We start from the raw sequence: 72089 nt of genomic DNA on the forward strand, positions 1-72089 counted from the left end.
GGTAAGCCCAAAGTGGAGGGAATGTTGGTGTATGAGTTTTTGTTTGCAGATGATTGTGCACTCAATGCAATCTCTGAAGCTGAGATGCAACAAAGTTCTCTGTTGCTTGTACTGATTTTGGCCTAAAAATTAACACAAGAAAACACAGGTGCTCCATCAGCCAGCACCACATCATCCATATGGGGAACTATCATTTACAGCAAATGGAGTTTTGAATACTGTGGATAAAAGGATTTGCCTTGGCTGTATACTTTGCAGTGATGTTCACATTGAATATAAGGTTGATGCACACATTGCCAGAGCTAGCTCAGCATTTGTGAGGCTCTGAACTAAAGTGTGAGAGAGAAGAGGTATTAGACTGACTGTCAAACTGAAGGTCTACAGAGCCAATGTGCTAACATCTATTCTGAAACCTGGACAGTAAACCAGCACCAAGCCACAAAACTGAATTTGATTTATCTTAGGAAAATTCTAAACTGCCATTCAAACTCTGCTGCAGAGAGCACAGCTACAATTGGTTGGCAATGATGTTCAAATGCCAAATATATGCTTGACTAAAAGATTATTTTATGGAGAATTCATACAAAACAAGTGCTCACATGGTGATCAGAAAAAGAGCTACAAGGACATTCTCTAACATCTTTAGAATTAAAAAACAAAACAACATAAAAAGAACTTTGGAATTGATTGCATGACTTGGGAAACAATGGCAGAGGACTTGTATCCTCATCAGAGAAGGTGCTGTGCTCTATGAGCAAAGCAGAACTGAAGTAGCTCAAAGGGAATGTGTTAATTTATACCCCAAATGTATATATGGATTAATTGTGCCTGATCTGTGATAGAGAATTCCAAGTTCATATTGGTTTGATCAATCACAGTTGGGTACACTGTAATTTCACTAACACAGTTTTCATTTTGATCCATTTCAAGAATGAAGGACAACAACCAACCAACCGAGATTGGCCGAATGAACTAGCCCAGAGATTAAGAATGAATAGACTCATCACACTTGCTCTACACTTTATGTGGAGAACAGCATGAAGACCAATTTAGCTGGATCATTAAAGTGTATAAAGAGAAATGCAAGTAGTAATCTGGAGTCAGGTTGTAAAGAAGTTTTGGAGCCAAGCTATAACTAAGCCTCTCTCCAAACACCTAGAAGTTACACACTATAGGTGTGTAAAAATTATTTTTTGAGTAAATAAATCTAGAGATTTGGAGGGACCAAAAACCTAAGAATTGTATATGAAGCAAGGTCCTAGGTCATTAAAATTTGTATTTGATTGTCTGTCTTTATTGTAAACGGTTCAGTAATGGAAAAAGTAAATAAATTTCCTAGATATTGATAACACAGGAGATAGAGTATAAAGGTTAGAATTGGTGACCCTGTTTCAAATCTGTAACATCTGGTAACATGAATAAGTCATTTAACTTCATCATCAGTTTTCTTAGCTCTAAAATCAAGCGGCTCCAATTCTGATGGCTGCATGGGATTTGGACTAAACAATAGAGAAGAGGTAGTCCAAAAAAAAGAAAAAGATAAATCTTAGTCTCCAGGCTTCTTTGGGCTTTTGTTGACTTCTCAAACTGATGCCCAGATATGATGTGGACTAAATGAAGTTAATACCCCTTTTGCAAAGGAGAGACTTACCAGCAGCTTCACCATAACAGAGGGCAGCAGAGGGCAGCAGAGACAAAGATCAATTAAGGGCAAAACCAGAACATCCCAAAAGACTTGGCATCCAGAAATAAGCTGTACATTCTTATCACCAAAGTATGTCAGCAGCCCTGCAATTGTCCCAGACATATCTGAGCTCTTGCCACACTTGTTCCTTATATTTATATCCCATCTATTCCTTTCCTAAGTTACCTGTTTTTTGTTGTTAATCATTTTTGAGTCATGTCTGACTCCTCATGACTGTGTTTGGGGTTTTCTTGGTAGAGATTCTCAGTGGCTTGCCATTTTCTTCTCCAATTCATTTTATAGATGAGGAAATTGAGGTAAACAAAGTTAAGTGACTTGTCTAGGGTCACAGAGCTAGTGTCTGAGGTCATATTTGTACTCGGGTCTTCATGACTCCTGACTCAGGATTCCATCCACTGTACCACCTAGCTACCCTTACCTGTGTTTACTGTGTGCACACACTTGAAAGTGGGGAGGGGAATCTTTTTTTCATTTCTGAATTTGCTATGCTGTTTGACTAAATTTCTATAAGCTTTGAACTTAAAAAAAAAAAGATAAAATAAGATGAAGCAGTTGAGTTCAATGGCTTCTAATCCCTGAGATTGTCTCCTGGATGAGGGTAACAGCTTCCAAATTGATTCTTCTGCCTTAAGTCTCTTTCCATTCCAATCCATTTGCCCCACTAGGAGATTGTCTTCAAGCAAAGGAGAGGCTTTTGTCACTTTCCTACCTCCTTGTTAGTACACTCTGATGGGTCTCTACTACTTCTAGGTTAAAAATAAACTTCATTCTTGGGCATTTGAAGATCTTTACAACCTTGGGACCCACTTGTTTTCCCAGTATTTTTATACATTTCTCTCCTCCATCCATCTTGCAATCCAGACATTTTGCCTTATTTGTTCTTCTCATTCAGATCCCTCTCCAGTCTCTAGGTCTTTGCAATGACTGGCCTCCCTACCTTGAATGCCATCTCTCTTCATCTCCCATTCTTAGAATTCCCCAGCTTCTTTCAAAACTCAATTCAAATGTTACCTGATTCCCCAGATGCTAATGCCATCCCCTCTAAGGTTACTATCCATCATATGTAGCTTGTATGTACCTATTTATTTACATCCCCCATTTGAATTTATTTACATAGTGTCTCCTCAGAAGCAGTCACTGGTTTTTCCTTGTTTTTAATTGTTATTGTTGTTGTTTGTTGAGGGTTCATTTGTGGGTTTTGTATTGCCTGTGCTCAATCTAAGGCTTGGGACAACAGTAAGGACTTACAAAATGTTAACTATCTGATTGAGCCTATGATAACCCTTTCAGCTTTCTTCTGCAAGGAAAAAAGCAGGAGAAAATTGAGGCAGTGGCATTTCTAGTTGAGATTTGAGGTATAATTTGTCATCAGTCACCAGCAATTTGGCTTAACAGGGAATTGGGAACCCAAGAGCAAGGGAGGGAAAGAAAACTGTTCTGAAACTCTTGAAAACATCAGAGTTCCTGATTCTGGTTTTTGAGGAAAAAACCCTTATATTGCCAAAAAAATCACAAGAGGAAGGAATGATTCTAGATTTATCTAGGTAAGCTACATAAAACCACTCATGCAGGACTCCAACTTTTCTTTACAATTTCAATCCACATCATGTACCAAAGATTGTTGTTTAGGGGTTACTTTCAGAATAGTGTTCCATGCATGCAATGCCATCTCAAACCCAGGTAATAACTAATTTTTATACAGATTGCAAAGTATTTTATATATACTTTCTCATATGAGTCTCAATATAACCTCAGGTGATTAAGTACCTTAGGTATTATTATACCCATCTGAGAGTTAAGAAAAATGAAGTTAAATAATTTGCCTATAGTCATGTAATCTACAAGGCAAGCTTTGAACCAAATTCTTCCTCATTATAAGTTCAAAGCACTATCTACTATACAATAAGGCCTTAGCATACAGATGTGGAATCCAGACACCTGTGATTGTCAGATCTGTACAGGAAAGAATGAAAAAAATGGGAAGAAAACTAGTATCACTTGGCACCTTACTTGGGCTTCTCCAGTAATTATCTCTCTCTTTTTTAAAAGCTTTACATTATATAGATACAATTCTAAACAACACTCATAAGGAGACAAATTGAGTGAATTCACTTCAACTTGTGCTGGAGGGAATATCATGCTGACTCTTCCCTGACTTTCTACTCCTTTGTGAAGACCCTAAAAGCAGGGGAAAAGAAGCCAAGACTTCTATTAGAGGAAGACAGTGGGCACTTATGGAGGCTGCTCATACTTCCTGATAATCAGATGCCACATGTTAACCATGCCCTGAAATAAGTTCAGTGGGAACTTAATATTGGCTCCCAAATAGAGGAAAGGGTGCGGGGATTGTAGACGAGTGGGCCAGCTATCATAGTACTATTGACATCCTTCCATGGGACCCGGAATCAAGGCTCTTAGCAGCAACAGGACATGAACAATGGTGGAAGCCCCCCCCCAAGGTTTCTGGACCTTATAAGTGGGGGGAACAGGTCACTTCCCCAGGACATTCTCCAGCACTGGGCTGCTCATTTTGAACATGGCTTCTTCCATTTCTTGCCCCATCCCACCTCCCAGGTCCTTCACCCTGAGAAGCAAAGCACCTGGCCTCTTCCTGGGCTCCTATACTTTTTTCTTATTTATTCCTGTTATGAGGCAAGGCTCTTTGAGTCTTACAAAATTCAACCTCTCCATCAGCCAGGAGGATGAATCTTAAGGGAGGAACTTGAACATTGTAATCTTGTGTTTCCTCTCAAAAAAACTTCTCTACAACCACTAGTACTCTGCCTAAACTCTCTGCTCATTGGTTAATATATCTTCATCCCTTTATACTCACACCCCACATTTCTGTGATCCTAAACTTCCAGTGGCCAAGTCACAAACTTTCTTCCTCTACTCTTTGCTTCCTCATACCAAGCTGACCTCAACCTACTCTCATGTTCCAGTCCAGATCTTCCTACCTCTTCTACTGTATTCACCTACTCTATAATTAATAAACTTCCTTTCATCTCAAACCTCTTTTTCATCTTTCCCATTTTCTAGCCTTCAATGAAATGGAGTTCCTTCCTGATGATACTGTTTTCCTCACCACCCTTTCCAGTGTTGACTATACTTTCTCTCATTTACTCTTCTGCCTTCACTGGATGTGAGGAATGTTCCTTACTCCTTGGTGCTAATTCCACATTCTCCTTTGTGGTTCATTCTACCCTAGTTTATCATCCAATCTAGATCCAGTAAAACTACTGACTTCTTCCTTCTTTCTTCAGTGAGTTCATTAGCTGACTCATGGTCTTTTTTCTCCAATTCTTGCCCTTTTTTTTCTCTAATTCTTGAAATAAGAGATTTCAACATACATACTGATATATACATCAATATAATATACCTTCAAATATCTAACTTCTCGATTCCTCAATCCCAAGATGGTCATATCCATGACCCATAAAAGTTACACTTCCATGTTCAGTAACTCAGAAATCTCTATATCCGATCATAATTTATTATTATTCCATCTTTCCCCATGTCTTATGACCCCTAACTCTGTTCTTCATCCTCACCATGACCTCCATTCTTTCCTGTCCTCAGATCTTTCCCAAGCAATTCCCTATATCCCTGCATCGAATCTTCTTCTTTCTTCTCTATCTGAACCCTTTAGTCAACCTACTTAGCTCCCACCCTTGTTTCCCTTGTTCCCCTTTCCAACAACTGATAAGCTTTGCCAAGTATCAACTCCAGACCATTCCCACCATCTGTCTCTTTTAATCCTATTCATATGCAGCTGAATAGAGCTGGAAGATATCACAAAACCTGGCTGACTGGGTCCACTACAAATTTATGTTATCTAAGCTCAACTGGGCCCTCTTTTCCTGTCTGGCTGGTTTGAGTGAGAAAGATCTTGTAAGCATCTGGATGGGGAGGGCCCTTGAGCTCTTCTATTCAGGCCAACAAGCAACCAATGAATATGGGCCTCTATTCTTTACCTCTTTTGTTTTTTCTTTCTTGATCTTACATGAAGGAATATCAGACCTAATGTTGACCTTGTGAACTTTGAAATGTCAAGGAAGTGAGTGGTCAAAGATCTGGAAGCAGTAGTTCATACAAGATTTTAGAGAGAAGAGAATTTGCTTGACCTAGCATAGAAGTGGATCAAAGTCAACCAAGAATAGGTTCATCCACTACTAACATATGCTACATTGGAAAGTGAAGATGGGACTAAAGTTCCATCTACTTTAAATTTGAGTCCACTCTTTCCCATTCCAGCAGACTCTGTGTTTAGGGTATGTATGGTGGACCCCCCCCCCAATTTAGGGGAATATGTTAATACTTCTATTCCTGCTATATCTCCTCATTAAATATTACTTTGTAAAAACTTTAAAAAATACTCAATTGGAGCCTTACTGCAAAAACCTTTAATTTAAAGCTCACTCTCCTCTTGCCCTCCTTATCTCATATCATTGAGACAGCTTCCTTTATTTCTTCCTTCACTCCACACTCAAATGAAGAGGTGGCCCTTCTCCTTGCCAAAGCAGACCTCCTCTACATTTATCCTTGATTCAGTCCCTCTAGATTTCTCCAGCAAAAAGAAATTTTATCATCCTCACTCTTATCTTTCAATCACTCCCTAACTAACACTATCTACTATATTCTTTGCTGCCTATATTTGTTCATGTCTCCTCCTTCACCATTTGATCCAACTATCCCTTCTAGTTATATTCCTCTATCTCTTTATTTTTTCCATTTAAACAATCTGGGAATGCCACCTAGAAAAAATGTCTTCTCTCTTTCACTTTCTGGCTTCTGACCTCATAATTCAACTGAAATTACCCTATCCAAAATTATCAATGCTCTTAATTGCTACATCTAGGGGTCTTTATTTCAGTACTGACCTTCTGGTCTCCCTGAAGTATCTAACACTGCCATTCATCTTCTCTTCTACATACTATCTCATCTCTAGCTTTTCATGACAATGTTCTCTCCTGGTTCTCTTTCTCTTTGTCTGCCTTTTCCATCCCAGTTGTCTTTCCTGATTCTTAGATGTCAAGGTCTCTAACATTCTGGGTCCCCTTCTCTCTGTATTATCTTGGTTGATGAACTTATCAGCTCCTGTGGGTACATTTATTATCTCTTTACAGATAACTATCAGATGGATATAACCAGTCCTAGTATCTCCTAGTTCCAGTCTTTCATCAGCTCCTTCTAGACATTTCAATGTCCTAAAAGTGTCTCAAAATCAACAAGCCCAAAACATTGTCTTTCCCTCCAAACTATTCCCACTTCCAAACTTTCCTATGTAGGAAGTCTGAAAAGAAAACCTCCCAAGTCACCCAAACTTTCAACCTTTGTGTCATTCCAGACTCTCCACTCTACTCATGTCTCATATTCAATCCATTGCCAGGTCTTGTTTTCCCCCCCTCCACAATGTCCCTTTGTGTATGACCCCTTTCTTCTAATCACATAGTAATAATGTTTGTCCTTCATTTTTGAAGAAGAGCATGACATCAGAGAAATGATGCCATAACAAGCATGTAAATTGGATTTGAAGGAGGGATACTGTGCTAAGTCACTAGCCTCACTTTCTCCTCCACAGCCATCTGGGTCCAGTGGCCAGATATGAATCAGGATGAGTGGAGCTGACTCTGGATGTGAGGCAATCAAGGTTAGTGATTTGCCCAAGGTTACATAGCTAGTAAGTATCAAGTGTCAGAGGTCAGATTTTGCCTTGCATCCAGAGCCATCTGGATGTCATATACTTCTCATGGCATCACCTCCCTGATGCCATGGTCTTCAAGAATGAAGAAACATTATTAATCTCACAGTGATTATAGTTGTACCCTCATTATCTCAAGTGTGGACTACTCCAATAGCCTTCTAAATAATCCTCCTACTTCAAGTCTCTCCTCATCCCAATTCACCTTCCACTCACAAAGGTGATTTTTCTAAATCATAGGTCTGACTATGTTACCCTGTCCTCATTAAACTCAAGTGGCTTCTATTAGCTCCAGGGTCAAATTTAAAATTCTCTATTTGTGGTTCATCCTTTTCAAAATATATATACTGGTTCATATCTGCATACTGTCCAAATCACCATTGGATTGATCTCACCAGGGAACCATTACAATCTAGCTTTCCATCCTTGTCAATAAAGGCAGCTAGGTATCACATTGAATAGCGCTATACTTAGTTAGGAAGACCTAAGTCTGAATCCCACATGAAATCCTCAGCAAGTCACATATTCTAATGGAAACCATAATAACACCTGCCTCACAAAGTGAGAATCAAGTTTTTTTTATAAACAAAACAATGTAAAAACCTTAAAATATCAACAAAATGTCGTCCATTATAATACCTTTGTCCCTGAGTCATTTAGTTAAGCAAAGTGTTGTTATAATCCCAGAAGACAGGAAATTTCTTAAGGCAAGAACTGTTATTTTTCAATTATAGTATCCCTTACACAATGCTTTGACAATAATAGGTGCTTAATAAATGTTTGTTGACTTAATATTAAGCTTCTTATTAAAAAGAATACCAAGAATTCTAAAGGCCTCTCTGTTACCATGGGAATTTATCCTTAAATAGTAGAAGCCCAACTCAGTCTAACCCACCTCACTCCCAAGGTGGCCTTGAAAGAAAAAAGGGACAAAACCTCCATCCTTCTTCTGGAAAGAGTGACCTGAACCATACACACACACACACACACACACACACACACACACACCAACAACACAGACACACATACACACATGTATTTGAGTGATGACAGGGTAAACATAACCCATTCTTCCACCAAATCCCCAAGCTAGTATTGTTGACAGCTTCCCTTTAGAGTTTCAATTTATGAGACTTTACACACAGGCGACTTTCAGACTTTGGCACCCACTTCTATTTAAATATTGAGCCAGGTTTCTAAGCAACCACAGCTAGCCCCTCCTTCTCACTCCCCCCGAGCCTGGCAATTTTCTTTCTAGATGAGCAGGTCAAACAGAGCTCCATCCTGAACAATTAGCACTTGAGGGAAATTTAATGAAAGAGACGATTTTGGTGGTCCAAGGATAAAGCAATGTAGGAAAACAGGTTTAAGACCTTGGAGGACATGTGATTTAAATCCTTCTCTTTTTAGATGAGGAAAGTGAGGACCAGATAAGTCAAGTAATTTTCCCTGGATTCTACAATACAAACAGTGAAGTGACAGAGCCAGGTATTTAAACACAGGTTCAATGACTCCCAATCCAAAATTCTTTGTACTAAACCACTAGCACAGGGCAGGGTAAGGATCTGAGGGAAGAGATTGTATTCTGAAAAGTCACCAGGTCATGGAATATTCGAATTCTATGATTGAGATCAATCTCCTTATTTTTCATAGAGGCCCAGAAATTTGGTCAAAGTCATAACAAGTCAATAGTTTAAACTTAATCTAGAAGCCAGGTTTCCTGACTCCCATTCTAGATTCTTTCCTTTATATTACGCCACTACTGTTAACCCCATTGGGTCTTTCAATAATGAAAAATAGGAAATTTATACAATCTCATCTTTGATATAAATTAAAATCAAGTTTTTAAAAAAGCTAGGCAGAGCAGAAAACAGAAACTATTAACATTGTTACAGAGAAAAAGGGAGAGTTAAAAGGCAGATAACAAATCTGAATAATAAAAAATATCCATATGTACAATATTTAGAAAAAAGGGAAAAGGGCTGCAGCAATCAAGATCACTGTGCTGGTAGGGCAGGGGTCATATGCATGTTGGGGGGAGGGTTCATGGGAGGCCAGCTTTCCTGGGTCTGGAGGAGGCGGTACAGTTGCTTCAAGTGGGCAACGATATTATCTTTGATATCCGGAGTTGAGATCTGCAGGCGGACACTGCCACTGTCAAAGGATCGAGTGAAATCACCAGAAAACATCTCATAGATCATTCTTGCAACCACTGGAATAACCTGCTCAGGAAACATAAAAACATGTCTTTTGAGGAAATGGGTCTTTTAAAGGCAAAAAGGGGAGGGAACAAGAGAATCAGTGATAGTAATGCAAAAAAAGAAAGAGCCTCATGAAATAAAAAAAAAAGCATATAGAAATTTGGAACAAAAAAAAGAAATTTGGAAGGATACTGTGGCAAGCAGGGCAGTTTTGTTATTTCCATGTTTAATTTACTGAAACTTTAAAAAATTATATGCAAGAGAAAGTTTTTATTGAAATGTCTAGATTTATTAATATTTAGTTCATAGCAAAACAGAAAACTTTTTTAAAAAAATTTAAGAAAGAATTTAAGGGAAGAATTTTTTTCCAATAGTAAGGGCTATTCTCTCTTATGCAGGTCATCTTCAGGATAGAGGAGATACTATCACCTGAGTTGATTCAGGGCCATCCTGCCTGGAAGCAAATGATCTTAAGGAAATATTCAGGCCTATCTAATAATGCTAATGGCCTAAATTAGGCAAGTACCTAATTAGTAAAATCAAATTTTAAACAAATTCATACCATGGCCAAACAACTTCTGGAGAAAGAATCTTATACTTATCCTTTGGGATCACCCTGAATATTCCTTGCCCTTTAAAACAATTTAGAAACCTTTGTTTTAAGATTTCCTACAGTTCCAGGGAGCATAATCCCAAGTTTAGTGCTGATGACTATAAAACTGGTTCTTAGCAGACTTACTTTTGGATTCCTGTGGTTTAAAGGTTTGACCATCAGTCTTCAGAGTTGAGTGGGTTATTCCCAAATCTGCTAATATATTACACTAGTTCAGATGACTGGGTCATTTTGGGTCCTGGAATCATCCAATTTGGAAGATTTACTGGAATACCCAAATTGTCTTCCAAGGCTCAGAATTTAGAAAGAGGACCAAAGTAGTCACTCATATTTCCTCACCTGAACCACAATGAGCTTCCTTTCTCGGGGTTTCCCATCAGGCCATTCTTCTCCAAAGCACAAATAGATCTCAAAAGGTGGTGGTTTCTCTATTTGTCCTTTCTGGCGGGCAATGAGTTCTACAGAAGGTGAAATAAAACAAATTCAGCATCTCAGGGAAGAAAGGGGGGGGGGGGGGTTGGGGGTCTGAATTGACTATCTCTGCTTCCAACCTCCCATTATTTTTTCTAGCATTGTCTCCTTAAATTACACACTTCCCTATTTGTGTGAGAGAGAACAGACCTTTTTAGATGAATAAAAAACAGTCCATTCAATTCATTTTACCACCTTAATCAAATTTCTAAGAATATAATAAATCATAGCTTTGGATAAGCAAGAAGGTCATTCCAGCCTCCCACCCTCTCTGGCACTGTCTGGGATATAAGAGGAAGCCCAGATACAAGTTAGATCTCAATCACAATTTGGAAGCTGAGTTTATCTGAGTGGTACTTTTATTAATTGAATGAAGGTTTCCCTCCCCCTTTTACAATGTAGGGATATAAAGTACCAACACTGTTTAGACTTGGATGGAATTAAAGAAAGAGAATTTAGTGCCCCTTTTTCTCCTTTGGAAGATATAGTTACCAAGGAAGAAGGAAGGATTCTCCCGTTCATTCTTTCACTTATTCATTCTCTATACCCTAGGGTCACACACCTTCCTTCCTTCAGCCCATTTGCTCCCACTATTTTAATGAATTTGACTTAGGAAACCACAGATCACTACATTTGGGATGATATAAGCCTGTATTTCCCTCTGGCATTTAAGACAAATCTATCATCTTTCCATTTCTTCCTTTTTCCTTTTATCCCTCCATTCTTCATTCTGTACCTCTGACACAAGCTTCTTTATAAAGTTTCACATCCCCTCCTGCCCCTACCCCCAACACTCTCAAATTACTGAGCAGAGAAGACACTTCAGGGACAGAAATCTCTGGTGCCTCTTCGGCTGCTCAGAGAGACTCACCGCTGAGGAACGTTTCCAGGCAGAATAGCTTGACCTTCTTTTGCCGCTCAATCAGGTTGGGGGCTACAAGTGAAGGGGCACATGGCCCAGACCAGTAAACCTTGCACTGGCACAATCTGATGGCATAAATGGCATGGCCACTGACTTCCAAGATCAATCCCCTGTCCATGACATCCAGCAACCTGCTGGTAAACAACTTCTGCTTTTCATTAGTGATCTGATCTGGGTCAGGGAACTTCACCTGCGCCAGGCTAACAGGCCCAAAAAGCTCCTCCTGGTCGGGCATGGGTCCCAGGTCACCATAGTAGAGTCGGCAGCCCTGAGGGTTGCTGACCGTAGTCTGTGCCAGCTCCTTCCCACGGTATTGAAATTTAATGTCCAGATCAGTCACTGGAAGACAAAGTAGGCATGGTTAGGGAAAAAATACCCCTACAAAATACTCCACCCCTGCTGCCAGAAAGACAAAGCAAATTCGGGGGCTTCATCAATCACTTCCCTTCCCATTTCTCTGAACCATAAACAAAGAAAGTAATTAAAACTATACTTAAAAATTCACTTCAAAAAGGCTATATTGCCTGGGAAATAAGATCAATGCCATGGCAATGAATAATTCCAAAATCGAAGCCAGCCACCCACCACCCTTCAGTGGCTCCAAATGAAGAATGAGAATAAACTTTTGGACACAGCTGATGGAAGAATTTGTTTCACTTGATGAGATATTCTTGTTACAAGGATTTTATTTTTCTTTTTTTTGTTAATGTTCAATTGAGAAAAGAGGAATAGGAGAGCAAGGAAAAAATAAAGGCTTGCTAATTGAAAAATAATATTTAAAATAAATTTTAAAGTCTATCCTGGAGAAATGAAGCCTGTTAACCCATACCATCTCTGACCAGGGTTCAGATCCTAAAAACTTGGACCTTGTCTTGCAGGAGCTCTATGGTTCTTTTATAACAGATTCTGACTAGGAAGTTATTTTATGTAAACTTGCACACTATCTCATTTTAAGCACATTGTAGCAACTAAGGAGACCAGATTAACAAGGAACACCAAATTGCTGGCACATTTGTCCAGGCACACATGTGCTCACAAACACACATGAACATCTAACTACTGGGTTGTTGTTTTTTTTTTAATTAGATCTATGATGTCATTGTAGGGAACTCCTAGTAAATAAACTCCTTCTACCAATACAAAGAGGCACCTGATCTTCAGTCTTAGGGAGCTGCCTCAGGGTACTAAGAGACTAAATAATTTTCCCAAGGACACACAGACAATATACAGAAAGAGACAAGACTTTGGGATGACAGAGATAAAGGCATTTTATTGGAGTTTTTTAATCCACCAGAATTGGTATCCACTATAGAATTTAAGTCATTTTAGGACTGTGGGAACCAAAGCCCAGTGGGATTTAGCTTGTCTGAGATCACACATATAGAAAAGCAGAATCAAACCTCTGTCTTCAGACTCCACATTTAACAAGCTTTCTATTCTGCAATCTATGGCCAAGATATAGCTTATATAGCTTTACTAGGAACAAAATCCCATCCCACTCCAGGTCTAAGTTTATTAGAAGCTTCAAATGAATCCCTTCAAACTCAAATGAACTCCCTCCTTATTTAAAAATATGAATAGTTCCTCCTCTATACACAGCCCAAAAACAAAGACAGAAGTGTGGAGAGAAGGGAGAAAAAAAGAAGTGATAGATTGTATTTTTTTGTGAGTAGAACTTGATCCAATTTCAAAATGAGACTTTTATTAGAATCACAGATCTTCCCAAACCCATAGACCTGACCTCCCTTGGTGGATCGAGTCTCTGGCCATTAATAGCTGTCTTTGAATGGGCCCTGCCCATCAACCCTATAGCCAGCACAGACATGCCCAGACCTCCGGAGCTCCTAGGCAGGTAAGCAACCTGGGGCTTTGACCAATGAGAGCAGCCGCGTCAGCAGGTAAGAAGAGCATTCTCTGCTCCTAGTAAACAGAGCCGTGGTGACTCACTGATCCAAGCTCCAGGCAGCCACAAGGCCCAGGATTCAGCTACAAAAGGTGCCTACAAAGGAGGCCACTCAGGCACTTTAAAAAAGTCAGGAAATCCAAGTAGCAGGGATGGGAGGTAGGCTGAATTATGACCATCTTACAAAAACTAGAAGAGATCACTTACTTGGGAGAGAGCTGATCCATAGCTCTGGAGAACTAAAGAAGTCATGCTGTATGGGAGCTGGGGGCACTTCCATTTCCAGGGGTTCTGTTTTGGGCCACACTGCTTCGGGGCTGCAGTTTCCCACACTGCAGTTTCCCACGCTGGCAGGTGCCATAGGAGAGCCTGGAATACAGGTAGATGGGTGAGCACATACACAGATACATTACAGGCACAGACACAGACACACACACACAAACACACACACACACACACACACACACACACACACACACACACACACACACACAAGAGAGAATGGCCCAAGACTCCATGAACTGTAAAACAAGCTCATCACTAGGCCCATTTGTGAGCTTCAATCAACCAGGGCCCATGGCCCAATGGCAACCAGGGAGGCCTGCCAGGAATTGAATTCCTCTGCTCCTCTTTTCTCAACTGTCTAAGTCTTAGGTTTTCATGAAGCTCTGAGGGAGATTCTGAATATATTTGCTGAAGAAAAACAAGGAGAATCTGCTTAACAGGAGATTTAGGGAGAGTAAGAGAATGACAAATTCAAATTTTACAGTCAAACAGAATTTTTGCAAAGGTTAACTGGTATGATCGCATAAAAGAAACTCAATCTAGTGAACATCAGCACAACAAATTTCATTTTTTCCTCTTTACCATGGCAGAATATTTGTTCTTCAAAAAAAAAGAGATTTCTTTTCCTTCCTCAGTCTATCAAATACCTGGTCCTCTAACAATTTCCTAGAGCTCTGACCTGATAATTGTGTTTGCACATATGATAACATCAATGCAATCAAATTTATGGACAAGAAGCTAATTCCCTAGGAGATCCCATAGTGGTCAGTCTGTCCTGGGAAGGGAATCCAGAACACCTGAAATTTAGCTTTCAAGATCTAGATAGGAACACAGCACATGATAAATATTGATCTGATACACATTAGATATAAGGTTACTCCCCCCCACCCCCAAATCTATCCTCTTATGGCCTAGGTTGCAAAGATAGCAATTGTGATAAAGTAGACCAAACTCCTTGTGGGCAACAACTCTGTCATTTTTGTAGTGATAGCCCCTTAATCTAGCATGGTGAACATTCTTGCTATTTGATTACAAAGGAAGAAATGGAGAGGAGGAAAAGAAGAGGGAGAATCAGACAGACAGATGGATAGGCAGAGACAGAGAGAGGGAAAGGGAAAGAGGAAGGGAAATTTGACTCTTTTGGATAAGTATGGCAAACTTTTACTGTCACAGATTGGTAATCTATCTACAATTCATAATATTAGAGCCGGGGTTTTTAACCTTTATGTGGCTCAGACCTTTCTGAAAATCTGGTGAAACCTTCACACCTCTTCCCAGAATAACATTTTTAAATATAGAAAGTAAAAAACATAGGATCACAACAGAAGCCAATTATACTGAATACAGTTCTCAGTTTTTTTTTTAATAAGTTCATAAACTCCAGCTCATAAACAAGCCCCTGATCTAAAAGGCCACAGGTCTTTCTCAGAGCAACTTCCTCAGGCTCTTCTGCTAATCCAGGTTTTCCAAGTGGTTTCAGGTATCTCCTCTGACCAAGGGGGATACAAGACAGCCACAAGAAAATGATGGTTAAAACTTGCTTAACCGGAACCTACATTTAAAAAAAAAAACATTTCCATTTGGCTAGTGTGGAGGAGAGCCTCAGTTCAGCAGACTTGTTTTAGCTAAACCAAAGGAATGTACCACAAGAGATTTCGTGGCCTCTCTAGCATCATGCCATTGCATCTGATTTCTACTTACTATGTCTAGAAGAATGAATTGAAAGAGAGATATTGAGGGGAAGAGAAAAGTCTATGTAGTACTTAAACAATGACTAAAGTCATATTGATGTCACCTATGGAAGCTTCTTATTTCTGAGACAGAGAAATAGAGCATATCACCTTATCTGAAAAGGAGGAAAATGGAGGAGTCAAGTATAAAGCAATGAAAAGTTCTTGTAGGATTTGTCCAAGTCTTTGAAAAAGTCACTTGGACACAAGCACCCAACTTCCCAAACTGGGGACAAAATAATCCGCCGTTATTATTTCATGCTCAAGAAGTACTAGGAATATTCACTACAATTTGTAATTAGTAACAATAATTTTTTAAAATCTTACATTTATTTATTACATTTTAAGGTTTACAAAGTAGTTTCCTAATAAGAAATTTCAAATTAGGAACCAGGTAAGGAACATTATGAGTCCAGAATAGAGTAATAAATATCAGTGTTCCTCATGTAGATAGATGTGGCTTCACTGGCAAAGGGGCCCAGCCTCTTTGTTACTCTTAACTATCCCCAACACTTACCATTGATATTCAAGAAAGGGAAGGCGTCCTGGATGGGGATATGGGGTTGTGATTGATCTAGCTCATCTTCCTCTTCCTCATCTAGTTCATTATCCTTCTCATCCCATGGAGCAGACCCTGTGGACCCTATCCAAAAGATAGACACATAAAGGATTAGCAGTTTAAAGATTAGCAGCTCAGATTACATTTTTGTTTCTATATCTAAATCACTTTCCATCATGACCAACTCCACCTTAGGGGCAGACAGCATAGAAACTTTGGTCTCTGGGATAAAACCTCAAGCCAAGTATATCCCAAATTAAATCTGCCAACATCTCTTTTTTTTTATTGAATTAATTTATTTTTCCAAGTACATCCCTCTCTCCCTTCTCTCCCTCAACAGAGAGCAATCTAATATAGATTATACATGTATAACTATGCTAAACATATTTTCATATTAATCATCTATCTCTTTTTTCCCCCCTTTAATATGACTAAGGAGACTCATTCTGGCATTAAAAGATAGAGTGCTGGACAGAAAGTCAAGAAGACCTGAGTTTAAATCCCTCAAATCTGTCACTGCCTATGCAAAGTTTGGTAATCATTTTAGCCTTTCTGCACCTCAGTTTGCTCATTTTTATAAGTGAGTTGTATAAGATGAGTTCAAGATCCTTCCCCCCCAGTATAGTATACAATTGTCACACCAGATTGGAAAGTTCATAATTTCTTACTTTAGCTCTCCTCCTATAGTTCAATAATTACATTTTTCCTAACTAAAAGGCATTTAATAAATAAATTATTGTTTAATAAAGCACCTATCATGGGCCAAGCCCTGTGCTAAATCCTTGACATATATTAGTTTACTTGATCCTCACAACAACCCTATAAGGTAGGCATTATCATCCCCATGTTATATTTGAGGAAACTGCCCCTGCCACTGAGACCAGATCAGAATTCAGGTATTATTCACTACAAAACCACTGTGCTACCTGGCTTGTCTCTTAGTCTGAGGTACCCCAGCCCCTCAAAAATGAGATTTTTGGGGGAGTGCATTTTTATATGCTTAGTTCCTGGGGAGCACTTGTAAATATTAGATGATGAAAACAAACTGGAGTTTTTAGGAGGAGTGCCACGGAAATATGACTTGACTACTCTCTCTCTCTCACCCCTTCATGTCCCAAACTATTGCCAAGACCTGACACTTTTACCTTCTTACCACCTCTCGCAAACATCCTCATTCTCTCCTCAGACCTTACAGGTTCTCATCTCCTCATATCTGGAGGGGAGTCTTCTGTTAGGTCTGCCCGCCACAAGTCTTTCCCCATTGCAGTGCATCCTCCAGTCAATACAATCTTCCACAGTTATGGCTATCTCACTTCCCTACTCAATAAACCTAGTAGATTTCAATCATCTCCAGGATCAAATATAAAATCTTCAGTTTGGAACTCAAAGTCTTTCATAACTTTCCCTCAACCCCCTGCCTTTCAAGTCTTCTTCTTTGTGCCCTTCTCTCTCTTTTTCTCTGTCTGTCTGTCTGTCTGTCTGTCTGTCTGTCTCTCTCTCTCTCTAGCTTTCTCTCTTTCTCTGTCTGCTTCTCATCCACTTATACTAGCTTCATTTTTGTTTTTCACACAAAATACCTTGTCTCTGAGCATTTTCTCTGACTATAACTCATACCTGGAATGCTTTTCTTTCTCACTTCCATCTCCTGGCTTCCCTGGTTTCCTTCAAATCCCAGCTAAAATATGTTCAGAAGTCCCCCTGAATTTGTCCTTTAGAATTACAATATTTATCCTGCCTCCTACAGAAGGCCTTTCCCAAGCCCCTTTAATTCTGGAGCCTTTCCTCTGTTGAGTTCCTCCAAGATATACTGAATATAGTTTGTTTATACATAATTATTGGCAAGTTGCCCCCCCCATTAAACATTAAACTCCCTGAGGGTAGGGACTGTCTTTTTCTATCCTCAGTTCTTAGCCCAGTGCCAAGCATATATATATAGGTGATTAATAAATGTTTCCTGACTAACTGAATAGAAAATACATATTTCTACAACCCACTTTCAATTTAGCATGCATTAAACATTATATGCAGCCTATAATCTATAAAAATTTTCAGATCTAGATTATTTTTTTCTTTAAAAGATCTCATTTTAATTAGAGGAATACCTTCTATTTAGATCAATACAATATCTTCCTAACCCAACCCAACACCTCCGATCACTTAAAGTGGTGGTCATCTGCTTCTTTTGTTTTCTCAATATCTCTGAGAAAAAAAAAAGATTTTGTCTTTGAACAGTCTTTCGACATTATGCGACTGTTTTAAAAGATACTATCTCTTTAAGAGTTGATTCCAATCCTTGGCATGCTGCCCACCTTCTCCCAAAGTAACTGGGGCCTCACCTGGGTTAATAATTGAGCCCTGGGGCTGGGGGATATCACAGACTTCATATATCTTCACCGGGTTCATGGGAACCTCCTTGGTGCCATCATACATTAGATTAAACTCCCGGCTCTTGTTCAGCGCACATCGGAGTTGGGCCTTCCACTTGGCTGGGTCGGGGTCATCAACTCCTTCCTGGTATTTCCCAGTTTCCACAGCCCAGGCCTGGTGAAGGCAGAACAGAGAACAGAGATCATGCTGCTGTCAAGAACCATCAGAAAGCCATATATCTCACTAGCACACTCACCAAACTGCCTTACCACTTCCCCACCATTGTAGTCCTAGAAGCCAAGGTTGCTGTAGGAAACCTCACAATTTGTGCCATCCCGGGCATGGGCATGGGCAAACACAATCATATTAAAAGTAGAAAATATATCCTGGAGCTCTAGTGCTGCCCTCTTTTAGTCTTTGGTTCAAATTAAAGGAGGAAAAAAAAAAGGCTGGCAGATGAACCAGAAGTATGTTTCTGTTACTCCTCTCTCTTTGCTTTTCAGTCCCACAATGTAAATAAAGGGCTGTCGTAACTAAATGATCAAAGACCAAAAACTTTCAGGAAGTGAGGAAACAAATGTATTCCCCAGGATTCTAATGCCTAGCCAACATACTTCTGGCCCCTGCTGCTGAGGGTCATGAATCTTAAAGATCTGTCTTGTTCTGGTTCCCAATTTCCCTTCTTTTCACCCATAAAATGAAGGGGTTAGCTAAAACGAATGGTCTCTGAGGTTTCAAGTCCTAGATCTATGATCTTGTCCAAGACTTTTATCACCAATGCCAACACAATCCCCTGCCCATAGTAAGAGCTTAATAAATACTTGCTGAATTTTTAGATATGACCAACGTGAGTATTTGTTTTGTGAGCATTTGTTTTGCTCATCTAAACATAAGACTATAAGACTTCTGTTTTTCTCTATTTTTTTTCCAATGGGAATGGGGTGAAAGGGAGAGAAAACAAAGCCTAATTAATTTTTTTAAAATTAAAGTCATAGCAAAAAAATGTAAATGTACATATCACATACCCCCAAATAATTGCTTGTTGCTAGATTATCAGCTTACAGCAATCCTATCTGCTCTACTATCTACAGCTAGCTTCCCTTGAGAAAGTTCAGTGAACCCTTGACAATATGTTTGATTATGAACATTCCAAGCACATTTCCAAAGCAAGCCAAGAGAGAGAGAGACTGTAAAGAATTATATCATCTCTAGTCACAGATCAAGCTTATGCAAGAAGAAATAGATGTAGGAACCAACATTCCTTCTGGTGTTCTAGCTAATATATTTACTTTTCTTGAACATGTCCCCATTGACAAAACCTAAAATTTTCTCCAAGAATATTCTGGTTTTGGTCAAATTCAAAAGAACTAATCATTTAACAAAAACACTGAACAATCAAAATATGAGTCTTATGCTAGCAGAGTGGTACCGCTTTTGTCAGAGTAATATTTACATCTGTGTGCCTGCTGACTTGGATCCATGAAGGCTCTGAAGTGATGGGGTACAGGTGGCAGTTGTAGCCCAAAACATGAACATGGGAAGAGAAGGGTCAGCAGATTGGAAATAAACCAGAAAAAGATCTGAGGATCATCTCATCCTATACGTCTGGTTTAGAAAGGTCTACCACTTTTCTGACCCAGAATAATGGCTCTTTGCATTATTCTTAAAGATGGGGAGAGGAGAGGAAAGAGATATTCAGTCACCCTAATCTAGATATCTACACCCAGACAGTCTGAGATAATCTAATTAGCTTTTTATATCAATTAGGAATAGTGTAGCAAATTCTGGTATATGGATGAATAGAATATCATTGCACTGTAAGAAAGGATGATGGGAGAAATCTAGGAAAAGTTGTATGAACTAATGCAGAGTGAAGTGAGCAATAAATACCAAGAAAGCAATTTATATAATAACTACAATATTATAAATACAAACAACTCTGAATGAATTAAGACCTCTGATCAGCAAAATGATTAACTATAATTCCGGGCAGGGGGATACAGTGAATAGAGTACTGGACTCAGCATCAGTAAGACTGAGTTCAAATTTGCCTGTGTGATGATCCTAGGCAAGTCACCTGACCTCATCTCCTCATCGGTAAAATAGGGATAAAAATAACACTTATCTCCCAGAATTGTTATAAGAAACAAATAAGACAATATTTGACAAGCACTTATACAGAAGGCATTACATAAATGTTAACAATTATTATTAATTCTAGAGTATCCATGATGAATCATGCTATCCAACTCCTAACAGAGATAAAAATTTTTATATTACATATTTATAATATTAGGTATTTACATATATATCAGGGTATTCTGGAATTAATCATATAAATATTATAGATTATATATATTATATATTTTATATATATATACACATACATGTATGTACATGTATAATGGTGTCTGTCTGTATTTGGACATGGTCAATGTAGAAAATGTTTTTTGCTTTACTGCATTTTTTAAAAAAGACTGTTTTTAGGGGAACAGATGGGAGAGGGAAAAATACTTTTATTAAATTTTTAAAAATTAAATCTAACACCTTTTGTTGCGTATTGGGACCATCCCCTCATTCTACATGCAGGGACCTCTTTCTAAACTTAGAAGTGCAAACTCTGCCACAAAAGAGAGATGGAGAAGTTCTCTTCCTATTCTATATGACTGGAGCTCAGTTTCCTAAGCCTCTGTAGATCTCCCCCCAACCCCCCCCCATTCCTCAGTGGCATGGTCAAAGGACATACTTTTCCCAGCCTCCCCACAGAGCTACTACTGGTTTTATCTCTGACCCCAACTCCTACCCTGACCAGAAGTCTACTGTCCAAAGCTGGACAGATTTTGGAAGGGACATGAGAATTTCAGTGGGTGACTTGTATCATTTATACAGAACTTACAGACCCTTAACCCCAGAAACTCAGCACCAGTCTTCTTATTCATATCCAGTCTCTTGATCTTTTCTTCCCATATCATGTCCACAATTGCTACTACTGCCATAGTCTCCTCATCACTTCAAAAATTTCAAGGATCAAATCAGTAGGCAACATTATATTAAATATAAATTGAACAAAAGCAGTATCATCCGAGTCATTCCATCTCTTGAGCTCTCAGTTTCCCCGTCTGTAAATGAGGAAGTTGGACAAGAAGGTCTCAAAGTTGTTTCCAGCTCCAAGAATATCAAACCAAAATGGTAAAGTACTAAGAATAGAAGTCCTTAACTTGCCTTCGGTATGGCCTTAGTTTCTTCATATGCAATGAAGAAGCATCTTTATCCTTCCAAAACTCACAGGGATGGGAGAAATTGGAGCTAATAGAAGTGAGCTTTCATTCATTTCCTACTCCAATGTCTTTTCGTGACTCTAGGTTCTCAAAGGCTGTGTCAACAGAGGAGAGAGCAAGTTCCTTCCTAATTAAGTTAGAAAGACTATAAATATGTCCCTAGTAACAGACTGTGAACTTATCATCAGAGGAACAACCTAAGTTAGAAAGGATTGATTATCAGTAGACGATAGTAGGAACCACAGGAATGCATGAAGCCAGTCCACTAAAGGTACTGAGGAATGAAGACTAAAGTATGGAGGGGTGGTTATCTTGATTAGAACATCCACACCAACAAAACCATGGAACTTTTAATGTGTATAATGGAAATAAAAGCACATGGGGAAAATTGGACATAAGATGCCAAAGGACATCTCCCATAAATAAATACAAAGTCTCATTCCTCATGTACTTAATGATATTTCATAATTTATTCCACTCCTAAGAGCTGAGACATAATTACAGCCTTCTAAATGTTCAGGGAACCTGGTACCCTGAAGAAAGAACCCATTCCAGGAGACATTATTATCCTGCTATACGCTCCTCCCCAAGTTTCCCAACATAGTATGCACAAAAGTACATGAAGACACTCCTGCTAGAAAGGGTCTCCCTTCTACCATCCAACACATAACCAAGCCTAGTTCTAACAAAGATAGACCAGACCATTCATTGTGCAGATGTGCTCAAAACCAGACTCTTCCTCCCCATTGCCTACCTATGACTTGATATACACCAAACAACCCAGTTATGGAAGAAACTTACAGAAAAAAAAAATGTAACTGAAAAGAAGCCAGGAGCATGGGAAGGAGAGGAGAGGGCAAAAGACCTCATTATTTAAAAAGTCACATTTCCTCTCTTTTTAAAAAATTTTATTTGAGGTAATGGGGTTAAGAGTGACTTGCCCAAGGTCACACACAGCTAGGCAATTATTAAGTGTCTGAGACTGGATATGAATTCAGGTCCTCCTGATGCTGGGACCAGTGCTCTATCCACTGCACCACCTAGCTGCCCCACATTTCCTCTTTAGAACCAAATATAATAAGGCCTTGGACACATAGTTATGTATTATCATTTGCCCATCACTATTTAACAGATGAATTAACAAAGATATTCCCCACTGTGTCATCACCTCTTTCTCTCCAATAATCTAAACGCTCATTTTTATTCTAACCTAGCTAGGATGGGCCAGGTTGACTCAGTCTATTTTTTTTTTAAATCAGGTAGGTCTTACTTAGCATATATTCTTAGCCCTTATATGGGGAGAATGGAAAGGTAGAGAGAGATGAGAAACAAAATGTTTCAATAGTCCTATGATTTCATCTACATGGGGAACTTCATAAGTTGGAAACAGGTTAAATGCCTGGACAATCACAGTGACACAGTTATGATGGGTCAAAAGGTAGGACCTGAATCCAGATTTTTCTGGCAAGCCCTCTATCCATCACATTCCCTCATACCCTCAGTCTATTCTTTACTATATGTAATACCTTTCTCCTAATACAGCTTTCATAGAAACCCAAGGAACCCATTATTATTACAGGGACCTAATGAAGCTCTGACTTTAAACAGGTTGGCTAATAGAGGTTAGCACCATACATTTCCTCTTACCTTTATCCCTATTGTACCTCAGGATACAGTAAATAGAAAAGCCAAGGAATATTCCCAAATTTACAGTATTTCTCTAGAAGCTATTTGACCTAATATAAAAGACCTAATCATAAACAAACCCAATGAAAGGCAGACCAAAGGCTGAGTTTATTTAGTAGTTGATTTGGAAAGAATCATCAGTGCTAAAACAAACAAAAACAAACCCATTATCTTAGTTTCAAAGGTTTGGGGTGAGGGGAGAGTAGTTAAAAGAGAAAGTCTGAGTTCATTATAAATATCATTATTGCCTGTGGGTTCGTGTTCTTCTAAGTCATTCAGAAACAAGTCAAGCTTGACCCACCAATCTAGAAGGATCTTAATACTTCTGGTCAGTGAAAATTAATAAAGCCAAACTTGACCCCATCAACCTAGACAGATCTTTGGTGGTAAGATCTAGATACTTCTGAACACCAAGAATTAATAACCAGCTTTGGCTACATAAATGCACATTCAATCATCTTGTGCTATCTTGTGCCTGTTCAAGTTGGACAAAATACCTAAACACAGGTACATTTTCATAAAGCCAGAAGAAGTTTATATTTTAGAGCAGACATGTTGCCCAAGACATTGAGACATCCAGAGAGTTTAAATGCTTTTACCTTGAAGATCGTATTCTCTTCCTCATGTTGAGGGCTATGTCGGGTTGCATGTTTCCAAGGAATCTGGAATCGTTTAGATTCTCTGTGGAGCCAAACCAGCCCAGGGTACATGCCGCTGTCCACTTGGGCCACCAGCCAGGGCTTCAGTCGGACTCTTCGGGGTTGGAGAGCCATGATCTGGTTTAAGGGAGAGGGGAAAAAAACAAACCAAGAGAATTAGGCCAGTCACTGGGAGCTAGTCCCAGCTACTATTCCCTCATGATAGATAGAGCTGCAGTTTCATCAGATTAAGGTACAGAAACCAAATATGGGAATAAACCATGCCAGGTGGGAAAGAAAAGAAAAGAGGTTAAAAGGTTCTTTTGATTCTTATTCCAAAGCCATTTATACTTTATGTGCTAGCCAAATCAGACTTATCATGCAAGCAGATCACATTTCTGCTTCTATTTAAACCCTGCCACAGAAAAATAAAAGGTGATGTCATCCCTGCTGGAACACAGGAGGCCTTCCTGAAGCACCTCTAACAAGTGCTGCTCGACAATCTCACCTGAGAACAGGGGAAAGTAAGGTTTGAGAAACAGGGGGTGAGTGAGAAGGGAGGCAGAGAGGGCCACAGCCTGCATTTTAACCAGAGAATGAAGAAAAAAAGAAACATTTAAGAAAATAGGTGGGGCAACACAGGTGATGAAGGAAGGAGGAAGGGGAAGAACAGGGAAAAAAATACTGGGGTTCCAAAGTCCTCACTTGTACTAATTTTAGTATTCAATGTGCCCATAGGAATTCAGCAGTCCCAAACCTGCAGTCTAGTTCCCTTCATCTTAGCTACCCATGGATACCATGCCAGGAATAATAATAACCATCATTTACATAGCATTTTAAAATTTACAAAGCATTTTCTACATTTTATCTCATTTGAGCCTTACAATAATCCCTGAAAATAAGAAGTACAGGGATGATTATCTTCAATTTGCAGATGAAGGAAACTAAGGTTAAAAGATTTTGCACGAGGTTACTTTAAAGCCCACTCAATTCAATTCAACAAGGATTTTAAGGGCCCACTACCTGTGGGGAGTGAGGCTCTGAAGATGCAAAAACAAAAACAAAAATCAGCCATCTGCAACTGAACCTTCAAATCCAGGTCTCCCTTGACTCCATGTCTACCCATATCATACCTGGCAAGAGAAAAAAGTCACAGCCACAGGACCATTCTGGAGAATCCTGTTCTTCCCCTCAACAGAAAAAGAATACTGGAAAGTCAGAAAGCAGATTAAAAACTCAGTTCTTCTGCCTAGCCATTGAGACAGAGGTCATCAATCATTAAATACCATATTTGCCATTCCCAGAGAGCTAGCAGAAGCCATTCACTCACTGAGTCATCTCTCACCTTCTTCACCTAGGTGAACCTATATAGGTAGCCTACAGCATCTGCAAGACCTGACCAGATGGATTGTAGTCCCTAGCCAGGGTAAAGTCTGCAATCGATTCTCAAAAACATTTATTGGTACAAGAGGTAACAACAGGACAAGCAGAGTCAACAAGAGCAAACAGACAGGTCTGAGTCACATGGCCATAGAGGAAAAAGCAGAGAATCATTTTTGATGGATCGTTTTTGTGTGTTTTTTGTTTTTATGATATTATTGAAGGGTGATAGTAGATTTTAACTTCAGTTACAGATGAGTAACTGAAGTTCATAGAGTTTAAATGACTTACCCAGTGTGAAATATTGAATGTATTGTCATAAATGTTATATGTGTTGGTTGGTTTTGTTATATTTCTCTCTCTCTCTCTCTCTCTCTCTCTCTCTCTCTCTCTCTCTCTCTCTTTCTTCTTTTTTTTTTGGAGGCAATTTGACATCTTTTTCTTTAAATCTTTGTTATAAGAGATGACTCAATGGGGGAAGGGAGATAAGGAGGAATAGACACAACTATGTTGTAAAAACAAAGGACATTTTAAAAAATGTCTTTTGCAAAGCCATCTTCTGACTCCAGGTTCAACAGTTTCCACTGTAGCTCCTGGCATCTACCCTAGTGGTTCCATCTCAAGTTCCCAACCTCTAGTGGAAGCTGCTCTGCACACAACAGGCCCAGGAAGAGGAGGAGGAGGAGGAGGAGGAGGACATGGGGGAGGAAAAGGAGTAGTCATCCTCACACCCAGAAAGATTTCCCTGAATCAGTCAGAAACCAAACTGGCTGACTCAGCACAAGGCACCCACTCAAGAGGAACTCTACACAAAACAAGACCAATTAGAGACCCAGACTCTACTACCAATTCTCTTTCCCCTATGTCAGACTCCCAGAGTCTTAATACCCATAGGAAATTAGTCTAATTTAGCCATTATGGTCACTTTAAAAAACAGGTGCCAGGTAGAACAGGGCCAGTACTCATCATGAACCTTCTGACCCAGTTACCAAGGTTTGTAACTAGAACCCTTTAAATGAGTGATAGCCTTAATTTAAAGGAGTAAGGAGAGCATTTAACCCCTTTTGTCCCTTTCTCCGGGAATACTAGCTTTGGGGTTGGGGATATGAGAAGAAGGGTGAGGAGGGAGAAATGATCAGACTAGGAGATTCACAAGAAGTAGAAGAGACCAATGATCTAGTCCAATCTACTCAGTTTACAGATGAGAAAACTGAGGGGGTCACCCAAGGAGTAAGTAGTCCAGGCAACTTAAACCCACACCTTTAGACTGAACCTATTGCTTTAAAGAACTAAAACAAGTAAACTTTTATAAAGTGTGGAAATAGTCTTGTTTCATAATCAGTTGTGTTATCTGTACAAAGATGCAGATAGGAAAAAACAGCCAGGCTGGATCAGAGAAAATTTTTCAAGCATTTTTTTGTAATACTAGCAGATCTTGTTTCTGAGCCTGAAATACATATGACATCTATCTCCTGACCATCAACTTTCAAGAAATGGGACTAATCGGGGCAGCTAGGTGGTGCAGTGGATAGAGCACCAGCCCTGGAGTCAGGCAGACCTGAGTTTCAATGCAACTTCAGACACTTAATAATTACCTAACTGTGTGGCCTTGGGTAAGTCACTTAACCCCAATGCCTTAAAAAAGGCAAAAACAAAAAACAACAAAAAAAAAGAAATGGGACTAATCTATGATCCATTAAATAAAGGCCACTGGGCCCAGAAAACAAACTTCAGTGAGTTGGGAGGGAGGAAAAAGGGAGAAAGGGAGATAGAACCAACTGATGATGAAGATCAGTGCTCCAGATCAGGAGCACCATGTTCCTGCATTCAGTCAAGGGAGATGATACATACACAAGCTCCCTTTCAGGGTCAGGGCAAGGGCTCTTCTTGGGATAACAGTTTGTACCAATATCTCCCTACCTTGAAGATCAAAGCTCCTATGTGTAGATCCACAACTCCCCTCAAAGCCTTCCCACCCCAAACAGCCCACCTCTTCCAGGAGAATGCATAAATTTTCTGCATCAGCTAAACACAAGTAATGACCTCAAATAAGGACCTCAGCTACTACAAGAGGAAATGGAGATGTTTGAAATTCAGGGGTAAACAAGTTAAAACAAATCCCTTTTCTCTTCCTTAATCACTTTCCTCCTCAAACTTCATGTCCAGGTCATTTATTAAGTACAGTCTAGTCAAGAGAGAACCACAAGGAACCCGATATTGGAAAAGGAAAAAGAAGGAAAAGTTAAGAGAGGAGATGATCATACCTCTGCCTAACATACTCTTCACAAAAGGCTACTGTGCAAGAATTCAATTCCAAAGTACCTCAAGCCCTCCAATTATTTTTTTTAATATTTTATTTATTTTAACTGCAACTGTAGTTTTCAAACTACTTTTTTGCAAGGTTTTGAGTTTTACATTTTTCTCCCTCTCCCCCACCCCCCCGACAGAAAACAACTAATATAGTCAGCCCCCCCATTTTAAATCCTATATAGTCACCCATCCCAGGTTAGATGAGCCCTGGAGCTTAATATATCCTGCTGCTGAAATGTAGGTGTTTTTCCTCCAACAGCAGGTACTTCAAACAACTTTAAAAACCATAGGATGATAGATTATGAGCTGAAAGAAACCTTAGAAGTCACCTAGTTTAATCCCCTTCTTTTATAGTTGAGGAAACTGAGGATCAGGGGAAGTCAAGTGTCTTAACCAATATCAAGGTCACTCATTTAGTAAATGACAAAGCTGGAATATGAACTCAGGTCCTAGTCTACAAAGCCAGTACTCTCTGCACTGTCCATGATGCAAAGAGATGTCTCCAAAGTGGGTACCCAAAGGCATCCAGTATCCATTTTACCATTTCAGCTAGGTTTACCTTCAACGCTGTGTCTACATAACTATCAAGATTTCTACACACTCATTTCTTTTCTTTTTTTTCTTTTTGTAAGGCAATGGGGTTAAGTGACTTGCCCAAGATCACACAGCTAGTTAATTAGTGTCTGGGGTCACATTTGAACTCAGGTCCTCCTGACTCCAGGGCCAGTGCTCTATTCACTGTACCACCTACATAGCTGCCCCCTCTACATACTCATTTCACAAAAGCTCCTCCACCTCCATAGACACTGGTTCTTAGAGAAGCTGCTCCTAAGATCAAGTCTCCACAGAGAATTTAAAGAAATTGCCTGGACAAAGACAGATTTTCCTTCCTATATAATTTATCTCTCCTGTTTTTCTGGGGAGACTTCCTGTTCCTATATTGTTCCACAGGGTCATTGATTCATTTTGTCTAATTCTTCCCTCCAACTCCTCCTTCCCCAAAGTAAGCCTTAAACTCCAAAACAACACAGATCTGACTGAACTCACCAGCTGCAAGGGCACAAATGGAAAAGATGGAGGGGCTGAGGGAAAACCATCCAGGGCTGGTCCTCCAGAATATGCCATGCCTCTTCTTTACAATGCCCACCCCAAAGGCACAGGACAGAAAGTGGGGAGAGGGGATTCATTCTCTTCTTCAAGGAAGGCAGACAACATACCTCCTTTTTTCTCTCCTTTGACACTGCCACCTCTGTAGTATGTTCCCTCATCACTCCTGCCCTGATTGTTGCAACAGTCTGCTGGTGGGTCTGCCTGCCTCAAGTCTCTCTCTACTCCAATTCAACATTCATTCTCCATTCTGTCTTTAAAAGTGATTTTCCTACAACAAAACTCCAATCATATCACCCCTCCCTACCCCTAATAAATACCAGTGGCTTCCTATTGCCTCCAAGAGCAAATATATAAAGCTGTTTGGCATTCAAAGCTTTTTATAAACCTATCTTTCAATCTTCTTTCACCTTACTCCCTAGCACAATATTCTTTGATCCAAAGTCACTGACCTCCTGGTTTTCTCTCAAAAAATCCATCTCAGCCCCGGGTAGTTTTCTCTGGTTGTCCCTCATATTCAGAATATTCTCCCTCCTCAATTCTATCTACTGACCTTCCTCCTTCTCCAGGTATCCTTCCTTCTATTTAACTTGTAGATGGGATATATGATGTCCATACATGTGTATGTATATTATATATATATATATATATATATATGTATATCTGCATGTTGTCTCTCTCATTCCAAGTTCCTTGAGGACAGCGACTGTCTTTTGCCCCTTCTGGTATCCCCATGGCTCAGTATACTGCGTGACACATAGCAGGCACTTAATAAACGTTTATGGATTGATTGGGTCTTCCTCAGGCGTCCTGATGCTCTCTCCCCACTCTTTTCCTCTATCTGAGAGGAAGAGTGCCACACCTCCCCCTCCCAATTTCCCACTCCCCTCCAAAAAAAAATAAGAAAGCACCACACCCGACCAACTCAGCCTCTCCCTCTGTGGCACCTGGTTTGGCCACTGGAGCCTGTCTGTGGGTGTTTCCCAGGCCCAAGGCAAAAGACCAGGGAATGTCAAAACAACAGAAAGGGATCTAACCTGTCACTAGACCTCTTTCCCCCCATACCCCTGGCTCCCCGAGGCCTTGGAGGGAAGCTTCGGAAGCCCCCTCCCAAGAGCATGGAGCCCAGGCGCGCAGCCAGGCCCCGGGGGAGCCCCTCGGCTGAACCAGATAAGGAGTCTGGGAGCGGGAGGGAAGGCAGACCCCATTTCAGCCAGGAGAGATGGCTCCCTCTCCGGCTGTGGGACCAGCCCCCAGAAGCGGACACCGACCCCCAAACTAATCCCCCGCCGCGAGTTTGCGCACCCCCCCCACTGCACTCACCGGTTCTGGGACGGGGAGGGGGGGGTGACTTCCCTCTTTCCTCAGCCTAGCGCCCCCAAAGCTGACGCCCTCGTCCCCGCTCTGAGCAGCCTCCAAAACCGAGTAGCCCCCCACACAGAGCCCGGCCGCGCTCCGCCGCCACCGCCGCGCTCCGGGCCGACCCAGGGCACTGGCGGCTGGCTCCGTCCGGGCGGGGACTCCGGGTTCCGCTCCCAGCCCCGCACCAGCCCTTACCTGCCCAGCCCAGGTGCGCGGAGCTCACGTCACCGGCGCTGTCCCGCCCGCCCCCTCCCCGCAGCAGGGCGGCCCGGCCCCGCCCCCGGCCGCCGGGATTGGCTGCGCCGCCAGGAATGTGATACTTCGCGTTCCACCGCGGTCCTCCTCCCTCCCTCCGCTTCGACCCGCCTGGGGCGGAGGAAAGTCCCAGCTCCAGGTCCGCTCCTTTGAACCCCGATCTGCTGGTCTTGGACCCTGGGAAGGTCCGCGCAGGCTCGCCTGCAGCCTGTCTGCTCCCTGAAGTCCAGCGGCTGCCCACTGGTATTCAAGACAGACTCAAGGAGCCAGGGTTTCCTACCTTTGGGAGCCAGGCTCCGGGGCTTTGGGAGGGGCTAGGTCCCAGAGGTCAGCCCCTTTGGGCCACCTCACTGAGAATCTGCCACTTACTGCTGCCCCGCTCACCCTTGTGTCACTGGAACTTAGCCCCTACTTCTGAGTTTCAAACCCTGTCGGTGAGGATAACGCGCAGGCTGAGGAGTCCGGAGGAAGTGGTCATTAACTCCGGGACCCAGGGTGTGGCAACCAGTAAGGCTGGCCCTCGGGGGGCTGAATGTTTTTAGTTCATAGTGAAGGTAGTTAAAGACAGAGGCTTGATTCTTTCTCCTGGACCCTGCTTTAGGCCACTGCCAGGTCTAGCCGAGTCTCACTTCAATTCAATTCAATCAAGCACTTATCGACCACCTACTATATATGGCCAAAGTATTTGCTAGGCACTAGGTGGTCCCCACCTCACAATCGCCAACGTTGCCCCTCATTACCTCTCTTCCTTAAGTGACCGGCTGATAGAAGAGATGATAGCTAGGTAGGTAAGCAAACAGATACTTCCAACTCCTAACTTTTGGTTAGCAAAAGTTTAGCTAATATATTAGCAAGGATTGGATCATCTGATTAATTTATTAATAATCATATATTAGCAAAAGACTCCTGTGATAAATGATAAATGATGAAAAGAAAAATGGGGGCGGCTAGGTGTCACAGTGAATAGAGCACCAGCCCTGGAGTCAGGAGTACCTGAGTTCAAATCCAGCCTCAGACACTATTTAATAATTACCTAGCTGTGTGGCCTTGGGCAAGCCACTTAACCCCATTGCCTTGCAAAAAACCTTAAAGAAAAAAGAAAAGAAAATAGGTGCTAGATAAAATTAGTTAGAAAAGTCATTTATGAAGCACTTTCTTTATGCCACTGTGCAAAATGAAAGGGGTACAAATACAAGTAAGACCCTTAAAAAGCTTGCATTCTTATGTAGGAAGACATCACATAAAAGTGATCTAGAAGGGGGGACTGGATGGGCAGGTTATCTGGTGGCTTGGAGCACTGCAAGATGAGACAAATGCTAAACCTATCCAAATCAAGAAACCCTGCTCAGAGTACAGGTTAGGAGTGGAGAGTTTAGATTAGTTAGAAATAGACATATTTTGGAAAGTAGGATCACTTCTGTTCTCTCTGTCTGATGACCTCTTTGAACTGCAGAATTAAACCAGAAGGGACTGTAGAGATCATTTAGTCCAAACCTCAACTTTTACAGTTAAGAAATTGAGGTCTATAGAAATCAAGTAACTTGTCCCATAGACACACAAATCATGAGGAACAGATATGGTCTTTGAACTCAGATCCTGTGGTCTTTCAAATACAACCTCCTTCGATCTTAGCACCAATAAAAACACTCATCTATGTGATCTCATTCTAGAAAGTCAGATGATCCTTCTTTTTACTCACATACCGAAATTGCCATTAATCAGGATTGTAAAGATGTGTGATGTCATTGAAGTCGATGCTCCTCCCACTCATGCAGGTGGAAATCCCTCCCCAGCTTATAGACCAGCCTATCTTTATAGGTTGTTATGACTAAAATAATGATCATCACCTAGTATCCAGCCCTCAAAAGATGAGCCTCTCCAGACTTGGGAATGATAAGCTTACAAGCAAAGAGCTTTTGCTCAAAGATTCCCATTTTCATTGATCTGCTTAGTGCTTAGCTTTGTTGCATAACCTTTGAGAATACAGGGTACTGAGCATTAGAGGACAGTTCTGGACAAGGACTCAAGAGAGAATTGGGTTTTCAAATGTTATCTCTGACACGTTAACTATGTGATCATGTCTTTCTGAGTCTTAGTTTCTAACTTGTCAAATAGGGATAACTCTGATCACACTAGGTTATCCTGAGGATCAGGTGAGATAAATGCATAAAAGATTTTGCAAATTTCATAGAGATCATCTTTTATTATTAGAAAGTGACATCTATAGATTTATTTATTTATTTATTAGTTCATTTGACACACAACTCATAGCAACTCTGTGACAGAGGCAGTACCAATATTAGTATGCCAAACCAAAACACAGATGAGGGAACAGACTCAGAGATTATAAACAAATAAAAAAAATAAGGATTCAGTCTTCCAACTCCAAATTATTCTAGGGTTTAGCAAAAGTTAACTATATTAACTAGTTAGTCATCTGATTAATTTGTTAATAATTACATATTGGCAAAAGATTTTGTTAATAATTATATATTAGCAAAAAATTTCTGTGAGATATTAATCTAGGGGATCTTAATTTGGGATCTAGGAATTTTTAAAGAAATATTTTGATAATTGCATTTCAAAACAGGAAGAAAGGAACTAAGCACTTATTTAGTCCCTACTACATACCACTAGCTTAAGCACTTCATAAATATTATCAAATTTGATCCTCACCACAATCTTGGCAAATATCTCCATTTTACAGATGAGGAAATTGAGGCAAACAATTATAGTAATCTATCCACCTCATCACTCAGCTGCCCCTATTTAGTAGATTTCCTTTGCAATCTTATGTATTTTGTTTTATACATTTAAAAACAATGTGCTGAGAAGAGGGGTGCTGTAGGTTGTTGTTTTTGATCATTCTGGTTCTCAAAGAAAGCTATGACATCAGCGAGGTGATGTCATACATTCACATGAATTAGATTTGAGTGAGGGGTTGCTATACTAAGCCACCAGCCTCACTTTTTCATCCAGCACCGTCTGGGTCCACTGGCCAGATATGGATTAGGATGCCTGGAGATAGCTCTGGATTTGAGGCAATCAGGGTCAAGTGACTTTACATAGTATCTGAGATTGGATTTCAACTCAGGTCCTCCCAACTCCAGTGTTCTAATCTCAGCACCACCTAGTTGCCCTAAGGCTGTAGGTTACTAAATTATTAAAAATCTGGAAGGTTACCAGATTACTAAAAGAGATCATAAGAGAAAAAAAAAATTTAGAACACTGATCTAAGGGAAAGGACTAGAAAGGTCTAAAAAAGACCTACAGTATCCAATAACCCACCATTTTAGTCATCCTAACACACACATCACTAAGACACAAAGACACAGGGACCCTACCCCAGATATCCACTTCTTAGAAGGTAAGTTCTCATTTTATAACTTTTTCTTTTTTACCCTTTAGGCTTTTTTTTGACTTGTTCCTTTTAACTTGATTTTTCATGTATGAAATATTGGGGACCCAGTCCATAGCTTGGTTTGTCAGCTCACATGTTCAGTTCTACCACTGATAGAAAGCCAAGCCTTAAAGAGATGAGACTCACTGAGAACATGGAATCCTAGAGATCATAAACCCAATCCAATCCCCTCACTTTTCAGAGAAGAAAATTAAGTTCACAGGTTTTATACACAGTTAGCTATTGTCTTAGGTGGAACTGGAACCCAGTTCTGGGTCCAAGTCTAGTACTCTAGATACTACATCATGCTTCTCTTTTAAAAAATCATTCTAGGGGGTGGCTAGGTGGCACAGTGGATAGAGCACCGGCCCTGGAGTCAGGAGTACCTGAGCTCAAATCCCGCCTCAGACACTTAATAATTACCTAGCTGTGTGGCCTTGTAAAAACCTAAAAAAAAAAAAAAGCCTAAAATAAAAATCATTCTAAACTTGATTGCAACAAAAAACAATCAAAATCTATCTACAAAACATGGATATAAAATATGTTCTCAAACCCTTAGCCTTTAACTGGGTAGAGCCAAATGAATTATCAAGGAAACAAGAAGTTGTTAGGCCTGTCAAAGTTTGACTACAAGTAGATCTGTTTTCTTTCTCTTAAACATGCTTATGGTCATCATGACTACTGTTAGGATTCTACTGATTTTGTAAGGCATCATGTTATATAGATCTTTCCTTATGTGGTTCATAAGATTAGATTATAAATTCTTTGAAGGCAAGGATTACTTTTTGCCTCTTTTTTGTATTCTGAATGCTTATTTAGTGTGTAGTAGGTGGTTTAATTAAATATTAATTAATTGATTGATTGGTAATTCAACATGCCAGTATTCCAGAAGTGTGATCAAAATTATATAAGCTCTAAAGTAGCTTTTGTCTTTCTCTTTCTGGCCCACCTTCTCCTTGCTGTTGGGTCCAGAGAGTGAAGATGCCAGTTTACTCAAGACTTTGACACCAAGAAATGAATCAGATGCTAATGCTAATCTCTGTGGAACTGAGAATTGGAGCAATGGAGATCTTGGAGTCAGGATTCCCAGCCAACCAGCAGAGAGGCCAGAAGAAACCAAGGAACCAGCACTGGAGCTCAGTAGGGATTTTAGTCTTGCAATTGGGACTGTGCTATACAGGAATGGCGTTAAGTCATGGACCTAATCACCTTCCCCTCGCCAAAGACTGATTTAGTGCAAGGGGGAGGAGGAATATGCCTACAAAGTGTCACAGGAGTATGTTTATTTATTATCTTACATTTTAAAGTAATTATTATTTTGTAAAAAAACTACTTGGACAGTTAATACATAAATGAAACTGGGGTGCAAAGGACCCTGGAAAAAAATAGACTGGCTCCCTGGTCAAACATTCTGTATAAATGAGAATTTTAATAGCATATATGTCATTTAGCAATCATTCATCATCACTGTACCATCCTGGAAGACTGACACATACCACTCCCTTTCCCCTCAGCCCTATCCCTAACTCTTTCAGCACCATTCCCCCCCACCCCCATAAAGGGTGCGGCTTTGGACTAAAAAAAAAAAAAAAAAAAACTTCCAATAGAATGTTTTTTCCAATAGAACATTTGCAATGTGCCAGACCCTGTACTATATTCTAGGGCTTGAATGAAAGGCCAAAAAGAAGAAAAGGAGTTTTAAGGAGTTCACAGAGATTGTCTTTTGGAAATTGGAAAATAGATCTTTTCGTAAACTAAAATTTCTCCTAAAACAAAGACCTATTTTTAGCCTAGTTTTTAAAACCGATAGTTTTTCAATGATATTTTATTAATTAAATTTATAGAATACTATAGTCTGAAGAATTAAGAATGACTCAAAGGACAGTGGGAAATTATATGGTAGGCTTGAGTAGATTGCATATCACCACCCTCATTTTCTCCTCCAGAGCCATCTGAGTCTAGTGGCCAGATATGAATCAGGATGACTGGAAATAGCCCTGGATACAAGGTAGTTAGGGTTAAATGACTTGCCTAAGGTCACACAGTTTGTAAGCATCAAGTGACTGAGGCAGATTTGCACTCAGGTCCTTCTGACTCCAGGAATGGTGCTCTATCCACTGTACCACCTAGGAAAATGTATGCCTGAAAAAAAAAAGGTGACTCAGTCATGTAATGAGAGTGAGGGACCACTGATGAACAGCCACTGATCTTAACAACATATAAGATGGAAAAATATTTATATACACACATACATATATATATATATATATATTATATGTACACACACATAAAGATATAGATGTATACACATAAACACACTGAAGAAAGAATGAATTTATTGGAGTAAAGGTATCAAACTTATGGAGCCCATAACACTAGATTAAAATGTAATTGGAAAATATTGTGCAAAATAAATAAAAATACACTAACATGTAGGTTATTGTTTAAAACTAGTTAACATAGCTGCCTCCAGATATACTTATATACACATTAGTTACCATAATTTCTATTGAGCTTAAAGTTATAGGAATAATATAGTTTCTAAAGAATTAAAATTAAGAATGACCCAAAATACAGTAGAAAATTATATGGTAAGCTTGAGACATGAGAGAAACAGCCTACTTTTTTCATAATTTATAATTCCATCGGATGCAAAATTTGGTATCATAAGGTCATAAATTTTTAGATATCTAAAAATTTACCTGGTCCAAACTTCTTCTTACCAGTGAGTAACCTGAAGTCCAGATATTCCAAGTAATTTGTCCTAAAGATCTTAAGTTAGGATTAGAACTAGAATTCAAACTCAAGTCCCAAAGTACAAATCCAGTCCTATTTTCATAGTACCACACTGGGCTGTAGTTTTCTATCTCTCTGGGCCTAAGTTTTCTCATCTGTAAAATGGTGGAATTGCACTAGATGCTGATTTTAGCTCCAAATTGACATCTTATGATAATGGATCTAAATCTACCATTCTATGATAATGAATCTTGGGGTTTTGTTATTGTTCAGTTGTGTCCAACTCTTCATGATCCCATATGAGGTTTTCTTGACAAAGATACTAAAATGGATTGTCATTTCTTTTTCCAGTTCATTTTCCACCTAAACAAAACAAACAGGGTTATGTGATTTGCCCAAGGTCACTTAAGTATCTGGAGTCAGATTTGAAGTCATGGAACTGAGTCCTCCTGACTCTGGGCTCAGCATTCTATTCACTATTCCACCTGGCTGTCCCTAAAAAGAGGGATTAAGTTTAAATAATAAGATATTTCTTTGACTCTTAGGGAGATATGACATAAGCTAGACTATCCTGGCAGACTTTGAACATGGCCTTCTATGGATGGACAGTTCAAGGTAACATTTCATTTAAAGAGGCATTTGCATCCTCACTCTTTCACTTGTATGATCTTGAAAAAGTCACAATCTTTCTGGGTCTCATTTCCTTATTTGTTAAAGGAGGATTGGAGTAGAAGATCTCTAAAGTCCTCTTCTGCTCTAAATCTATGATACTATGTTTGAACTAAGGAAGAAACTGTCCTATATAGAAAAAGAGAAAAAAAAAAAACCCAGGCTCCAATGGGCCTGGGGAAAACATCATAATCTTTTGTTCCCTTCACTTTGGGTCTCAGGATTCTGACTCCCTCTATAGGCTCAAATCTGGAGTCTTGTCTCCAGCATAGGTGGGGCTTAGCTGACTCAGCTATGAGTCTTGAGTTTCGGCAGTACAGAGCTTATTTCGGAACAGGGCTCCTGATTCATGGCAATAGGGAATTCCCTTTGACTATGTACTCATTCCCAGCCTACCCAGAGCTTTCAAGGAGAGAGTGGGCTTCCTCTCACTGGGCAGAGAGATGTTAATCTCTTCTATGCAAAGATGTTGCAAAGGAAAGTCCAGTCTGCCATCACCCACCACCACTACTAACACCATTGCCTATACTTGCCCAAAGGGCAGGGATGAGCAGAAGGCATGGAAAATGGACTTGATCATAAGTTAGAGTTTTGGGTTTAGGTCCTAATGAGTCTCTGTGAAGAGCTAGGGTATAGTTCTGGACTTGGAGTCAGACCCAAGTTCAAACTTAACCTAAAATATTGTATGACACTAAAATAGGAAATAATAATTCCATATAATTAATTCTAATCATTTTTTCTTTAAGTTGTTAGTACCTTGTATTTTATTTAAATGTTTAAGCATGAAAATAAAAATAAACAAGGATAAAATAGGGATGATAACAACGGCTACCTTACCAGGTTTTCATGATGATCAATTAAGATAATATATGTCAACTCCTTTGCAAACTTTAAAGTAGATATATAAGTATCAACTATAATAATAATAGCTAGCATTTATAGAGCACTTAAATATTTGCATAACAATTTACAAATATGGTCTCATTTGATTCCTATAGCAATTCTGGGAGGTAGGTAACATCATTATCCCCATTTTATAGATTCCCATTTATAAGGTAGAATCTTTTATTTTTGTGATTTTTTTGTACTGTATTTCCCCATGTATAAGATGCACTTTTTTGAAAAATTTGGGGTCTAAAAACTGGGAGTATCTTATACAGTGGTTGTAGATTTTTTTACTTTCATTTCCCACTTTTTTCATGATTGTTGTCTTAATGCTCATTGTTTTGAATTTGTTACCAGTATATTAGGTCATGTTTTGCCACATTGTGCCCAGAAATGGCTTAGAAAAGATTTTTGTCTGGTGCTGAATTCAAGTTCAAAGTAATCCAGTTTGCAAAAGTGAATGGAAATTGTGCCATTGAATGTCAGTTTGGTCCTCCTCTTACTGAGAAAACAATCCAAGACTGGCTACGGAATGAAGAAACTACTGAAAACTCAATGGCAAAAGAAGGCCATGAGAGGCAAATCAGCCAAATGACCTCAGTTAAAGAGAGAATTGAAGAGATGGATGGAAGAGCAAAGGGCTATTGAAATTCCTGTGTCCACAAAGATGGTTCAGCAGGAAACCAGAAGAATTTCTGATGAAAAAGAAGTGACTGATTTCAAAGAATACAACTGGTGCTTCAGGTTCATGAAATAGAATGGACTAAACATGTGCACTAGACTTGCCCAAAAGATGCCTGAAAGCTATGAACAGAAGGTCTTTGAATTTCATGATGAATAAAACTTGAGTTCAACAATTTTATATAATAGTTTTTTTTCAAATTTTGGGTACCAAAATTAAAGTGTATCTTATACATGGAAGTGTCTTATACATGGGGAAATATGGTGCCTTTTTCGACAATATGGTGAGACCTATGGATCCATTCTCAGAATGTTTTTAAATAATTGAAGATTTCAGTTACAAAGAATTGTCTATAATTTTTTCCCCCTCAACTAAGTTCACAGACTCTCAGAAATGTCCTCCAAGATACTTTGGTTTCTATAAACCACAGGTTAAGAAACCCTATTATAAGTGGAAACTAAGAACGGGTTAGGCACACTTAAAAACAAAATGTTGAAGTAAGAGTGATTTGTATTTGTTTAGTCATTTCAGTCATGTCTGACTCTTCCTGACCCCAATTGGGATCTTTGTGGCAAGGATACTGGAGTGGTTTGCCATTTCCTTCTCCAGCTCATTTTACAGATGCAGAAACTGAGACAAACAAGGTGAAGTGATGAGTGTAAGATATAAGAAAGAACTTTCTGGTTCTTTGGGAAGGTTGGGCATGGGAAAGAAGGAAGGGATACTCTCTTTTGAGAGAGGTTTTCTACTTTTTAGAATGGATCCCGAGGCCTGTGATAACTAATTCCAATTCCTCCTGCTCCTTTTTTTTTCTAGTCTGTGCATTTCTGGCCCCACCCTGAGCCCTGGAGGATGCCAGGATCGTGTGGGCCTGTAGTGAACAATAACCATATGATGCATTGGTTCCTTTCCCTATAAGTCCTGTCTTCCAACCTTGCCTCTAGCAAAGAGTCATTCCAGAATATCTAACACACCTCCAAAGACCCAAAAATAGTCATTTCTTGTAATCAGGAGTTGGGAGCAGTTAGGAGGAGAGAGAAAAAACATTAAGGAGAAAAGGTGTGTGGTCTCTGAAATGTGGACAATGGTCGTGGAATGAATTCACAGAAAATTAATGCATTTGGCAATTCTGTAGTAGATACAACTATGGAGATGAAGTCAGGAAGACCTGGGTTCAAATCCTGTCTCAAATACTTTCTTAACTGTGTGTTCCCAACAAGTCACTTAACCTTGGTCAAAGTCAGTTTTCTCACCTGTAAATTAAGGATAATAGCAACTGCCTTACTGAGCTGTAGTGACATTCAATCAATCTGTCCCTAACAATCCCTGAATAATTTTCCCCCAAGGAGAGGTTTTGTTACACACACACACACACACACACACACACACACACACACACACACACACCCCTCCCTCCCATCATCTGGGTCTATGTTGGGATAACAGGAGGAATAGAATTTGCACCCATCCAAAGTCACTTAAAAGTCAGTAACAAGCTTCACATACTTTTCAATCTGAATCTGTTGCTTTGATCTGGATCTAGGTCTACAATCTTAGGAAAAACTATGAATCTCAGTTTCCTCATTCATAAAATTGGGAAAATAATGCTTTTACTAGGTTCATTGTGAAAGTCTTTTCAGAATTCTAAATTGTCAGCCTAAAGTAGACAGCTAAGAATAGTAGTTTAAGTACTGGACCTGGAATTGGAAAGATCTGAGTTCAAATTCTGTCCCAGTCAGTTACGAGTTATGTGACCTTGAAGAAAAGACTTGATTTCTTTTAGCCTCAGTTTTTCTCATCTGTAAAATAATAATCATCCTCTTACCAGGATTATTGTGAGGAGTAAATGAGATGATGTGTGTAAAGTTTTTACAGTCCTTTAAGTCTATAGAAATGTTAGCTATTAGAGAGCAATTTTCAAAACTAGCCATTAGCACTCTTTATCATTTCACTTCTAACCTCATTCAGTTCAATTCAAACTGCTATCCACCAGGGTTTGCTCCTGAGTTCTCTTCTCTTCTCCTGCTATACTATTTCACTTGGTGATCTCAGCTCTTATGGATTCAGTTATCATCTTTATTCTTATGATTCTCAGGTCTATCCATTCAATCCTATATCTTGTTAACTAAGCTTATTATCTTTTCCCCCAATCATCCCCCTTCCAAATTTCCTTATTATGGTTGAAGGATCTACTATCTTCCCAGTACCTCAGGTTCATATTCACGCTAGGTGTAGTTCTCAACTTCTCACTCTCTACATCCCCTATAGATCATCTGTTGCCAAAGTCTGTGGATAGATATTACTGAACTAACATGTACTGTATATGCCTCCTTCTCTCCTCTGATTCTGCTTCTACCATGGTGCAGGCCATCATCTGTCCATACCTAGATTCTTAGAATAGAATCAATGTTGGTTGGTTTGCCTGCTTCAACTCTCTCTCTCCACTTCATTCTATTCTCCATTTAGCTGTCAAGGTGATCTTCTATATGGCAATTCTGACCAACCCTCTCCTCCTTCTTCCAATCCAGTCTACTTCAAAGGCTTTCTATCACCTTCAGGATCAAATATAGATTTGATTTAAGATTTAAAACCTTCTTAACCTGCTTCTCCTCCCTCCTACTTTTTCCATCTTCTTAAACCTTACAACCCACCCAATTCTGTCTCATCTAGTAACACTGACCTCCTTGCTGTTCCTCAAAACAAAAAAAAAAAAATCTCCATTTTCACTGACTGTCCCCTAAGCATGGACTATTCTATTTTCTCTTTTCTGCTTCTTGCCTTTCCTGTCTTGTTCCAAGCCCAGCTAAAATCCCACCTTCTTATAGAAAGTCTTTCCTAGCTCTTTTTAATTCTAGTATTTTCTTTCAGTTAATTATTTCCTATTTTTCCTGCACATTGTTTGTACATGGTTATTTGCTTTTTGTCTCTCCTTGAACTCCTCATTAGATTGTAAGCTCCTCCAGGGCAAGGACTATATTTTTTTCTATTGCCAGTGCTTAACATTGTGCCTGGTCCATAGACTGTGACCTGGGAAAGACTTAGCTTTTAAAAGGCAAGGTCTCCCACTGCATCTAGTCCTATCTTTAATCGTATGATCCATATATATATCTGGACCCAGATGACTCCGGAGGAGAAAGTGAGGCTGGTGAATTTGCACAGCCCTCTCTTACTTAAATCCAATTCACTTGTATGTTATGGGTTCTGCCTGATGTCATGGTCTTCCTCTGAGAAAGAAATTCAAAATAACAACAAGAAGCACTTATAAGTGTTCATTGACCATCACTTATGGAGTTACTAATATTCTCTTGATTTTTTCAAGTTTTTATTGATTTTTCTGTATCTTATCTTACTACAATATCTCATAGAGACCACCTTACACCTATCAGATTGGCTAAGGTGACAAAAAGGGAAAATGATCAATATTGGAGAGGTTGTGGGAGAAATGGGACATTATTGTAATGTTGGTAGAGTTGTGAACTAATCCAGCTGTACTGGAAAACAGTATGGAACTATGGCCAATAAGCAATAAAATTGATCATACCCTTTGATCCAACAATAACAATACTAGGCCTATATCCAGAAGAAATAACAAGAATGAGAAAAGTCCCACAAGTTCAAAAATATTTTAAAAGCTCTTTTTGTAGTGGCAAAGAATTGGAAATTGAGGAAATGACCATCAACTGGGGAATAGTTGAACTAGTTATGGTATATGAATGTTATAGAGTACTATTGTTCTATAAAAAATCATATATGGTCAGACTCTAAAAAAGCATGGAAAGAATAGGAACAGATGCTGAGCAAAGGGAGCAGAACCAAGAGAAATATGGTACACATTAACAACATTGGGTGTTGATCAACTGTGATGGATGCAGCTCCTCTCAGTACTTCAGAGTTCCAGGATAACTCTGGAAGATCTGTTATGGACAATGCCATCCACATCCAGACCCCCCCAAAAAAAAAACAGAATCTAAGCGAAAACTATGTTCACTTTTTAAAAAATTATCTTCTGTTTTCTTCCTATCCCTATTCTCTTCTGTTTTTCTTTTATCTGAGTCCTAATTCTTCATACATGAAATGACTAATATGTAAACATGTTAAACACAAATGTATATGCACAATGTTCACTAGACAACTATTGAGGGGAGGAGGGTGGGAAGGGAGGGTGGAAGAAATTATGCAACATAAATATGCAAGTGCATGAAAGTTGAAAAACTTTCATAACATGTAATTGGAAAAATAAAATGAAATATCACCCAAAAAACAATATATCCCATATATCATTTCCCTTTTCCCTTCTAGAGAGGGATCCCATATGACAAAGAGCATTTTTAGGGGGAAAAAATTAGCATGACTGATTAAACGTTGAAAAAGTTCAAAAACATGTGCAATGTACAACACTTATGGAACTCTCACCTCCACTGAGGGATAGGTTGGAAGCATCTTCTCCTATTTCTTCATTTGAGTTTCATTTGATCTTCATAGTTTTTATTCATTTACTTTTGATTTTTTGATATATAGCTGTCCTTTCTATTTATATTGTTGTAGTCATTCTGTTTATTGCTTTCTTGGATTTGCTCAGTTCATGTTGCTCTTTCCATGCTTCTCTGTATTCGTCAAATATATAATTTCTTATAACCTAGTAATATTACATAGCATTCAGGTACCACAATTCCCCAGTTGATGAACATTTATTTCATTTCCAATTCTTAGCTATCACAAAAACTAATGCTAAAAAATTTTAAAGCATATGGGGACTTTTTTCTTATTGAAGTCTCCTTTAGAAGATAAGCCCAGTAATAGAGTCTCTGGTTCAAAGGGAATGGACATTTTAGTTGCTTTATTTGCAAAATTCCAAATTGCTTTCCAATATGGTTGTACCACTTCACAGTTCCACTAATAATGCATTGGTGTGCCTATTTTCCTACATCATTCCTATAACATTAACTATTGCCAAATTTAATTTTTATCATTTTTGCCAATTTGTAGATATAAAATAAAACCTCAATGTTGTTCTGATGTGTATTTCTTTTATTCTTAGTGACTAGAAGCATTTTTCACATGGTTGTGAATACTTTGCAATTTTTCTTTTGTGAACTCTTTATTTAAATCCTTTGACCATTAATTTAACCAATAATCTCTGAATTGCCAAATGTGATAGAGAGGTTGCCAATCTACATTGACAGAAGTTCCCCATATAGAGTTCCATACACTGATGAGATCATGGTTGTGGGATTCCCTTCCTTCCTCCCTCCCTCTATACATGATCTCCTCCATTCTCACTTCCCCCCACCAAGAAAAAACTACAAGACATATGTATCAGTTGTGTCCCTCATCAAATGTAAATTATTCAAAAGCAGAAATGTCTTCATTTCTGTTTTCCCAGCTACTAGAAATTAGGGGATATTAATAAATATGCCTGGATTATTGTCCATCTCTGACATTTAGTAATGTTAGATATTCATAATGAATTGATCTAGTCAAAGAAAATCTATTTCCTCTAATCTTTTAGTTTAAGGGAAAGAGTGATTCAGGACTTGGGCAAAACATTTGGGGGGGGTAGGGAAGGGGACAGGTATTTATTGTGTTCTATATACCATTATTTAAGCCAATGAAGCAACTGATAACCAAGTTCATTTATAATTTTTAAGTTGTACTTATCCTAAAATTGGAATCTTCTGCTTTTAACATCTTCTATCTTCCCAAACCCACACATGAGCAAAACCTTAAGCATACTAGCAATTTCAGAAGTGAGAGAAGTGAGTTGTTGGCTGTGTTTTGGGAAACTAGGATTGAGGGTGGTGATAGCAGTGGTGGGGAACCCTCTCTCCTCTGCAGATTAGATTCTGAAGTTCAAGTTAGTTCTAAATCCTTTTGAATAATTCTGATAATCAAATATAGATGTTTTAAAAGTCATGTCTCACTATTTATGACTCCAATCTATTTCTTAGGAAAGATAGGGTAATGAGCTACCATTTCACTCTCCAGTTCATTTTACAGATGGGGAAATTGAGACAAATAGGTTAAAGTGACTTGCACAGAATCATACAGTTAGTAAGTGTGCAAATGCATATGTATATCATTTATTCAGATTAAGTATAAAATAGTTTGGGAGTATACTAGCGTCTGAGGCAGTCAGTAAAAAGTTCATGTAGAAAGTGGCACTTAAGCTAATTCTTGAATTAAACCAGAGATTGTAAAAGCTAGGGGTGGGAATAAGGTGTCTTTCATATTTGGGGGAGAGCAAATACAGAGGGATACATGGTCAATGGAGTGAAACCATCTGCAGAACTCTAATTCCCAAGAGGCAACAACTTGCCAAATCTTGTCAATTCCATCCCCCCAATATCTCTGGCATCTGTAGCCTTCTCTAGCTAATCTAGTGTGGAGTAAAGGGCAGGAAGGGAGGGTTTGAATGAGGCCCTTTGACAGTTAGACCCTGATAAATAGTTCTCTCCCGTTCTCCCTCAACCACGCCCCTCTCACCACCGTGGGAACTTTCTCTTTCTTAAGATCAGCTGTTATTTCCAACCACAGTTTCACCACCAAATCACCCATAATTTTTTGGTGGGGGGGAGGGAACCCAACAAAAATTAATTCAACTTGCATTAATTAAGGGAACACCATTTGCCGGGTGCTGTGGGAGATGCAAAGGTTTCTGACTTCAAAGCAGAAAGCCATAGGGAAAGGAGCCGCAGCCAGAACACCTGAATTCAAAAATCTACTTCCTCCTCTTCCAGTTGTGTGACCTTGGGTAGATCCCTTTCACTTTTGTGAGTGCTGGTTTCTCGGGGGTTAAAAAAAAAAGAGGAAAATGATATCTGCACTACTTATTTTATAGTTTTTGTGGTAAGCATCCAATGGGATAATGGATATGAAAGCTCTCTAATTATAAAGGTTTTATCCGTTATTAGGGGAGATAAAAATGGGTAGACAAAAAGCCATAATTCAAGATAGAGGTGCAAAATGCTGAGTAAAAGAGAGTTCATTTTTGGCTGAGGGATTCTGGGAAGATTTGTGAGGGATGATGGTGCCTGCAGTTTCAAACAAATTTCAAAATTCAACAGGTAGAGAGATGGGTAGGTAGTAGGATAGAGCATTCCAGATGTTAGGGATTGAACCAAGAAAGATGACAGCAAGAGGAAACAAAGTCTTCTGGATTAAGGAAGAAAAGGTTTTTCTGTTTGTATAAATTCTAATAAGTTTAGAAAGGTAATAGAAACCCATTTGGGGGGGATGGGGAAGGTGTCAGTGAGATTTAACAATAAGACCAGAGGGAAGGGAAAGGAACAAATATTTATTTAATACCACTATGAGTCAACCACAAATATGATCTTATTTGCTCCTCACAACAATCCTTCAGGGTGGGCACTATGAATATCCTCAATTTTACAGATGAAGAAATTGAGGCAAACGGAGGCTGCCCAGAGGCACCTAATAAGTATCTGAGACTAGATTTAATCTTCAGATTTCTTGACTGCAGGCACTGTACCATTTTGGCTAAAGAGCCTTATCCTGATTTCATAGGTTAAGTAGGCAGCCACAGGAGATTTTTAAACAGAAAGAGAAAGCATAAGGAACATGAATCTGAGAGAATATGATAGATTGAAGAATGGAGTCACAGTTAGAAACCTGAGAAAATGAGAGTCTAAATACGGATTAGTGGGAAAGAAAAGAAGGAAAAAAGAGAAAAGAGGAAGCATCACATGTTGCTTTGCAAAAAAAAAGTAACCAATGGGCAAAGAAGAATGATATAAAACCACATTAATCAGAATCTTAAAACTAGATCACCTTTGTTATGTCACAATTAAGAATAAGTCCAGAGAGTCTGTGAATTATTCACAATGGTAGGTATTTAATTTCCTCTTCATTTAACCTGGGCAATTTATATTTTTGTAAATATTCATCCATTTCACTTAGATTATCAAATTTATTGGCATACAGTTGGGCAAAATAATTCCAAATTATTACTTTAATTTCCTCCTCATTGGTGGTGAGTTCATTTTTTCATTTATGATACTAGCAGTTTGGTTTTCTTCTTTCTTTTTTAAATCAAATTAACTAAAAGTTTATCAATTTTATTGTTTTTTTTCATAAAAACAACTCTTGATTTTATTTACTAGTTAAGTAGTTTTCTTGTTGTTTATTTTATTAATTTGTTCTTTAATTTTTAGAATTTCTAATTTAGTATTTAATTGGGGTTTTTAATTTGTTCTTTCTCAGATTTTTGTAGTTTCATGCTTAGTTCATTGATTTTCTTTTTCTCTATTTTATTCATGTAAGCATTTGAAGATATACTATATCCCCTAATAACTGCCTTGGCTGTATCCCATAAATTTTAGTATGTTGTCTCATTATTGTCATTATCTAGGATGAAATCGTTAATTCTATCAATGATTTGTTGTTTGATCCACTCATTCTTTAAAATGAGGTTATTTGGTTTCCAAATTAGTTTTAGGTCTATCACTCCATGATCCATTATTGCACATGATTTTTTATTGCATTATATTAGAAGGAAGTATTCACTATTTCTGCCTTTTTGCATTTGATTATAAGGTTTTTATGCCCTAGTACATGGTCAGTTTTTGTGTAAGTGCCATGTACTGCAGAAAAAAAGTATATTCCTTTCTATCTCCATTAAATTTTCTCCAAAGGTCTATCATGTCTATGTTTTCATCTATTTACCTCCTTAACTTCCTTCTTGTTTATTTTATGGTTAGATTTATGTAGATATGAAAGAGGGAGTTTGAGGTCTCCCACCAGTAGACTTCTGCTATCTATATCTTCCTGTAACTCATACAGCTTCTCCTCTAAGAATTTGGATGCTATACCACTTGGTGCATAAATATTTAGTATTTTTTTATTTTTTATTTTTTAACATTTTTTGTCTTTCATTTTTTTAAGCAAGATTTTATTTATTTTGAGTTTTACAATTTTCCCCCATTCTTGATTCCCTCCCTCCACCTCCCACAGAAGGCATTCTGTTAGTCTTTACATTGGTTCCACATACATATTTAGTATTGAAATTGCTTCATTGTCTATGGCACCTTTTAGGAGGATATAGTTTCCTTTCTTATCTCTTTTAATGAGATCTATTTTTGCAGCTGCTTTGTCTGAGATAAGAATTGCTACCTCTGCCCTTTTCACTTCAGCTGAAGCTCTGACCTTTTACATTTACTTTATATGTAGCTCTCTATTTCAAATGAGTTTCTTGTAAGCAGCATATTGTAGGATTCTGGTTTTTAATCCACTCTGCTATTTGCTTACATTTTATGAGAGAGTTCAACCCATTCATATTCAAAGTTTTACTAACTCTTTATTACCCTCCATGCTATCTTCCCTCTGTATTTTTCCCTTTTTCACCTTATCTATATTCCCCAGTATTTTGCTTCCGAATACCACTTCCTTCAATGTGTTTGCCCCCTTATATCCAACCCCCATCCCCTATCTTTCCCCTTTCCCTTTGCCCCTTCTTCCTTCCCTTCCTTCTATTAGTTCCTCTTTTTCCTCCCCCCCACCCCTTTCCCCCTTTTAGAGAGCTAGAACTTCTGAGGAGAATATGAATTGGTCTCCAGCACAGAAATACTTCTTAGAAGAGATTAGGAAGAAATTTAAAAATCAATTGGAAAAATTGGGAAAAGAAAAGCAAGAGAAAATTAACACCCTGCAACAAGAAAACAAATCCTTGGAAAATAAAATTGGGCAAATGGGAAACTCCTTCAAAAATAGAATTGACCAATTAGAAAAGGAGTTGCAAAAGGTAAATGAAGAAAATTCTTCTCTAAAAAGAAATTGGAATCTATGGAAACTAATGACTTCATGAGACAACAGGAATATGCTAAACAAAACCAAAATATCAAAAAACTGGAAGAAATGCAAAAAACCTCATCGGCAAAATGACAGACCTAGAGAATAGATCTGGAAAAGACAATTTAAGAATCATTGGGCTTCCTGAAAACAATGAGGATTAAAAAAAGTCTGGATCAATATTTCAAGATTTAGTGATGGAAAAATTTCCTGATATCATGGAACCAGAGGGCAAAATAGTTATTGAAAGAATATATTGATCCCCTCCTGAAAGGGATCCCAAAATGAAAACACCAAGTAATATTGTGGCCAAATTCCAGAACTATCAGATAAAAGAGAAAATACTGCAAGCAGCCAGGAAGAAACAATTTAGATATCAAGAAGTCAAGTAAGGATTGCACAGGACCTGGCTGCATCAACATTAAGGGATCAAAAGGCCTGGAATATGATACTCTGAAGAGCCAGAGAGCTTGGAATGAAATCAAGAATTCACAATTCAGCTAAACTGAGCCCTCTCTTTCAGGGGAAAAGATGTACATTTAATGAAATAGGAGACTTCCAACTTTTACTGATGAAAAGACCAGAGCTAAATAGAAAATTTGGACTTCAAATAGGAGACTCAAGAGAGACACACAAAAAGGGAAAAAAGGGAAAAGAAAAAAAAACTGCTATCCAATAAGATGAATCTGACTATATCCCCACCTGGGAGAAAGATTCTCATAATTCTTGAGAATTGTAACTCTATTAGAGAGAATATATTTAGCCAGAAGTAATGGATAGTCACGACTTGTCTGTGACTCTGATAGATTGATTTAAAAACAATATCTCCTTAAAAAGGGGGACAGTAAAGAGACAGGAGGATGGATTGAATGGGCTAAATCACATTACATGAAAAGATACAAAGGACCTTTTGCAATAGAGGGGAAGAAGGGAGGAGGTGAAATCAGCCTGAATTTTACTTTCATCAGATTGGCTCAAAGAAGGATTAACATACACAAACTTAGTTAAGTTAAGAAACTTATCTTGGGGCAGCTAGGTGGCACAGTGGATAGAGCACTGGCCCTGAAGTCAGGAGAACCTGAGTTCAAATCTGACCTCAGACATTTAATAATTATCTAGCTGTGTGATCTTGGGCAAATCATTTAACCCTATCACTTTGCAAAAACTTAAAAAGAAGAAACTTATCTTACCTCTCAAGTATTATATCATGCTTTAATGAATTATTATATACAAAAGGGGAGTAATGTAGGAAAAGTCAAAATCCATATGTTTTAGTCCTTCCTTGACTATTTAGACATATAACCTAGAGCAAATCATTTGCTCTCTCTGGACCTTACTTTCCTCATCTGTAAAATGAGTTCAACTAAATAATCATTAAGGTTCCTTCCAACCTTAACAGTCTAAGTCTATGTTTATCTCTTACAGTGACAAGAACCTTTTAGAGAACTGGATTGGGGGTGGGGGTGGTTGGGAAGAGCCATGCAGGGAAGATAGGGAAATTAAAAGGGAAAAAGGGGATCTAGGAAGAAAGGAATGTGCATTAAGTACCTACTGTATGCCATACAGAAAGCAAGCCTTTTGTAATTATGATCTCATTTAAGCTCAGTTGAACCTCAAAACTCAGCTTCTAGAGAACAGTTGTGAAATCATTTGTAAGTGATTAGGAGAGTAGATGGAAAAGTTTGCCCATTGAACCCTTTTTTTCAGTGGCCTTCTTTCAAGTGTCCAATGAAGTCCTATCTTCTAAAAAAGAGCCTTTCAAAATCTTGCCTTTCCTCTGAGACTACCCCCAAATTTAAATTGTATATATCTTCATATATAGATGTTTGAATCTCGCTTTCTCTGTTAGACTGTGAATTATATGATAGCATGGAATTATCTTTTGTCTTTCTTCGAGACCCTAGTTCAGCATACACATATATAGCAGGTGCTTAATAAATGCTTGTTGACTTGGCTCTGCCAACTGATAAGAAATATCTTTGTGTAACTTTATTAATCTCTTGGGAAATGTCTCATCTTATCACCAAGTTGTTTTTTTTTTCTCTCTGACATTTATACTCGATTGAAAAGTCAAATAGGGTGGAACCTCTTAGGCTACCAGTTTGTTTCCAGCACAGCAATATCTGCCTAAGGATACATAACTCAAATTAAATTGAAGATTTACAACTAGAAAAGACCTTCTAGGCCATAGAGTCCAACCCCCTCATTTTTCAGATGTGGCTTACAAGATTAAGTTGTCTTAAGCCACCCAGGTAGTAAGTAAAAGAGCTTCCATTTGAATGTACATTCATCCAACTCCTGTTGTTTTCCATGCACCATTCTGCCAAGTTCTAGTAGGGTTAGTAGCATCACTTCACCTCTCTGCTGTCCACCAAGGAAATGTGGACCTCAGCTAACCAGCCCAGGATGCAACTATGTTCTTGTTCAGTTGTTTCTAAAACATCCTCAAAAGAGATGGAATAAGTGAGCCTGGCTTCTGGATAAAAAGAAATGAAGGCAATCTGATTTTTGGGAAAGTAAACTGACCTTAAGTAAACACATAAAATACTAGTTGTGAAGAGGTTATGACTGATGTAGACTAGACCTTAGCCTAAGCAAAGTGAGGGGGAGGGAAGCAGTAATCCCAGAGTTTCTAATAAGTAGATGACAAGTTCTTTTTACAAGCTCCCCACCCCAATTGATCAATAGGAAAAAATAGTAAAATACAAGGTTACCATTTCAATGGGCTACCATTGTAATGTAAATACAAGTTTTATAAAATGAAAATATCTAGACAGTTAAGATGTGTAATATGTGTCTATGACTTTGAGAAAGCCTATTATCCTCTCAATTTCTTTATTTGTACAATGTGAATAATAATAATAAATAATATTCACACTCTCAACTTACCTCAGGGTTATTTCCAGGAAAGTAATTCTTTGAGCTCTATATAATGTAGCTACTTCATAGGCTATGGGATCATCTAATCCAACCCTATCATTTTCCACTACCCTTATTTTGTATATCCAGATCCTAAGATTTAGATCTGGAAGTGATCATAGAGGTCATTAGGTCCAATTCCCTCATTTTACACATGTGGAAACTGAGGCATAAAACAATTACGTGAATCACACCAAGTCTTCCTTTGACTCAAGATTTGCCTGGAACAACCAATTACCAGCTTTGAACATGGGCAAGTTGTCTACCCTCTCACTGTCTCCAGGCAATTCCCCAAATTAACCCTTGAGAATTGATACCAATACCCATTAGCTGGGTGTTTTCTCTTCTTAGAACTCATTTACATCAATGAATCACCAATCTGAAAGGAAAACAGGAAGAGAAAGACCCTCTGACATGTGTCCTCTCCCAAATGGTTTAAATAAAAAATTGTTCTTTTCAATAATATTCATTTCTGCAGCATTTCTAGTTTTTTTTAAGGGTTCCCTTCTCTCCATTCCAATTCAATAACCAATTAAAGGCATATTAGATGCTAATTACCCACAGCTAGAAGCTAAAAATAAACACAAATACAAACACACAAAACATCTTAGTACATGCCCTCAAGGAGCTAAAATTCCATTGGGTAAAGGGGAAAGAGTATTTATTATATTCACACAAAAAGTGAATAGAGAGAAAATTGAAGGGGAAGAGTGCACTAACAACTTGAGGGAGGAGATGAAGCTAGGCTATTATTGGATAGGATGCTGACCCTAGGATGAGGTAATATCTGAGTTCAAATTCACCCTGTGGACATCAACAATGTGACTGTAGAAATTCATTTAGCCTCTGACTGCTTCAATTAACTCATTTGTGAAAGGGAGATAATGAGACCACCTATCTCCAAGGGTTGTTGGAAGAGTAAAATGAAATAGTATTCATCAAGCATTTTGCAAATCTTAAAAAACATATAAATAGTAGCTACAACTAGCAACTTTCTATTGCTTGCTCCTGCTGCTGCTACTTCTCCTCCTCTTCCTTCCCCTCTTCCTCTTTCTCAGGGAGGAATTGATTAAATTGAACCTCAAAGGAAGGAAAGGAATGAATTTGAGTCTAACCCCATTTCTAAAAATGAATATTTCTGTATTTTAAAAAGATCCAGATTTAGGAAGGAAGATGCTATCTGCATCCAGAGAAAGAACTAATCGATCTGGAAATGATCATAGAGGTCATTAGTTTTATAATCTTTGTGTCTTGGGGGGGGAATAAAAAAAGAAACTTACATAATAATTTTATTTTATATTTAAAAGGAATAACAAGGTGTACATAATAGATTTGCAGTTTCATGTACAAACATAATTTTCATTATACTATGTTATAGAAATGCTTGTTTTATATCAAAAATTTTAAATAGAATAAATTTTTAAAAATTGTAAAAAGTCCCCAGGATACTGGGTAGAAATTTGTAATGCTAGAGGCTAAAGGTTAAAAAAAAATGGAAGATAAGCCTTGAGAAGGGAAAGGGTGCTAAGAAGAAGGAACTGAATAATTAGAGTTGGAAGAACCTCAGGCTTAGAAATAATAGCCACAGAAGGCTACGTTTTGGGATATAACTGTTCCCTGTACATGTTCTTGTGTTCTGTTGAATATGATGAAGATGACAAAGGTTCATAGACCTTCTTTGATTCTGAGCTCAGGAAGCTAGTTGTGGGAGCACAGAAGAGGGCTGGCACTCTCACTTTGCATCAAGGTGGGGAGGCCCTCTAGTTTCACTTGGGCTCAGAGCAGGCGTTACAACTTCCCAGTCTATTCAAGGATGTGGCAAGTACCAACTCGCCTCCTGTACCTGTCAGGGAAGCTGCCCGCTTCTCTCACTCAGGTCTGGACTAGCTGGGCTTCCATCCTGCAAACCAGATTCTATTGCCTTAGCAGGAAGTTATTTGGGGATTGGTGACAGTTTGGCTCTAAGTTTCATCGTTAAAGAATTTCTACCCTTGGTAGCCCGCATGATTGCAGTCTGTGAGCCTAGAGATCTCCTACTTTAACCCTAGTGGGATATAGAAGGGGGCAGTGTAAATCAGAAGTGAAGAGGAAACTCCAAGAAGTGAGAAAAGAAGGGGGAATGGAAGAACAGATAAATTTCACTTCTTCCAGAGCACTTTCACCTAAATAATTCCAAATAAACTTTTGCTTTTAGGGGGGCTTTGAGGGATGCTCAGCTATCCATTACTTCTGCATATTGATCTCCAGGATAGCAGACTTTCAGGTTGTCTGGGACACTGGTACCCAGGTGATTTAAGCCCAAATAACTCAAATAATTTGGCTTCATGAGGGCAGGGGATAATGGCCATTTGCCCTTAACAATATCTATTCAGATGTTTTGTGAGAAGGAAGAGACATTGTAAGGTCAGTCACTTAGTGGAAAAACTGAGACTCAGAGAGATTAGAGTACTGAATTTGCCATCAAAAATTCTGGGTTTTGGGGTGGCTAGGTGGCACAGTGGATAGAGCACAGGCTCTGGAGTCAAGAGGACCTGAGTTCAGATCCAACTCTCAGACCTTAATCATTACCTAGCTGTATGGCCTTGGGCAAGCCACTTAATCCCATTGCCTTGCAAAAACCTAAAAAAAAAAAAATCCTGGATTTTAATTCCAAATCTGCAATGTGATTTCAGGCAAAGTACTTTTCCTTTCTGACCCTCACTTTCTTCATTTATACAAATGAGGAGAAGGATGATCTCTAAAGTGATCTCTCAAATCCCTTCCAGGTCTAAATCTGATGTTCTTATGAATTGTCCAAGGTTCCAAATTTGCTGAAATAACATTGGAATTGAGACCTCCAAGACCTAGCAAGATCTATCAAAGAACATTATCACCTTTTTCCTAGAGGCCAGACAAAAGGAATTGTTTTAGTTAACTCCCTAGGTACCAACCTTCCAGGTACCCCCCCCAGGGGCCCCAGCCCACACAGTAGGTAGGGCACCTCTGGTTTCAGTTCTCAAACTCCAGAGACTTTCATGTCAAAGGTTAATATTCCATCCCAGAAGCCCTTTTGAAGATGAAAAGCAGTATAAGGAGTGTTCTGCTCAGGTATAGTAATTACCATCATTAAAGGTAATTTTACACATTGGGTTAGTAGAAAACTGGGGAACTTTGGCCTCTTTATAAGATAATGCCTCTCCTTGGGAAGATGGTCTTAGATTCACTGCATTTCTGAGTTTTGACCTAACCCATTCCCCTCCCTCCCCTCATCAATATATAGGTTAAATGGTCATCCACATTTGTTTGAAGACTTCCAGGAAAAGGTCACATTGCTTCTTGAGTCCATGTAGTTCATTCCACTTGGGTGAAATAGCAAATCCAATTGCCTTCTTCCACATGTCTTTCCAGACCTTGATGATGGTTACTTCCTCTCTGTCACTTCCCCAGCTCCATCTAGTTTTCTCATCCCCATACTAACTATCCCCAGATCCTCCAAACAATATTCTTGTGACTTGAAATGAAGACTCCTGCCCATCCTGGTTAGCCTCCTGTGATTAATACTGTCCTTTTCAGAAGGTGAGGCCAGAAGTGGTAAATCTCTTCCAAGTCAATTAGAAATAGGACTTCCACTCTGCCTTACAACCATTCATTTACATAAGGAGACAAGCATTGGACTAATTCAATTAGCAAACATTTACAGAACACCAGCATGGGGTTAGGGTGCCAGGTATTATGTTACTGGGGGGGGGGGGGAGCGTAAAAAGATGAATCAAAATAGTCCTTACCCTCAAGATTCTTACATTCTATTAGGAGAAAAATATACACACAGAAAACTGAATTCAAAATATAAGCTAAGGACAAAGCTTGTGGTCTCTTCCTCATTAGACTGTAAGAGCAGAGGCTTTCTTTTAACTCTTCTTTGTAAGCTCAGTGATTAGCACAGTTGCCTGGCAAGTAGTAGGGGTTTCTTTGTAAATGTTTTTTAACTTGATTAATTGAGTGGGAAACTAACAAGGAAAGAAATCAGGATTATTTTCCTCAGGCTTAGTCTGAGCTTCAAACGAAACTCTGGATTTTAAAAAGTGAGGAGATACTGCATATTGGGCATAGGGACCAGCCTGTGCAAAGACTTGGAGGGAGGAGAGGTTGGCCAGATAGACTAGGATGGAGAATTCATAAAGTGTAGAGATATGCAAGAAGCCTGGTTGTGAAAGACTTTAAGAAAACAAGCAGAGGAGTTTGTGATTTTTATCCGAGAGGGAAGGGGAATCATTCAGCAAGGAACTTGAGCAGAGGAGAGATATGATCAGATCTAGATGGCCTCTCTTTTCCAGAGCTAGATAGCTACCTCAGTCTCTCAGGGTTCCAGGACTGCCCTGAGGGATTAGGGTTTCTTCCTCTACTGGTTCAAGCCCCTTCAAGTTTGGTGCTCTCCATACAGTGACTACTACTGCAACTCCATTTAATTAATTAACATTAATTACAAAGTGATATTTACTTTGAAGATGTAGAAAAAGAAAGACAAACAAAAAGAAAGAAAAAGAAAGAAAGAAAGAAAGAAAGAAAGAAAGAAAGAAAGAAAGAAAGAAAGAAAGAAAGAAAGAAAGAAAGAGAGGGGAGGGGAAGGAAGGGGAGGGGAGGGAAGGAAGGAAGGAAAACTTGCTACTTTAGTCTTTCAGGAGACTGGACTCGGTTCTAAAATACTTTCTACATAGCCTTCAGTCTCGTCAAGTTCATGTCCAAAAGGGTCCCAGATGCCTGGAAGGGAAAATTCTCCTTCCCTGACCCTCAGGGGAATCTATCAGTATTAGGCTATCTACAAGGCCCACGAGAGACTTTGATTCCAGGTTCTTGGATTCCTAAGACCTCTGACACCTCGAGGTTCACTTTCCTGAACTTTTTAAATTCCAAGGTCAGAGTCACCAGATTAATTTCTCTCACCCAAATCAAAAGAATGATAATATGTTTAGTAAGAATGATAGCTAGCATATATTAAGCGCCTACTATGTACCAGATTCTCTGCTAAGAGCTTTACAACTATCATCTCATTCTATTTCATCACAACCTTGTTAGATTAGTGATATTATTATCTCCATTTTGAGCAAATAAGTGATACAATGGATAAAACACTGGACAGGTCAAGAGTTCAAATCTAATGTCGGTTATTTACTAGGCGTGTGATCCATGGAAGTTATTTAACTACTGCCTGACTCAATTTCCTCAACTGTAAAATGGGGATCATAATAGCATCTTGTGAGAATCAAATGAGAGAATAATTGTAAAGCCTTTAGCACAATGTCCAGCCCCTAGTAAGTACTATATAAATGTTGGCTATTATTATTTTTACAGGTGAGGAAACTGAGACAAACAGAGACTAAGTGACTTGCCCAAGGTCATACAGCTAGTGAGCATCTGAGGCTGGATTTGAATTCCGATCTTTATGACTCCAAGCCCAGTATCTACTGTGCCATCTAGTTGTCTGTTTATTGAAGGCCATAGATATGTTGGCCTCATACAGACAGAACCCAAGGCTTTTTCCCTTACAGTACTGTCTCTGTCAGTCAAAGCAACAAGCATTCATGAAGGCATTGCACTGTTGCAAAGGAATGCACTAAGCCAAGGAGAGATCAGCCAAAGGTAATATGCCAGTGTCTTTGGAAGGTACCTCCAGTTCTTCCTACTCAGCTAATTAGAGGCTCCTTTCACCATGTGATTAGCAGACCAGAACCAGTTACAAAATGCTTAAGCACACTCCACTCTCTCCAAAGGATTTCCAATTTATGTCATCGCTAATCTCAGGGAAGTAGACTACTCTATCTGTTCCATTTGGGGGGGTGATGTCAGAAGTATTATGCATTTTATATACATGTGCTTTAGGAATATCAAAATGGTACCTATTTGGAGAATGCATGGAGAGAGGTGAGATGTGAGGCAAGAAGTCCAATTGAGATGCTTTTGCAATTATCTGGGTTGAGAGATGATGAAAGGCTGAAGTATAGTGATGGTTCTGTAAATGAAAGAAAGGGAAATGTGAAAAATATACTATAGAAGTAATCTGACAAGACTGGCAACTTGGCAAGGCAAGTATCCAGATTGACTCCAATTTGGTGAACCTGAGTGGCTAGAAATAAGGATGGTGCTTTCCACAGAAATAAGAAAATTTAAAAGAGGGAGAAATTGATCTTCCAGATTGATTTTCTTCATTTCTGTGGTAGTAAACCCAGCAATTCAGTAAGGAAATTAACCTACAGGCTCAATTAGATCTTAGGGCTCACTTGACAGCAGTTTCATGTAGGTTCTGGGTAGGTTCCATAGATTTGCTTGAATTCAAAGGTTATAGAACACACATTTTCCTTAAATAAATTTATTTGATGATCAAAAAAAATAAAAGAGGGAAGGATATAATGAGTTCAATTTTGTATTTGTTGAGTTTGATGCCTCTGAGTTGTTCATTTGAAGGTGTCTTTTAGGAGGCAGTTGGTGCTATGGGAATGAAATTCCCAAGACACTAGTTGTGTAATTTCAGGAGTCATCCTCAGAGAGTTAGAGCTAAATTCATGGGTTTTGATGGAGATTGCCAAGAGAGAGAATGTGATAAAGAATAAGAAAAAAAAGAGTCTAATATGGAATTCTGGAAAACACCCAGAGCTGTGGCCAGGTATTCTTGAACTAGCTTTCAAAGAAGTCAATTGTTAAATTTTCAGGGTGATCATTTACACCTCAAAATTAGGACAAACTGTGAACTAGGATTTGATTGAAGGTTTTATTGACTGTCCAAACATAAGAAAGTCATAGAGAAAGAATTAATAATAAAGATTAAATTTAAAAGTGTATGCACATTCTTTTTTATTTTTTTCTTCTGAGTCAATTGTTAAACATTTACTAGCAAATCCCTGGGGACAATTCACACAAATAGGTGATGGAATGTGAAAGTTGATCAAGAAAATAAGACTGAGAAGGAGTTACCAGACAGGTAGAAGGAGAGATTGGAAAGAGCAGAGCCACCAAAAGCCAGAAGGAAAGAGAGTGGTCAATAGTGTCAAATGAATTAGACTTCTAGACTAAATTAGTCTTCCCTTAGGAAATCACTATTTCTTTGTATGTGTGTGTACACTTGTGTGTGCATATTTGCATTTAATTCTCTGCATTCCACCAGCTGAATGTAAGATTCTTTTTTGGGTATCCCAGTGCTCATCATTTTACCAAGTTTGTTGAGTGAATAAATGATGAATTGGAGGTCCTAGAAAGTCAATCCACCAGATCCATTTTTGTCTTTCTTTAAAACCAGTTTTCAATAGAGTCAAACCCTGGGAGGGGGAAGGGGAGAGAGTGCTCCTGCAGAGCATCAACAGGAAGACAAGTTACGCCATACAGGGAGAGCTAGATGTTGGGCATGTGTACACCTGTTGGATTCAGCAGAGCCAGATTCCAAGAGCTGGTGATTCTCTAAGGGATGGGGGGGGGGGGGGTTAAGGGAAGGGAGAAGGTATTTTACTCCATGATGGCAGGAGTCTTGTGTCCTGAAGAGCAGTTTCTGATGCTGACCAAAATATAATTGGTCAGAACCTTCATTCTACAAAAGGCTGTAAAGATTTCTGAATCATCCTTTTCTCTCCAGGGGACTGAGAGAATGAGGCAGAGTATTCTAGGGTGTGAAAGGATCCAGTCTAGCCTCCCTGTCCTGAACCCTTCTAGGTCACTAGATTCTATCCTGTTTGTTTGTTTGTTTTTTTTAGGTTTTTGGCAAGGCCAATGGGGTTAAGTGGCTTGCCCAAGGCCACACAGCTAGGTAATTATTAAGTGTCTGAGACCGGATTTGAACCCAGGTTCTCCTGATTCCAAGGCCGGTGCTTTATACACTATGCCACCTAGCTGCCCCAATTCTATCCTGTTTTAAAAAAACTTCTCAGGAAGGAGCTTTCACAAGCCCCCTCATTTCCATCACAGGTTTTGTTTACCACATGTGGGTTGGAAAAAAGAGAAAAAAGGCAATGTCTCCCAGCCTCAGCAAAAACAAGGATCAAATTAGACTCCCCCCCCCAAAAAAAAAAAAATCTGGTCTAAATGAAAGTACTCCTAGGAAGAAGTGGCATAAGATAAAAATCTGGGATCTCAAAAACCACCTGGCAAAATCTTCTCAGATAAATGTTAGTCTCTTGGCTGCTGTATTTGGGAGACACTGATTTGCCTCCACTTCATTCAGTGTAAGTCCATTTTCTCTGGCTCAGTGGTGAGAAAGGACCTTCTGTCCGTAGGAGTCTTATGGTATAACAACAGTGACCTTATTTGGACCAGAATCTAGAGATCATTTACCAAATTGCTTGCATTTATTTACCCAAACTGGGTTATTGTGAGAGCTTTGTATAGTTAATATTGTGAAAATTTTATCCAAATTTTGTAAGATCTAAGAATGTAGTTCAATAATTTGATATTGGAAAAATGTAGAAAGATTCTTGGGCACACTTCGCCTGGGGCAGGAGGGAGAGAGAGGGAAATAATTTGGAGGCTCCACCGGATCTTTTGCATTTCCACCATATGAATAACTCTGCTTAGCTCCAAGTTGCAACCCAATTCTCATTCCAGTTAATCACATTAGCTCTTCCCTCTAATTTCCTCAAGATCATTAATAATAAAATGAAAATGATGATAATTCCCATTTAGCATTTTAAAGTTTGCAAAATACTTTAAATATATTATCTCATTTGTTCCTCACAATACTGTAAGGGAGGGGCTATTATCACTCATTGTATATATGAGGGAACTGTAATTAAGGGATTAAGTGACTAGTCCAGGATCATACAGTTAATAAATAAGGATCTTAATTTAGGTCCCTCCTTCCTCTAGCTACCCTCATTTTTCCCCACTGATGAAGTCCCTTGGAGTATCTAAAGAAGAAAATACCTCAAGGGCCTTTAACCCTGAACCACAGAGTTCCTGGGGTTTAGTGGCCAACTCTTATAATCTACTTCTGATCCCTCTTGCCCTGGGCAGCAGCTAACCTCTCTGTTCCCCTCCTGTCTCATTTTGCTACATTTCCTAAACATTGATTAAACAATCCCAGATGCCTGCTTGATATTGGACCAGTTCCTATGCAGGTTTAATCCTCTCTTTTCTTCACTTTGACCAAGAACCGACTGCTTTCCTCTTGAATCTAAGGAAGTGTTAGAACCCTCAGGCTGTCATTTTAAGGAAGGAGACTAAAAACAGATAAGATAAAATTTGAAACCCAGCATCCAGGGTTGGAATATGAGTATGAGGTTAAGATAATATTTTGTGGGGCAGTTAGGTGGTATAATGGATAGAGTACTGATCCTGGAGTCAGGAGGATCTGAGGTCAAATCTGGTCTCAAATGCTTAATACTACTAGCTGTGTGACCTTGGGCAAGTCACTTAATTCCATTGTCCCACCCCCCTCAAAATGAGTGCTTTGTTCTGTTGTTTGTGATCCAATGAGTTTTCTTTTGGTGAAGCAGTTAGGGTTAAATGACTTGCCCAAGGTCACACACTAATAAGTATCTGAGACTGGATCTGAACTCAGGTCCTCCTGACTGCAGGGCTGGTACTCTAACCATTGCACCACCTAGCTGTCCTCTCTTTGGGGTGTTCTTGGCAACGATACAGGAGTAATTAGTCATTTCCTTCTCCAGCTCATTTTTTGCAGATGAGGAAACTGAAATAAACAGGGCTAAATGATGTGCTCAGGATCCCATGGTTAGTAAGTGGCAGAGACCAGATTTGAACTCAGGCTTCCTGACTCTAGACCAAGCATTCTATCCACTACAGTATCAAGCTGTCCAAAGATTATTACAATTTGTTCTATGTGACACCATCCATATGACATGGACAATCATCATTATCAGTATATTTATATACATATTACATCTATGATGTATATATATTTAAGGTTTTAGGTTTCTTTGGAGAGAACTAGAGGTGGGGGAGGGGGAGTTTTGCAATTTGGATTTAATTTCCTCTACCAGTGAAGACTGACAACTTGTCTGTAACTTCCAGTATAGTCTTAAAAGTCATTCAAATTCCTGGAGACCTGAAAGTATAAGTGATGTGCTCATGGTCATATAACTAGTATAGTTTGTAAGTAAGACTTAAACCTGGGTCTTCCTTATTCTGGAGCCAGCCTCCTACACATTACAATGTTACAGTGCACTGACTTTTCTGGACAGGTATATATTACACAATACATATACCTGTCTTGTAGTGAAAGATAGAAAGACTGAGCATCACACAAGTATTCATGAAATATCAAAAGACCTAGAAGAAGGCTTTCAGCCTCTTGAGTATATTCTCTAGAGGGGATTTATAGAAAGAATTTGACAAGCACTCCATAAGATGAGAATGCATGAATAAATGAATAAATATTATTCCCACCCTTCTTAAAGGTGACAATGAAGCTCAACATTTATTAAAATTTAATGAAACTCAACAATGATAAAGAATATAAGTTACTTCAGGACTGAATTTAATGCTGGAACATTATTGGAACATAGTTGAATAATGGTCAACTGAATCTTGGATGAATATGAAGTACTGGTAGTACTAACAATGCTAAAGGCCTCAATTGCTGATCAAGGACACTTGCTTACTTCCTGGTCTATAAAGTATCTGTTGGTCCTACAGCAACCTTTTCCACATTTATGCAAACACTAATATTCATGTGGAAGTCAAGGTATAATAATGTGATTTCAGGCTGGATGATTCTTGGTCATATAGCTTAAAGAAAAAAAAACTTCCATTCCTCCCAGTTTGAAGATTATTGGTCAAATGGCATGTATTTGAGCTCACAGAATAATTTTTTCTGAGCATTAATTGACTAGGACAAAAATATCTAGTGTGTGAAATCTTTTCTATGTTCACGATTAGTCTATGACTCTCAACAGCTTCAGATGCAGGTACTTGTCTGGGGAAAAACTAAGATAGGCATGGTTCTCATAATTAGCTAAGGATTGTATATGATTAATGATGCTGTTAATTATCATCTTAGGATACACAGTCTACTTATCTTAGATACTGACAAATTTCTTGAGAAAAATCTTGATATTTCTAAAATATATAAGGAATTGACTCAAATTTATAGGGTTAAAAGTCATTTCTCAATTGAAAAATAGTCAAAGGATATGAACAGGAAATTTTCAAATGAAGAAATTAAAACTATATATAATCATATGAAAAAATGATGCAAATAATTATTGATTAAAGAAATGCAAAATAAAACAACTATGAAGTACTACTTCCTAGGGAAAATGATCAATGTTGGAAAGGTTGTTGGAAGATTCAGGCATTGAGGCATTAGTGGAGTTGTGAACTAATCCAACCATTCTGGAGAACAATATGAAACTATGCCCAAAAAAGCAATATAAATTGAACATACCCTTTGAACTGGCAATACCAATACTAGCCCTATATCTAAAAGAAATCATAAAAATTGGGGAAAGTTCCACATGTTCAAAATATTTAGAGCAACTCTTTTTGTAGAGGCAAAGAACTGTAAATTGAGGAGGGAATGGCTGAGTAAGTTATAGTATATGAATGTTATGGAGTTCTAAACCATGAATGGATGTAGCTAGATGGCACAGTGGATAGAGCACTGGCCCTAGAGTCAGGAGAACCTGAGTTCAAATCTGACCTCAGACATTTAATAATTACCTAGCTGTGTGACCTTGGATAAGTCACTTAATCCCTTTGCCATGCCAAAAAAAAAAAAGAAAAAGAAACCATGTTTGACGGACTTTAGAGAAGCATGGAAAGAATCACTTAAACTGATGCTGAACAAAGGGAGCAGAACCAAGAGAACAATGTATACATTAGCAACAACATTGTGAGCTGTTCAACTATGAAGGATGCAGCTCTTGTCAAGGATTCCAGAGGAAAAAAAAAAACAAAAAAATCCCCACAGAATTTGAATGGATACTATGTTCACTTTTTTAAAGCTTCTCTTATGTTTTTCCTTCCTATCTTTCCCTTTGTTCCTAATTCCTCATATACAAAATGACTAGTATGTAAACATGTTGAACAAGACGCACATGTACAACTTTTGACAAACTGTTAGCTGCTGAGGGAAGGGGGGGGTGGAAAGGCAGGGTAGTAGAAAAATGTGGGACTAGTAAATATGCAAGTGGAAGAATGTTGAAAAACTTTCATAACATACAGTCAGAAAAATAAATAAGAGAAAGTCTTTGATAGAATCTTCTGTTTTTCATGGAGGGAAATCTTTTTTTTGCAGAGATTAAAAAGAAAGTAAGTACACACAAAAAAAACCAGAAAAACCTGCTATACTTTTGATAGGCAAATTTATGAGTCCACAGGTAACCATGCTTCAGAAAAAAATATTAACTCTTTAAATTTTTTTCTTATTACACAGCAGAAATGTCTTAGCAATACAATGATTTAAATATACAAATAAGGTCCCCTTTAAATGCTATGTACTTAAGACAATATTTTTTTCAATAAATATTCCCCATTCATTACCTAAAGCAATAATATCACTAACAGTCTTATTTCATCAAGGGAGTTAATTGACATACTTTTTTTTAGTTGCAACTCATGCAGTATATTTTGATTATTCTTTGACAATCTGACTACATATGAATTTTAATTAGAGCAACAATTCTGTATAACAAACTATATTGAAATAAATATGGTATATCATAACAAAAATAGCTTTTGTTATTGTTTTCTTTTTAATTAATCTTTCCCTGACATTACCTTTCCACATACTTCTTTCCTCTTTTGAACAATTAAAAAAAACACCTAAAAGCAAAACTCTCAATATATAGCTGCATATTCCAGGAAACAAATGCCCATATTGGTCACATCTAGAAATATATGTCTCTTTTATATTTTTAAGTTTATCACCTCTCCTATCAGGAGATGAATGGTGAGTTTCATCTTCATTTTTTGGGACTCACAGTTGATCATTTGTTTTGATTTAGAGTTCTAAAGTCTTCCAAAGTTGTTTTTCTCTACAATATTGTTATCAATTATCATATTTATTGTTCTCCTAGTTCTGCTTATTTTGCTCTTCATCAATTCATAGAACTCTTCCTAGTTTTTTCTAAAGTTGCTGTTTTATCATTTATTTTATTTTTTTTTACATTTTTGCAAGGCAATGGGGTTAAGTGGCTTGCCCAAGGCCACACAGCTAGGTAATTATTAAGTGTCTGAGGTCGGATTTGAACTCAGGTACTCCTGACTCCAGGGCCAGTGCTCTATCCACTGTGCCACCTAGCTGTCCCTATCATTTCTCATGGTACAATAATATTCTATTACATTTCATATGTCCCAATTCATTTAGCCATTCTCTAAAAGGAGATCTTAGTTTCAAGTTTTTAGCTACCACAAAAGGAGCCACCATAAATATTTTTGTACATGTGGTCCTTTTCCTCTTTCTTTAATTTCATTGGAAAAAAAAATAAATTAAAAAATAATTTTCTCTGAGTTATAGGCCTAGGAGCAGTATCATTGAATCAAAAGATATTCACATTTTAACAACTTTGAGGACATGAATGAAATAGTGGGTTAGACAATTCAGTTAGATTGTTCAGTGGAGGGGCAGCTAGGTGGCACAGTGGATAGAGCACCGAGCCTGGAGTCAGGAGTACCTGGGTTCAAATCCGGTCTCAGACACTTAATAATTACCTAGCTGTGTGGCCTTGGGCAAGCCACTTAACCCCGGTTGCCTTGTAAAAAAAAAAAAAGAATAGATTGTTCAGTGGATAGAGAGCCAGGCATGGAGTCAGGAAGACTCATCTTTCTGAGTTCAAATCTGGCTTCAGACAGTTACTAGCTGGAGAAGTCATTCACCTGTTTGCCTCAGTTTCCTCATCTGCAAAATGAGCTGGAGAAGGAATTGCAAATCTTTGTCAAGAAAACCCCAAATGGGGTCAGGAAGAATTGGAAATTCTTGAATTGAAATGATATCATATTGTTGATTCAATTCTTGAATTGAATTGATATCAATTGTTCAACAATTGAAATGACTGAATGACAACAACAATGTGCTAGGCACTATATTAAGTGCTGAAATATATAAAAAAGAAATAAAAGGAACTCACAGTTTAATGGAGAATTGAATCTTTATGCTCTATAGAGTTCAGAGAAGGGAGGGATCTTTTGGGCTAAAGTCAGCAAAGTCTTTATAAGGACATATATGTGTATGTAAATGAGTATATATGTTTACATATGTATACATACATATGTATATATAAAGTATATAAATTTGAAGACAGAAAATAATACTTATATACTTTGACTCAAGACCTTCCCCAGTAGCATATCACATCTTGGCTGTATGATTTTAGGCAAATCATTTACCTAGTCAATGCTCACATTTTCTTAAATTCAAGTTCAACAATGCCTAGCCCTCTTAGGTACAAGGATTGGTCAGAGTTTCTCATACAATAATTGGAAATTATCTGGGAGAACATCAAAACATCTAATCACCTACCATAAGAAAATGAAACATGATTAGTGTCTAAGCCATTCCATGCTATTTTATCACCTTACCTGAAAAGGCATTCACAAACCAGTGAAGGGAACAGAGGGAAATGAGATCCCTTGGATGGGGTACCCCCTGAGAAAGTCACTACCTACAGTCAATCAGTGATAGAGAACTGGGGAGTGATGACGACAGGGAATAAAGTACTCCTTCATTTTCCCCAATTTCTCCTCAGAAACAGCTTTCCCGAAAAATTAAATTTCTTTTCTGTGTGTGTGTGGGGGGGGGGGGACAGGGAGGGAAGGGGGAAGGGATGAAGGCATGTCTTTGAAAGAGGGCTCAAAGATAATAAAGGGACATAGAATCACAAAAATCTATTTTTAAAAAACCCAGAATGATTAAATGACTTGGCTAAGTTCATATAGCTAGTTATTAGATAAAGTAAGAACTGGAAATTAGTTTTACTGATTCTATATATTAAGGAAAAAGAAAAATATAACATATCCTCTCAGGCACAAAAGAAAGGAAGTTTAGATTTATTCAACTCAAAGATTCCAAAAATCTATTTTAATTTTTCTTTTGCAAATACCTGGACTGGAGGAGGGTCCCATCTCTGCTTCTTCCTCCTCTAGAAAATGCATCAACATCAAAAGAAAAGTACTACTTGAGAGCTAAGACAACTGTATTTGACTGGTTATGGACTATATTATCCCCAACCAGAGGAAGAAAAACAAAACAAAACACACAGAAAAAAATCAACCCTTTCCAATCTGATGAACACTTTATAAAAATTATTTAGTATGTATATCTTTTTCTTAATTCTAATTCTTCATGTGAAAAACTACTAATTTGTAAATATGTTTAACAAAATATGTATGTAAAATGCTAACCTGTCTGTTCCCTGCTGAGGAGGGGGGTGGGAAGAGAGGGTGGAAGGAAATTTTGTAACTAGAAATATGCATGTACATATGGATGAAAATAAATTAAAAAATAAATAAACAAACAATTAAATAAAAAATAATTTTTTAAAAAAGTACTGCTTGATAATTCAGATGTCCTAGATTTGGCAATAGAGGGAAACAGGGAGGTTTTGTGATTGCTTCAATATCATGGTTTGGGCACATGTGCGTGTGTGCGTGCGTGCATGCGTGCATGTGTGTGTATTGTGTGTGTGTGTGTGTGTGTGAGAGAATCAGTAATGTTCAGAAGGTTTTGACTATTACATTTAGTTTTTCTTCTTGCCCAACTTCATTTTCATGTAATCAAAATGGATCTTGGGAACAAGATTTTTTTTACACCCCCCCCAGGTTATGACGTGTCATATTCCTAAATCCTCTATTAAATACATTCTTAGTTGTCTGTCCATTTTCCCCAGATAACTGCAAACATTTGAAAGAAGGAGCATATGTCTCTTTTCACTCTTAATAAATGCATGGTGCAGGATAAACATTGTCAGCCTTTCTGGCAGGGACCACAATGCTCTTTTTGAGTGTAACAATCTTTGAATTAAGTCTTGGGTCATAAAATCTCAATCAGGAATATAAACTGGAGTTAAAAGAAATCTCTTAAGCCTAAGTTAAATATCTGAGACCATGAACTTCAAATTTTGCCAGACTAAACTAAAAGAATAGACTTCATCTTAGCTTTAGGGTATTTTACTGACTTTTGTTAGTTTCCCCAGCTCAAGCAGTGAATCATAGGCTCAGTCATGCGCCAGAGACTGTCAGAAAGGCAATGTGTTACAATGGACAAAGAGATGACCTTGTAGTCAGGAAGATCTGAGCTTGAGTGCTGCCTCTGATTCATACCAGCTAAGTTACCCTGGATAAGTCATTTAACTTCATAGTGATCCTAGACAACTCTAAAAATTATAGAGAAGATCCTACTATGCAAGAAGCTCCTTGAACTTATAAAATCATAAGTCATGATCAAAAATTTCCACCAAATTGTTATTCTACCCTTGTCAGGAATGTTGCTGTTTAGTCCTTTTCAGTTACGTCTGATTCTTTGGTTTGCTTTCCTTTTTAACCTCTTTTTTCCAAATTTTGAGTTCCAAATCTCATCTTCCTTTTATCTCCTGCCCCTCATTGAGAAGGCAAGCTGACATAGGTTATACTTGTGAAGTCTTAAAAAACACATTTCCATTTAAGACAGAAACATGTCTGACCCTTTGTGACCCTATTTGGAGTTTTCTTGGCCAAGATACTAGAGTGGTTTGCTATTTCCTTCTCCAGCTCATTTTACAGTGAGGCAAACAAGGTCACATGACTAGTATATGTTTAAAGCTAGATTTTAACTCGAAAAGATGAGTTTTCCTGACTTCAGGGTCTGTACTCTATCCACTGCATTTCCTAGCTGCTCTTTGTCAGGGATAGTTTGTTTGTTTTTTTAATATCACATTGAAAAGAGTAGTTTTAGTAATTATGTGACCCTAGGTGAATCACCTTAACCTCTGTTTGCTCAGTTTCCTTAACTGTAAAATGTGGATAATAATGGAGCATCAAATGAGACAATATTTGTAAAATACTTAGTACAATGTCTAACACATAGTACATGCAATGTAAATATGCTTTATTAGCATTGTTATCGCCCTGCAAAGAATACCAGTAAGATAACATCAGTTGAAATATCAGCAGCTCTGCATAATTGTCAGAATAGAATTCTAATCCTACATGTGTGACCTCTGGTTACATGAATTCCTGTTATGTTTTCCTCTCCTTTTTATATGTGTTCTCAACTCACAAAGGTACTCTGTACTTGTGTAGTTCTCTAATTGCCATTAGGCAATTCGGTAACCTATGGGAAATTATACCCCAAGTAAGCATGGAGAACCTTATCTTATCATTATGTTTACTATGCTGTTTGCTTAAATATCTTTTACTTTGAAATACTATGTCCTCTGGTTGACTGGTCAAAGTAAATACATTTATAGGGTCTCACAAGCTACAGTATTTAGAGAGGATACTGTTCCCACAGTACCTTGAACTTGATTTAGTTCCTCTGGAGGTCCACATGTGAGAGAGTGTCCTAGCTACTACATTTGCTATATTATTGCCTTGAGAGGTCCTCAAAGAAGCCTCTTTCTGAATTAACCCTTCCTCTGGAGCATTCCAACTCTGTTGTGAGACCTTGTCCTGATTTCCCCTTCTCCCTCTCTTCAACTTCAAACCCTAAAGCAGAGAGTGATTTTAAAGAAAATTCTGGTGAAGAACAATCAGAAGCTGTCACAATTGTCCCCCTGAAAATGACTAGGATAGGAGCAGCTAGGTGGTGCAGTGGATAGAGCACCAACCCTGGAGTCAGGAGGACCTGAGTTCAAATCCAGCCTCAGACATTTAATAATTACCTAGCTGTGTGGCCTTGGGCAAGCCACTTAACCCATTGCCTTGCAAAAATAAAATGACTAGGATAAATGTCAACCCATATCACTGTAGGCAAAGTAGGTGATCTAGTGGAAAAAGCACTGGCCTTAGATAAAGGAAGTTATGAATTCAAATCCTGCCTCAAATTTTTTACAGTCATGTGAAAACAGGTAAGTTACTTATACCCTCTCAACTCAGTTTCCTCTGCTGTAAAATGAAGATAATAATAGTTCCTACCTAATGGGGTTGTTGTGAATGTCAAATGAGATAAAATATTTGAAACACTTTTGAAACAAAGTTCTGTATAAATATTGGTGATTATTGCTTATTTAAATAAGAAGCCCTTAAAAGGCAAGATCATCCTAAATCAGGTAAAATTACAATGACTTCTGAGTTCACAAAAACTTCTCACAAAGAATTGACATTAGGAGTGATCCTTTGAAGATCTAATTTCAGACTTAATTAAAATCTCCTGACAAGGAGTCCATTTTTAACATCTATGTCTTTTCTGTCTCTTATTTGATCATGAACTCTGTCTATGCATAGATCTGAGGTAATTCCTTCCATGCTCCTCTAATTTGTTTATGTTGTCACACTTTATGTCTGAATCAATTAAGCCATTTGGAACTTGGTATTTGATTGAGATGTTGCTCTAAACCTAGTTTCTACCAGACTGCTTTCCAATTTTCCCAGTAGTTTTTGTCAAATTGTGAGTTTTTATTCCAATAGCTATGATATAAATGCTTCCTTCCTTCCTTCCTTCCTTCCTTCCTTCCTTCCTTCCTTCCTTCATTCATTCCTTCCTTCCTTCTTACCTTTCCTCCCCCCTTTCTGTTCCTACCCTCCTTCTTTCCTCACTCTCTCCATTTTTTCCTTTCCCCCTTCCTCCTTTCCTTTCAGGAGGATCAAAGTTTGAATCCAGCCTCAGACATTTGACACTTACTAGCTGTGTGATCTTGGGCAAGTCACTTAACCCTGACTGTCTCACATCCAGAGTCATCTCCAGTTGTCCTGATTCATCCCTGGTCCTAGACCCAGATGACTCTGGAAGAGAAAATTAAGTTGGTAACTTAGCACAACTCTCATTCAGATTTAATTCATGTATCTAACATGGCAGCACCCCCCTGATGTCATGGTCTTCTTAGAGAATGAAGGACAAATATCATTAACATCATCCTCCCTCCCTTCCTTTCTCTTTCTCTTCCTCTCTTCTTTGTTTCTTTCCTTCCTTCCTTCCTTCCTTCCTTCCTTCCTTCCTTCCTTCCTTCCTTCCTTTCTTCTTTTATTCCTTCCCTCCTCTTTTCCTCTTTGCTTGCTGGAATGTCAACAGTACAGAGAGGAAGGCCTTGGGAAAATAATAGGAAGCTAATGGATAATCTTTTTCATCCTGGCCTCTTTTCCAGGCTCAGTAGATAGATACTGTTCCCTTTTCCAACTCTTCTCCTCCTGTCCCCTTCTAATTCCAAGTCCTGAAACATGAGTAGGAGAAAAGGCATCAAGAAATGGGAACTATTCTTCTCTCCCATTATAGATTATCTCAGAAAGAAATGAGGACAAGAGAATAAGAAGAGCAAGGAAAGAGGCAAAGAAATAATAGCTTAGGGACATTGATCAAGAAGAGTAATAGGTTTAGTGTGCAATGACCCTTCGGTAGGACTTTGGCTCCTAAAGTCTATAGGGGCAGACCTTTGTCAAGTAGGTCAATAATCTCTGCCAGTACCCTTGGCAATCCTCAATTAGCATCATGCATTGACTAAAAGGAACATAGAGAAAAAAGAGACATACACCCTCATCTTAGAGAGTGTGCAATCATGGAAACTGAGATGCAGAAGGAAATGGGGTGAATATAATGGAGGAGTTTGGGATATAACAAATCAGCTTCCAGATGCCTAGAATGTTACAAGGAGTTTTGGCCATCAGTTAATTCCAACAGATATATGTTTTCTTGTTCTTTTTAACAGCCCAGTGAATATGACCAAAGGAGGAGTATCCATTGAACATGTGTTGAAAAAAGGACTGGAAGGCACTATGTGTTCATTATGTGTTTATAATAGCTAAATATTTGATGAGTAATGGAAGCAGCAGGGATGAAGACTTGGTCAATGCATAAATTAAGATTCTCTTCACATTTCTGTTATCAAGTTTGACCATAAAGATTTGGAATAAAAGAAACTACCTTGAATAGCAGTAAATAAGAGTCTAGAAGGAACGAAAATGTGTTTTAATTCCCCACAGTATCTTAGAATTGTAAACATCTTGCATTTCAAAGCAGGAGTCAGACAAACCAATATTTTCATATTTTGAAACCTATACTCAAGGTATGGTATCTTATTGTAAAGGGAAGAAGAAATTATACTTGAAGCAGATGTATAAATAGGAGTCTAATGTATTTACTTGCTAATTGTTCTTATCCATTATTGACTTTAGCTAATCCTGAAATGTGGCTATTCTAGCCAAAATTTTAGATAAGCTTTAATTGAATTCAATTCAATTCAACCAGCATTTGCTTAGTGTCTGGCACTGAATAAATGACTGTTGATTGGTTGATCACCTATTTTGTACTAGGCACTAAGGATACAAAAGCCAAAATAATTTCTTCCCTCAAGAAGTTTGCATTCTACTGGAATGGGGATGGGGAAACAATATACAGATGAACAAATATGAAATATACAGCAAGTCAATATAAAGAAATATGGATGGTGTATCTTAACAATTGGAGACAATTAGA

At 38.5% G+C, this 72089-nt stretch overlaps 1 protein-coding gene across 6 annotated transcripts; it reads right to left on the bottom strand.

Moving 5' to 3' along the window:
• Positions 1-1776: 1776 nt before the first annotated feature.
• IRF6 (interferon regulatory factor 6) lies at positions 1777-30285 on the bottom strand. Of its 6 annotated transcripts, none has more exons than XM_074222577.1 (8): positions 30180-30285; positions 24021-24197; positions 18427-18631; positions 16049-16174; positions 13724-13885; positions 11563-11952; positions 10560-10678; positions 1777-9628 (listed from the first exon to the last, which is right to left on the bottom strand). In XM_074222577.1, the coding sequence occupies exons 2-8, from the start codon at positions 24192-24194 to the stop codon at positions 9404-9406; spliced, it is 1401 nt and encodes a 466-aa protein (XP_074078678.1). In that variant the 5' UTR covers positions 24195-24197; positions 30180-30285; the 3' UTR covers positions 1777-9403. The 6 variants fall into 6 exon arrangements, with proteins under 6 accessions (XP_074078678.1, XP_074078679.1, XP_074078676.1 ...); XM_074222578.1 differs by lacking the exon at positions 30180-30285 and adding an exon at positions 25405-26283; XM_074222575.1 differs by lacking the exon at positions 30180-30285 and adding an exon at positions 25346-26283.
• Between the last annotated feature and the right edge of the window lie 41804 nt (positions 30286-72089).

This window comes from Macrotis lagotis, chromosome 2, assembly GCF_037893015.1.
Source record: "Macrotis lagotis isolate mMagLag1 chromosome 2, bilby.v1.9.chrom.fasta, whole genome shotgun sequence".
NCBI lineage: Eukaryota > Metazoa > Chordata > Mammalia > Peramelemorphia > Peramelidae > Macrotis > Macrotis lagotis.

Excerpts from the sequence above, each read along its gene's own strand:
- IRF6 (XM_074222575.1), bottom strand. The coding sequence starts at position 25,381 with ATGGCTTCTGCTAGCTCTCTGGGAATGGCAAATATG. Across the intron at positions 24,198-25,345 it reads CTCTGGGAATGGCAAATATG|ATCATGGCTCTCCAACCCCG; the intron begins GTATTTAATGAT and ends CCCTTAAACCAG. Across the intron at positions 11,953-13,723 it reads ATGGATCAGCTCTCTCCCAA|TGACTGATCTGGACATTAAA; the intron begins GTAAGTGATCTC and ends TTTGTCTTCCAG.